Source organism: Mytilus edulis, chromosome 5, assembly GCF_963676685.1.
Source record: "Mytilus edulis chromosome 5, xbMytEdul2.2, whole genome shotgun sequence".
In the NCBI taxonomy this organism is placed as follows: domain Eukaryota; kingdom Metazoa; phylum Mollusca; class Bivalvia; order Mytilida; family Mytilidae; genus Mytilus; species Mytilus edulis.
Window position 1 is genome coordinate 76309868 of NC_092348.1, and position 72089 is coordinate 76381956.

The window sequence follows — 72089 nt, forward strand, 5'->3', positions numbered from 1 at the left end:
AAAAGAGGACATGCTTGCATTATAAATTGATGCAAATGAAATTAGGGAGCATCGTGTTCCAATATTTCTATCATTTGTATAACACAATCCATCCTTACATAAAAAGATTACAGATGTACTATGCGACTATAAGAGTTACATAAAAAAGAGCAAATAGTTTTGGTTGATGCGGTCAAATATGGTCAGTTTTGATTGATGCTGTCAAATATGGTCAGTTTTGATTGATGCAGACAAATAATTTTGTTACATGAGTCAGTCTGAGGTATGAAAACTACAGTAACTGATATTTGTTTCTGATGCGATATTTTGAATAAAAATAGAAAATGCTGGCACTCTCAATTGATGCGGAAAAAAATTGTGGTCATTGAATTCCAATATTGCAGTTATTTATATACTACGGCCCCCCTTGACCTAAAATTATAACTATATTCCTGAGCAGCTATATAGATTTACATTAAAAAAAAGCAAATATGGTCAGTTTTGGTTGATGCGGTCAAAAGATTTTATTACACGACTCAGTCTGAAGCATGAAAACTAATGATATTTGTTTACGATTCAATATTTTGAATTAAAAGAGGACATGCTGGCACTATAAATTGATGCGAACAAAATTTTGTGGTCATTGTTTTCCAATATTGCTGTAACTTGCTGACTTGTATATTACAGTCCCTCTTTACCTAAAATTATAACTGAATTACTGTGCAGCTATATAGATTTGAAGAAAGAAAGAGCAAATAATGTCAGTTTAGATTGATGCGGTCAAAAGATTTTTGTTAAACAGATCCGTCCGTAGTATGAAAACTACTCGTAAACAGGTATTACATTTGTTTACGATTCAATATTTTGAATAAAAAGAGGACATGCTAGTACTATAAATTGAGTGCAAACAATATTTTGAAGTCATTGTTTTCCAATATAATTGCTGTCATTTGTACAATACATCCTTGCCTAAAAATATAACTGGATTACTGCAGTATGCGGCTAAATTATTATAGATTTACATGATGAAGAGCAAATATGGTCAGTTTACGTTTAATTTAAAAACAAATTTATCTATAATAGTGGATTGGGAAACAAGTTATTACATTTGGTTAATGAGGTCAGATAATTTTGTTATGTAAAACTGACTCCCGGAATGACAAATGTAAAACAATTCAAATAATATTGCCCCCTCCCCCCCCCCCCCCCCATAATACTAACGGCCTAATTTATGTACAAAAAATGAAAGAAAAACATAATTTATGTAACATATCAACAAAAAAAAAATCACTGAATTACAGGCTCCTGACTTGAAACAGACACATACATGCAGAATATGGCGGGGTTAAACATGTTCTCTTGCCGATTAAAAATCTGAAATAAAACCGGCAAAATAGCAATACTCTGTATAATATTAATCGCTATTTTGCCGAAGCCTTTATATTTAGACAAAGAGTTCTTAAAACTTATAAATCAATTCTAGCCGTAAAATTTATAAATAAATTTTATCCGTAGAATTTATAAATCAATTCTAGCCGTAAAACTTTTAAATCAATTCTAGCCGTATAATTTGTTATCAATCTAACAGTAGAACTGTTCTAGAAGTAGATTTGGTCAGTTCCAGGTAGAACTGTCTAAAACTGTTCTAGAGTAGAACTGTTAGGATCAGTTCAAGGTAGAATTGTCCAAATCAGTTCTAGGTAGAACTGACCAAATCAGTTCTAGGTTAGAACTGTTCTAGCTAGAACTGACTAAAAGGTGTCAGGCTGACAGTTCTACATACTGTCCTAGAACAGTTCTCCTGACAGATTCTGACAGATTTGATGAGAGGTTAGAAGTGATCTCCACTGTACCAATAAAGGGAATCTAATTGGTTTACTTCATAAAAACAGTTCGGTATAGTACATTTGTATATGTAATGTTTAGTGTATTAATACTGTAAATTCAGAATTTATGCGATGTTTTTATCAATGCGACATTGTGACTGCTTGTGTATCGCAATACTACGAATTATCATTCTAATGTATGATACATATTTGTATACAATATTTTTGCAATATTTTATCACGCATTTTTGTTAACTCTTCAAAAGTCACAAAAATAAAAGCACGCAAACATTTCTGAATTGACAGTGATTGATTGCCGGCTACACTTTCGTCCCTTAAAGACTTGTTTGAACTTGAAATAGATATAAAAGATTTTACTAAGTTTATCAGTGAAGTTTGATCAGTTGTGATGATCGACTTATTTGTTTTTTAATACAAAATTCTTACTACACAAATCTAATATTCTGGACTGTTAAGTCTTACTCTTGATTTTTTTTTTAGAATAAAGACGGGCTGATATATGCAGATCTAGACCTAGCACCTCTGACAGACGCAAAGCGGTTTGTAATAAGGGGACTGGAAAACAGAAATAATTATGCAGTCATTGACCTGACCAAGACGGCAGATCCCATGTCATCTGATAGTGACAGCGATGATGATCAGACAAAAACAAATATTGAGCAAGAGTGAAGAGTGACTTATTCAACTTCTAACCCCTTGTTTTGTCCAATTTTATACACTTTTTAAAAAAATACTGTATATTAAGACGTGTCTCATTTTGCGCTTTCTACAAAGTTTTGCTTTCATTTGCTTTTGCTCAATTGATTAATATTTCGTGCAATTGTTTAAAACAAAACACCATATAAGAAAGACAATTATATCATTTGTATAAGGTCGATAGCAGAATATGTCTGTTATATTAAAATTTTGTCTTTGGCAATTCACAATTTTACTATAAAAACTAGTGTGATAAATAAACATTGACTCTATATGAAAATTTACATTATGTTTATCATACTTACTTTCATTCTTTATACATGTGCATATATATATATATATACTAGAACACACCCATGATATCGCGGGTCTGTGACTGAATTAAAATATATAACTATGCGCAAACCTTATTTTAGTATTAGTATTGTCATCTGATAAAGTCATGCCGATTATAAGATACACAGTTTTCTCAGCTTTCAAATCTTTCTGTTTGAACCCGTCGAACTGGAACTTATCAATTATTGGTAATATTAATTATTTGGAAAACAAAAGTTACTGGAATGGAGTATTTTTTAATCAACAGCATTGTCCTATATTAGTTATAAATAAAGTTGAATTCTTTGATTCGCTGTTTTACGTCATGCCCGCTAACAAATTGAAAACTGTACCTATACGCCTTATTTTTAGTCCAGATTTTTAGTATTCGTATTGTTATCTTAGAAAGTCTTACTGATTAAAATACTACAATACGTAACAATTTGACAATTTAGTAGTGTCAACTCTGTGATTATGACCCGTGTATATAGCATATTAATCCTGAATACACCGTTTGCTGGTGCGCCTGTCAGATGCGGAGCGTACAGAAAAGGTAATAGGTAACAGGTGAATATACTATTGGTATCGGTATCGGACTCGACCCGGAACTTCTTAATTATTGGCAGTATTAATTACGTAGAAAACAAAAGGGCCTGGAGTGGTGTAATTTTTAATCTACACCTTTGTACTATATTAGTTATATATAAAGTTGAATTCTTTGATTCGTCGTTTTTACGTGATGACGGCTGACAAATTGGACCTCGTAATTTTAATATTATAGATATAATTATTATTCTTATTTTATCAGTTCAGATGATTTTTCAAATTCAAGCTTTGGGACAAAGCTTAGTGAGGTTGAGGAAGAGTTGTTATAGTAAAATTGTGAATTGCCAAAGACAAAATTTTAATATAACAGACCAAACTAAAGTGAAAATTATTCAATTTTTACAATTTGAGTTAAAGTATTTTGAAGTTTAAATTTTTATTTATTTCTAAAATTTCTTCTTACATACGTTACATTATTTTTGAAATGTTAATTTTTTATAAAAGAAGAATGACATACAACTTGAATATTTAGATTACGTAATTAAGACGGATAACAAAGAGACATGTAAGCGCTAAATTATTGACTTTGGATTATGTACCTTACATGTAAGTTAAGGCTTTTGTTAAACAACCTTTTCCTATTACTCATGTGTGAAATTGTTTATAACACCTGTCACCCATGACTGGATTACTGACCAACCAGTGAAAGTAGGTTGTGGTCAAGAGAGCTTTACAAGGTAATTTTTGATTGGTGAAAACAGGAGAAAGTTGAGAAATCAGTGATCATGTGACCACGCCCGCATGGAAACAATTTATGTTTTCAACGGTCACTTTGATTACTGATTTCAAGAAATAAACATCTATATTTACTAGAACTTTCTCTTGTTTTACACCAGGTAAATTGAATTATATTTTTGTATTTTGTTTTATTTGAATTAAACAGTTTTAATTACTTTATATTTTTGGAAAAGCTAACTAAATTTAAGATTCAGTTTATGAAATTCACTTAAATAAATTGTATATATTTTGTGTATATATTTTCTTTCGTTTCCATTGTTATTAATTACTTTTGTGTTGGTTACACTTAGGACACGATACTTTTTATTTATGTAAACAATTGAGAAACGTTTCAAGAATTTATTTTATACAAATATATTCTATGTTTAGAAATATATAGTTGATTTTAATATAGTTATTTTCAAACGATTAGAGAAAGTCCGGAAATATTTCATATTGTATCCGTATTAACTTTAAGTATTACAATGTCCAGGGGAGATAATTTGTAATTTCATTTGCCGGGAGAAATGTCTTTTGTTGAAAAAGCAATGATTATAGAGTTAAATCGAAAGCTAAATAACATAGACATGAAACCTTGTTTTCTTCTTTATTATTCTGTAAGTTGTGTTTTATACTTTGTATATAGATTGCATATTAAGTTCATTAATTAGGTTTTGAAAAGCGTCACTTGTTCGCAAGATTTCAGTTTGTTTACAAAATTGTTTGAACATTTTGAATTGACTTTTGAACTTATATTTAAATTGAATTAAGTTAATTTTATTGTATTACACACATACACGGAACTCGTGACAGAATTACATGTTTGTTGCTAAGCAACATGGGTATATTCTTTATTTTTAAATATTTTGCAATAAGAGTAATTACTGTTTAAGAATTATGCAAAGTTATTTTACATACAAATTTATTCAGAATAAATTGTATTTGGTATTAGATTTTATGCGTTTAAATATTAAGATGGTATGGCAATGATTTTATTAATTTTAAAAGTTTATTGTTCCATAGCAACAAATTATTATGCAAAACATTTGAAATTAAATATCCTTTTTAGTTGAAATGATTCGATTTATTTAACATATTATATTATGCATTAACCTGTACGTAAAGTTTTGTAAAGCTGTTTCACTTGATAAAATAGAGTTTGGACAAGTTTATTTAATTAGTTGAAATTTGCATAGAGTTATGTCCCTTAATTTAGTTCATTTGTGAAATTCTAAATTTATTATCAAGTGAGACTTGCTTTTTTATTGTGTAAAATCTGAAAGACTTTGATTACTTATTTCAAAAAATAAACATCTATATTTACTAGAACTTTCTCTTGTTTTACACCAGGCGCTAAAAGTCATCAGACACAGCACAGAAAGTCAGTACGACATGTCTGTCGCCGATACTCTTCTTAGATCAATATTTTCTTGCATCGTAATCATATGCAGGCTATATTTGTTATATTAGTATAAGAGATTTACAATAACTGTCTGACTCCGAGTCCGAGTCCGAGTGCGAGCACGACTCTAATTTGTACAGGTAAGCTATAGGACTGATCTCAAACAATAATGTGTACACTCATTAGTTTTTCCATTTTTAATCTTTGCTTTCCGCACAATGTGGTAGGACAAAACCATCATCTTTCTTTACTGTAGGACTGAAGAGAGCGCTTTGAGTTTATTGTTTAGTGTATATATTCAAAACGATCTGATTTGTTTTATCAGAAACTATTTTTAAGTAAGAGTAAGAATTAGTCCCCCAAACAAGTGACCTAAAGATGTGCTGGTGTTTTATGAAATCTTTTTTTTAAAGAACAAAAGCTCAATATAACTATTCACAGTAGGGATATTTTATATTCCAGTAAGGAAAAAAGGGGAATAAAGATACATTGACATGCATTTACATATATTTATGTAATTTGTATATTTACAGGACATAGACGATTATCAACGTCATCTATTCATAGGCACTTTGACTGTCACTTTGTAGTATCCTCCGGGCGAAATCACATATATTAAACAATTGATCTTGATTCTACTAGTAATTCTGAAACCTCAAGAGGACTCCCTCCCCCCCTCCCCTTCTCCTTTGTTGCACTTTGCATAAAAAAGTTTTTGAAACAGTTCGAATTGTTGGTCAGGAAGAAAAGAATTTGCAATATTTTCAAGGATCAGGCATGGTTTTTTCGAGACACCTGAAAATATGCTAGATATTTCGAGGGATGTAGTAGCGCAGTTCAGAATAAGATACGACCGACCTCATAAACTTATGAACAGTAATATCATTTTTCTCTCTACGTGTTTGATGTCAGCGTATCAATGGTTATTAACGAATAAACGGTTTCTCTGGCAATTTAAAAGAAACAGTTTAAATTCTTTGGATAACATTAGAAGAGTGGGACAATTTGGAGGGTGCTTGGCATACATTACCATTCGCACTAGGTGCAATTAACGGGAAATTAACAGAAGAATACGTTCTCAGACAAATCCATAAAAACACTATTTTTCAGGACGCATACACTTTCATTGTATTCACACACAGGCCAATGCTACATAGTTCGTTGGAGTCGGACATCATTACGATGTCTTATAGTTTAGATTTATGCGTCAAAACGGGACAAACCACAAAACCTTTCTTTCTCATTAAAAAAAGATATACTTGATGATGAAATATAAACCAACAGCTATCCTTTGGTGACGCTTTACACCAGACAGTAAATAACCAGATAGCCGGAACATTTTAAGAGAAAGATTAGAAAGTTAAACAGACTTATAACATAATACCGAGTTTTCGTTGAACATGTGTTTGTCAAATTGAAATGCTATAATAAAATCAACGGTATCAATTTTCTTGCACCAGATGCGCATTTCGACAATACATGTCTCTTCAGTGATGTTCGTGGCCAAAATATTTGAAACCCAAAGCTTATATAAAAGATGAAGAGCCTATAAAGTCATAGGCACTCTGTGGTAGCATTCTCGTCACAAACTAAAATCTATTATTGTAGTATGTATACAACTTTTCAATTAGAATTATAATGATTAAAGTTCAATGTTCACAATATTTTTATTGTTTGAGATCGCCACCGTCATTTAAACTTACCATGACTCGTAGTTGGACTCGGGTCGGTAACTCGGAGTCAGACACCCATTGTAAATATCTTAAACCATTAAGCTAGACAAAGAGAAGAAATTCATGATTGCATATTAGGAATGCTTCTCAAATTATCATTATTTGTTCTTTATTTGCATAAAAAAATAACCCTATAACATCACCTTGTTTTCTATCTGTTGTTTTTGGCATACACATGTTAATACAATTGAACAGGTGCAGGGGTTTCCTTGAAAAACTAATGAAATAAGTTAGGATGTATTTCTTTCTAACAAACGATGCAAACGGCCAAGCGCGCACATGTTTTTATCATTTGTTTCTAGCATACGTTTGCAAAGTTTACATAAACTTTGACAAACTAGACATTCGCTAAAATTGCATCTACAGTTTGTCGTTCGTCGTTTGTTAGAACAAACACTACATTTGTTTCTAACTTCACCCTGCTTAAACGATGTATTTGTTTTACGTTTGTAAACGGTCTGTTTACCAACAACATGTGCATGCATTATTGAAAGTTCTAAAAGGGTCAGTAAACACTGATTAAACTATGTATTTGTTTCTACATTTGTACATGTAGCGTTTAGAAAAAAACAACAAACGCTGACCCTGTGTGGACTTTCAATAATACATGCACTTGTTGTTGGTAAACAGACTATTTACAAATGTGTTGTTTTCAATTTTATACATCACAGGGTCGATACCTCTGCTGGTGGACTATCAGTCCCCGAGGGTATCATCAGCTCAGTAGTCAGTATTTCGGTACTGACATGATTTAACAAACTGTACTAAAATTGTCCGTTTATAAATTTATAAGAAACTACGGTTTCAACTCCCTCAGGCAGAGTTTGCTTTAGATGAATTTGGTTATTTATTTTATAGGTACTTTTAACATATAGCTCTTCAACGGTTTCGGTACTTATACATCGTTGGATTTCAAATGTCTGGCTTTGGGCGTTCCTGATGAAGGTAAATCCAGAAAAGCGCTTTCGGACGCAAGAAATTATTAAACGTACTGTTTCCACTTTTTTGCAATGATTACATAGACTTTGACAAACTATGCACGTTACAAATGCTCTAACAAATGTTTTACATTTTCATATCGGGGCCTTTTATAGCTGACTATGCGGTATGGGCTTTGCTCATTGTTGAAGACCGTACGGTGACCTATAGTTGTGAATGTCTGTGTCATTATGGTCTCTTATGGACAGTTGTCTCATGGCAATCATACCACATCTTCCTTTTTAAAGTCTACAGTGTGTCGCTCATCGTTTGTTAGTACAAATGTACATTTGTTTCTAACTTCAACTTAGAATTTTAGTAAAATTATAAAAAAAACAACAACATTGGAACATATTGCGAAAAGACAAACAATGCAGTGCCATCTTTACCATAGTGCCTATCATATCGTATAAACGCAACAAAAATATAAAAGAATAACTTGCTAATTCAAAATAAGAAGAAAAGAAACACATGCTTATTAAACAGTACAAGCAAAAAATCCCGAAACACTGTTAGATTTTAGTTAGGGTCAACTTTATTTTTACGATAAATTTGGTTCACAGTTTGATTAAGAAGAAACACCGACATAGCTAGAGAATAAAATTAATTATCTAATAATCATTTCTGGAATCATGTATTTCAACGGAAAAGATCGTCAATTCCGCACGCATTTATGATGTCATTTACTAGATTGAAGGCGCGCTTGTATCCCTGCTCTATTAAAAGTTTCCAGCACTTTCATAATCGTTATTCTGTAGGGTACTTGGACATAATTATTGTTCTGTAAATACATAATCGTGATTGCCGTATGACTGAGGGAGGGTGACCATCCTTTTGGATTTTAATTTCCCAAATAGTTTGTGCAGTATAAAATAATACCTTTTCACCTTTTTGCTCAACATGTGTTGGAATTTATATGCATACATTTTTGTCACGTGGTGATGGAAGTCACATGACAGATTCGTCTGAAAACCGCATCCCGTAACTGGCCTATTACTACCACCATTTTATATTAATTTGAATTGTTATTTTCATTGTTATTAATAAATGCTATATCAGTATTACAAACCTAATCTTGAAATATATCCTTATTCTATCCTATTTTTGGGAAATTTTTAGAAATTCAAATCATAGCTAGAAATTAGTAGTGCTTGTGCTACTTAATATTCATTATATGTAAATCAGAATTGTACCACGTGATAATGGTTTCAACTGGACTGGCTTGATATCACTAAAATCTTTAAAACACGGATATAATAAGTTGCCCGTCACAGAGTCCTTATTTACAATCAATTTGATATTTCCGTAAAGTTGTCAGGCGGTCAAAATCAAAACAATGAACGCGAATTTAGTGAATTTTTCATGTTTTCGTGAGTTTATTCTTCTTGAAATAGGGACATTTTAACTTTACGTGGGAACCCAGAGTTCAACGACTACAAATACAAGGTTTGGACTTGCTTATTCTTTGGACATTCAAGTTTCAAATTTCACCCCGGCAACCTGTTTTTTTAACGACCTTGTAAGCCAATTTTCAACACGTAGTTTGCAAATGAGTAGGTCCGATAAGGACCGATTTTGGCCTCAATTTTCAAGTCTAACGAAATATTTTAAACACTTAGTAAATGTCTATTTCATTGATTCGATAAATTTATGTGAAAGATTTTAACGGATTTAGTAATTTAAAACGCTCCGAATCAAGCTTAAATATGAAAAATCTATAAAATATGCCAAAAAACGTCACATTTCGGATGGTTTTTGTCAAAAATGAAATTTGCCGCATCCGTGTTCATCTTCAACCTTAGCTTTATATATTTTATGTATTGTCATCAAATACAACTTACATTTCAATATTATGAATGAACACGAATGCGGCCACTTTCATTTAAGACGTAAACCGTCTAAAATTTAACTAAAATGCTAAAATTATGAAGATTTCAGTAATTTAGCATGACTTAATGATGCCAGTACCTGATATATGTGCATTGTATTGTCAAAAACAGCCCATAATTATGTAGCAGAAGCATTCTACCTTCCAATAAATAGCTTAAAGATTACATTTTCATAACTTTGTAAAACTGCTATATTTTGGGGCCAAAAAGGGGTCTTACTGAACCTACTCCTTTGACGTTTCAGTCATTTCAGCCTGTTTTTTACACTGCAATGTTAAAAGCCTCTCGCTTCGATTTTTAAAATAGCTCAGGAATCTTGAGTTTTGCAACAACAGTCATTATGTTACGTTTAAATGGTGTATATTGTTGTGTATACTTATTTTGTGCCCCGGTAGCCTGTCTATCACTTAAATTAAAATTAAAACAGACGTTTTTTTTTAAAAATTCCCTATAATTTTAATATATTTTCCATGACCCGTATCCGATTTCTTTAGTATAATATTCAAATAAGCAAAGTAGCGTTAATTTCTGGATTTGTGTGACGTCACTTTGTGTGTTTATCGCTTTGGCTAACTCGGCTGTGAATTTTTATGTGCTGGTTTAGGTTTTTTTTATGCATCCGTTTTTATTCTGTAGTTAGTCACCACTTCGGTTTCAACATATATATCTATTAGATAGTCAATTTATAAAGATTTACTGTTTGCAAAAGTATGAATAATCCTGCTGGCCACGTTATTACCGGTGACCTTAACATTGTTAATAACACTTCTCTACGAAATGTGTTATCGAAAGGTCTGAAATATCGTGAGCCTAAATCCATCATTTGGAAATACAACTTTAAAATTTTGATGGACTCAGTCGAGGATTATGCCAGGCAATGGGCTAAACGTGAAAAGGAAGACGTAGACACTCTATCCGAATGGATTAAGGCAGTGAGGTCGTTAATACAAATCAGAATCAAGAAACTGAATGGGTCCATCAATGCCCATGCTACGTCAATCTTTAAAGACCCAAATGTTGCTAAACACTTATCCGACCTCCATGATAAATATGTTGTTGTCCCCGCAGACAAAGCCCCAAATAACATCGTTTTTGTCTGTAAAAGTCACTACATTAATTGCTTGATAAACGAATTAGGTATAGACAATTCACTTGGAAACTCAACATATACCCTCACGACACTTATAACCAAAGAGGAAATCCTGGATAATCATAGGTCTGTTCTTTGTTCCTTTGGTATTTCAACCAAAGATGAAGAACTGGATCTTCCATCACTGTATTGGATACCTAAACTACATAAGTGTCCTTACAAACAACGGTATATTGTTGGGTCTTCCAAGTGCTCCACGAAACCTCTTTCTAAATTATTACCATCTATTTTATCAGCAATCAAAGACGGGCTACAAAGTTATTGTGAAACTGCCTATTCTAGCCTATTCTGGCGTGAATCAGATGTGGATACTTAAAAATTCAAAAGATCTTTTAGAGTACATACAATCTAACTCTCTTTCATCTTGTAACAGTATTAAAACATTTGACTTTTCTACTCTTTACACAAGTATTCCACATTCCAAACTAAAAGACAAATTGAAAGAGTTGGTATTACTTTGCTTCATAAAAAAGAATGGCCAACGTAGATACAAGTATCTTGTCTTAGGGAGGGATAAATCATACTTTGTAAAGAATCACTCTGATTCAAACAAAAAATTCTCTGAAACCGATATTATCAAGATGCTTGATTTCTAGATTGACAACATATTTGTAACGTTCGGAGGACGTGTTTTTCAACAGACTGTCGGCATCCCAATAGGAACAAACTGTGCCCCTCTACTTGCCGACTTGTTTCTTTATTATTATGAGGCTGACTTCATGCAGGAACTTCTTAGGAAGAAAGATAAGAAGTTAGCAATATCCTTTAACTCTACTTTCCGCTATATAGATGACGTTCTTTCACTAAACAATTCAAAATTTGGTGACTATGTGGAACGCATCTATCCCATCGAATTGGAGATAAAGGATACTACAGATACAGTTAAGTCGGCTTCATATCTTGACTTACATCTAGATATTGATAATGAGGGTCGGTTGAAAACAAAACTTTACGACAAAAGAGATGATTTCAGCCTTCCAATTGTGAACTTTCCATTTCTAAGTAGCAACATTCAAGCAGCACCTGCATACGGGGTATATATCTCCCAATTGATACGATATTCCCGTGCTTGCATTTCCTATCATGATTTTCTTGATAGAGGGTTACTGCTCACAAGGAAGCTATTAAACCAAGAGTTCCAAATGGTGAAGTTGAAATCATCCCTTCGTAAATTTTACGGACGCCATCACGAGTTGGTTGACCGTTATGGAATAACCGTTTCACAAATGATATCTGATATGTTCCTTACGTCGTAACTACAATCCCCTTCCCTTTCATGAATGTGACCTACCGAATTAGACTATTTACCGGATTTGTAATCAGATAAGCAACACGACGGGTGCCACATGTGGAGCAGGATCTGCTTACCCTTCCGGAGCACCTGAGATCACCCCTAGTTTTTTGTGGGGTTCGTGTTGTTTATTCTTTGGTTTTCTATGTTGTGTCATGTACTATTGTTTTTCTGTTTGTCTTTTTCATTTTTAGCCATGGCGTTGTCAGTTTGTTTTAGATTTATGAGTTTGACTGTCCCTTTGGTATCTTTCGTCCCTCTTTCATTCTTATGCTCAAATCCCAGGCAAAACACCCAAGCCGTATTAGGTAAAACTTTTTGGAACTTTTGGTCCTCAATGCTCTTCAACTTTGTACTTGTTTTGGCTTTCGAACTTTTATCGGGGCGTCGCTGGTTTGCCTTGTGTGGACGAAACGCGCGTCTGACGTATACAATTATTTCAAACCTTTTGTTAGCTATTATTCGTGTGTCCTTTATGTTCTCCCATTTATTTGTATTATTTGTAGTCCTGTCATGTAACGTTGTCATTTTAATGTTATATTTAAAATTTGCCGCAAAACCAAGTTCAAACCACCATTTGCTTCTTAAAATGTCCTGTACCAAGTCAGGAAAATGGCCATTGTTATAGTATAGTTCGTTTATGTGTGTGTTACATTTTAATGTTGTGTTTCTGTTGTGTCGTAGTTCTTCTATTATATCTGATGTGTTTCCCTCAGTTTAAGTTTGTAACCTCGGATTTATTTTTCTCAATTGATTTATGAATTTCGAACAGCGCTATACCACTGTTGCCTTTGTTTATTAATAATCTTATTTACATGTATAGGCAATCAACTTTCATACATTTGAAATAGAAAAACGGTGTAAAGTCATGAGATTTATTACTATGTTGGTTGAAGGTACCCGTCGGCATTTAATAATAACCGCGGAATAAGTCTATTTACCGACAACATGCGCATGCATTATTGAACGCCGTAAATTGACCTATAATGGTTTTCTGTTAAAAATTGTTATTTGGATGGAGAGTTGTCTCATTGGCACTCATACCACATCTTCCTATATCTAATCAGTAAACACTGACTAAACAATGTATTTGTTTTTACTTTTGTAGCGTTTAGCAAACGCCACACAACGTTAACAAAATTTAGGTTAGAAAGAAATGCACTCTATTTGTCACAAGCAGATTACACGAACTATTGATTACTGATATAAAAAATCAAGCGGTTACCCGCCGGAATATCGAATACCGAGAATTCTAACCGATTTACCGAACCTTTATTTGAATTTAATAGATTTGATACAAATGCGTATTGAAATAAAAAAAAAATGCTAAATTCTGAAATGATTGTCGTGCTACTTAATTAGACAGATCAATTGATTACAAATGTTAAGCTATAAAACATTAAAATTTAGCACAAAGACAACTTGCCTTTTTGTAAAGGTTTATCAAAATTAAGCGAAAATGATTAAATTATCAATTCCCATGTTAGTGCAATTGTTTTAATCAGTTTTATAAAAAAAAAATACCAATTGATGTACACTTTCTAAAATTTAATTTTTTTCTTAACCTGATTTTGGGGTTTATATGACTGTTAAAAAAATTGTGAAGGTGGTGCTTTTTTTTTTGCTACGGCCCTTTGAAAATACCCAATTTTGATGATTTTCCGATTTTTTATAAATGTTTACCTTTTTTTCGGCTTTTTATCGTGAAACAAATCACAATTCCACAATTAAACTTTTTTTCATACTTTCAAAATAGAAGATATGAATCAATCTGAATACAATTAACTTGTTTATCATATTTTGATGCTTTGTGGTACCGTTAAAGTCCACTATTCCTCTGAAGTCCACAACACCGCTAAAGTCCACAACAAATTTCCGCTTAAGTCCACAACGCCGCTTAAGACCACAAATTTTCCGCTAAAGTTTACAAAATGACCTCCGCTAAAGTCCACAATAGCAAGTTCAGCTAAAGTCCACAAAAAGCACCGTTAAAGTCCACACCATTTTTTTTTATTGTTAAAAACATATTATTCGTTATTTTTATCCCGTTAGTATAATACAAAGCATGGGCCTTTCTTCTTGGTAGTATTTTTTTTATCAGTTTGATACATGAAAAAGTACAGTATGATTTTGATCCATTAATTTTGATCTTTGTATTATGATGATGATGGCCAATTTGGACATCATTTCTAAATAGTTTGTAAATTCGTTAGTTATTATCAATGCATTTTACAACAAAACTAGCTAGCGAACAATCAGCCAGCGAACAATAAGGAAAACCCGCCAAACTGATCATGCCTAAAGACCGAAGACTTACAATAACACGAAACGTACTTATAAATATGATGACAAATAAATAAATACGATGACAAATACTTTCCAGTAGGAAGATTATCATGAAATGTAATTCCATTTTAACACAGACAAAGTTTAATTATTTATTGCTGTATTAAATTCAATTTTGTTTAAAGCTGGGAATCTCAAAAACTTTTTAGCTAAGTAACCCTTTCTTCTTTCTCTCTGATAAGGGATGGGTTATTGTCTGTATAATAATAATAACAATTGATAACAACAGGTTACACTAAACTAGTATAGCGATACAATTAGATCTTCAAGCTTATAGAAATTATACGATTGAAAAGAAAAGCTGAGAACCATTATATTCACTTTTCGCCTAAGAACTAGCTAGTTCACGTAATTTATCAAAGGTAAATAGTCACTCTAATAATTTATTTATTACATTTCGATATAAAAGCGATAAGTGTAAGATTTACAAACGTCAAATAGAACGAAAACGATTTGAAATAAATATTATTTAGATTCAAGCCTATGTAAATAACTACAATCCGTAAACATTTTCCTACGGCAGGGACCCTGATGGGGTAGGGTGACCCTACCAATCCCCTTCTTTCCTTCATAAAATTTTCCCTACGGCAAAGCTTGTTTGCCCACTAGGTACAAATGATAGGCACTTGCCCAAGGTTGCCTTGTCCCAAAGACCCAGGTTGGTAAAGTTACGGATCTTTTTAAATTGAGGTCCAAAGTTGGGGTAGGGTGACCCTACCATCCCCCTCCTTTCCTTCATAAAATCTTCCCTACGGCAAAGCTAGTTTGTCCACTAGGTACAAATGATAGGCACTTGCCCAAGGTTGCCCGTCCCAAAGACCCAGTTTGGTAAAAATACGGATCTTTTTAAATTGAGGTCCAAAGTTGGGGTAGGGTGACCCTACCATCCCCCTCCTTTCCTTCATAAAATTTTCCCTACGGCAAAGCTTTTTTGCCCACTAGGTACAAATGATAGGCACTTGCCATAGGTTAACTGGGCCCAAAGACCAAGGTGGGTAAAGTAACGGAACTTTCTTAATTGAGGTCCAAAGTTGGGCTAGGGTGACCATACCAACCCCCTTCTTTAATTCATAAAAAATTCCCTACGGCAAAGATTTTGTCCCCACTAGGAACAAATCATAAGCACTTGCCTAAAGGTTGCATGGACCCAAAGACCCAGGTGGGTTAAGTTACGCAACTTATCTAATTAAGATCCATAGTTGGGGTAGGTTGACCCTACCATCCCCCTTCTTTAATTCATAAAAAAATCCCTACGACAAAGCTTATGTCCCCACTAGGTACAATTGACAGGCTCTTGCCTAAGGTTGCCTGGACCCAAAGACCTAGGTTGGTAAAGTTTCGGAACTTTTTAAATTGAGGTCCAAAGTTTGGGTAAGGTAACCCTTCCATCTCCCTTATTTAATTCATAAAAAGAATCCCTACGGCAAAGCTGTTCCACACACTAGGTACACTCGATGGGCATTTGAATAAGGTGGCCTGGATTCAAAGACCCAAGTGGGTAAAGTGATGGAATCTTTTTTTAGGGTCAAAGTTGGGGTCGGGGGACCCTACCAATTATTTCCCTTCTTTAATTCAAAGCAAAGTCCCTACGGCAAAGCTTTAGTCCACACTAGGTACACTCGATAGCCAATTGCCTAAGGTTGCCTGGACCCAAAGACCCAGTTGGGTAAAGTTACGGATTTTTTTTTTATTATGTACAAAGTTGGGGTCGGGTGACCTTACGATCTCCCTTCCTTAATTCATAGAAAAGTCCCTACTGCAAAGCTTGAATTCGTGAAAAAAAAAACTGTTTGCCGATACGCTTTGAACAACACCAGATACATATATACAATTGAATTGCACTGATTAGATGATGCATGTGAGTCAATCATGTCCAAGATGTGACCAAGATGAACCAATAAATCAATATCTTCGATATAGGCAATGTTGACATGATTTCGATTTGATATCGAAGCTTGCTCTATACATCCATCACATAGCCATATTTCGATATTGAAAGAATGCTAAATATTTGATGATTCATCAAAGTGGAATAAAATGTGTGCCACCACATTCTGTCAATCAACGCACAGAGATACCATTCAGAAGGCAAACCACAGTGATGATCACCTTCATGCGAACTGGGGTTAGGATAGCACTCAGATCAGCTTACAGAGATATAACACCTCACGGAAGGAGAAGAGATAAAAAACCTCACGGAAAGAGAAGAGATAAATCTGATAAAACCAACAGTTAGAAGAGAAATGTTACAGCCTAGGAAGGAAAATATTAAGTAGCCAACTAGTGTAAACAAAGTGATATAGAAAGCTTTCGATGATGATCTCCTGGAAAACATCTTAGAAGCAAAATTAGCAGGAAAGGTTGAGAGCAGTGGCGTCCATTATTTACTTCGAAGGAAAGGAGAGATTTTGGGTTGATTACATCTGCGTCAGGATCTGTAATGGACCTTGAGATGAAGAACTCAGATGACGTAATTAAAAAAAAATTAGTCCGCCATACAATTGTGCATGCTGTGATTTTAAAAATGGAAATAAATTATTTGAAAGGACAATTTTTTTTATTGAATTTTATGATCAGAATTTTGGGATTATTTCATGAGGAGAGTGCCATTTGTCACCATCTTCCGGGGTACAGCAATTTACGAAAACAATTATCTCACTTGCCACCCCAACATTTAGCCAGACATGTATAAATGTATCAGCTTCGATATGAGCCATCATGCATATTCAAGTAAACGATATGGACTGAGCAACGGAGGAAAACGTTACCATTACCGCCTATGGAGAATTAATTACAAATGTTGATCCATCTGGGAAAAGAGAAAGAACACGAAGTCAGAGTAACCGCAGACAGTAGGAGAACAGTGATCTGAGAGTAGACTTCAGAAGGTTAAAGATTAGGGAAAGCGATGCTATGGAGTAGGAAAGGTTACCTCTACAACAGTTAAGGAAAGAAACCTGGGGGAAATTTAAAACACTAACAAGAGCAATTACAAATATACTGGTAACATATATACAGAAATAAAGGGACAAAGAAAGGAACGAGTTCAATTCACAGCACAACCGTTTCTGTATATGAAGAGATTATTTGGCGCCAGAGGATCTGGTTTATTGGAAAACTCAAGAACATAAAAAAAAAAGACACAAAGTGATGAAAGGCGAGAGGAAAATCTGGAATAATGTGAGAAACTGGCAACACCAGAGGACCCAAGAAATGTCCCAAGCTAACCAGACGATTTATTCCGAAAGGAGAGAACTCCATGAAAGTAAAGCTGTTTAGAACCATCGTTTTACTGAGCATCGAGGGTAAAATCCCACCAGTTTTAGCAAAGAACAACAAGGTTCCTACTAAGTAATGAATGCATAGACTTATCGGTTCAGAAATGAGGCGTGTCAGAGGTATCCGGATGTATTGAACATACTAGTGTTTTGACACAGATCTTAAGAGAAACAAAGGAGAAGAAAGGTGACTTTGGCTAGACCTTGCTTATGCTTACGGATTTATTCCTCACAAACTGGTAGGTTTGACATTACAGAGGTACTTTGTGCCAACCACAACAGGACATTGCTGCAGGAATACTTTGATCACATTGAGATGGTATTTACAGTAGGAGTTTTTAACACAGCTTGGCCGAGACTATGAGAAGGAATATTAGCGGGATGTCCTAGTATTTTTTGCAGCAGCTGTTAATCCTCATCATGAAGTCAGTTGAAAACACAAGAAGAGGACCATTAATTCCATCAGGTAGAAGACAACCACCAATAAGCATGATAAGAGCATTTATATATAATTGTTATAAATTAAGGAATGTATCTCCCTCATGCAAAGCTATGATTCCTTTCACGGATTTGGCTATACTTTTTGGACCTTTTTGATTATAGCTCTTCATCTTTCATATAAGCTTTGGATTCCAAATATTTTGGCCACGAGCATCACTGAAGAGACATGTATTGTCGAAATGCGCATCTGGTGCAGGAAAATTGGTACCGTTAATGTTATTACTACTACTAGGTCGATGCCTTTGCTGGTGGAATGTAAGTCCCCGAGGGTATCACCAGCCCAATAGCCAGTACCTAAGGCATGAAAATACAGATTTTTTGTGTTATTAAAAATTGCTGTTACAAAATGTTAGAAATTATATTAATTTAATTTATAATAATTTCTAACATTTTGTAACAGCAAATTCTAATAACACAAAAAAATCCGTATTTTGAAAATATAAAACAGAAGAAGTGGTATGATTGCCAAAAAGACAACTCTCCAGCAGAGACCAAAAGAGTTAACAACTATAGGTCACTGTACGGCTTTCAACAATGAGCAAATCCCATTGCGCATAGTCAGCTTTAGAAGGCCCCGAAATGACAATGTAAAACAATCAAAAGAGAATACTAACGGCCTAATTTATGTACAAAAAATGAACGAAAAACAAATATTGAAACACATAAACAAACGACAACCACTGAATCACAGGCTCCTGATATGGGACAGGTACATCCATACAGAATGTAGCGGGGTTAAACATGTGAGCGGGATCCAAACCCTCCCTAACCTGGGACAGTGGTATAACAGTACAATATAAGAACGAACGATCAAAATCAGTTGAAAAAGGCTTAACTCATGAGATGGATAAAAATACAAATACTAAAAATACAATTGAACGTGGCTTGGTACTTGTACATCCTAAAAACAAAGACAGTGAGTACAGATCTTATAGTACTAGCAGTACCGACCGCTAGTTCAAAGCCACTAACAACTAATAAAAACATCATGCATCTAAGACTAAATTATCAATCAGTACACACCCGACATCCAATGGATTTAGTGTAAAGACGTCATTAACAGTCAGAGAAAAACATGACCTTGTGCAATGCCAAGATAAGAGTATCGACAGATTGTAGATTCATGAAAGTGTATATGTATATAACATAATAGTAATATTTAGTTTGCTTTTAATTTACTGATAACGAAATCGATATGGATACCAATAAAACCAATATACAATGACCTAATTACAGTGTTGATTTGGTTACCTTTTAGAACAAGTTTATTTGATCATAACGGATCGATACGTTTACCAGGATTTTTTTTCTAAATTTCCGGACACAGTAATCAATATTTCCGTAAAAATGAGGATGTGCTTTCCCGTTAGAAATAAGTTTCTACAAGTACAGCAAAACTTCAAAACCAAATCTTTATATCTATGGAAGAATTAAGTATAGGTTATTTGTGGTACAGAAATCCCTGGCTTAATAATTTTACCAGCAGTACATAAATGGAAAGTTTTAAAACATGTTTTGTTGTTGTCCCCCACTACTTTATTTGAAAAAAAAACAATTTATGTAACATGAATCTTCAGTTCCACACTAGAAAAGAAAAACAAATTATTATTACCAGCTTCATTAACGACATGTTTTTTTTCAGTAACAAGAATGTTTAATCAAATATACGGTTTTATTAGGCTAGCTTAGAGGAAAATGATAGTTAAAAGTAATTTTGTGTATTAATAAATACACATTCACTATCATATCTAACCTACAGGGTCAGTGTGAGCTTTTTTGCAAAAATTGATGTCTGTCGTTTGTAATCCATAGTCTTCCGCCGTCGACATTTGTTTACTTTTACAAAAGACTTTCCTCAAAAATGAATCGCTCATTAAGATCTACTTAGTATTTACTGTCGTCAGTTGACTGTTAATATTGTGTGGATACGTTTCTGTGTTATGTTAAATCAAGTGTAAACAGTTCTATTATTTTATCAACTTTTCAACTAAAAATTATGTGTTGTATGAAAATGGCTCTCCTTACTTTCGAATAGTTCCTAAAATAACATTTTCTGTAGATTAAACGTATAGACAATGTATAAACTATTTAGACGATAACCTTTCAAAACAAAAGCGATTGTGAAAACTTACTTGTGTCGAAAAAGCAGATATCAACCTTCTTTTTGTTGAATGACTGACAACTATAGTATGCAACTTTGTTTTTCGCCTTACTCCAACTTTGGACCTAAAAAAAAGTTCCGTAACTTTATCCATCTGGGTCTTTGGGTCCAGGCAACCCGAGGTAATTGCCTATCGAGTGTACTTAGTGTGGACAAAAGCTTTGCCGTAGGGACTTTGCTGTGAATTAAATAAGGGGTATGATAGCGTCACCCGACCCTAACTTTGGACCTAAAAAAAAAGTTCCGTAACTTAACCCACCTGGGTCTTTGGGTCCAGACAACTTTAGGAAATTGCCTATCGAGTGTACCTAGTGTGGACAAAAGCTTTGCCGTAGGGACTTTGATATGAATTAAAAAAAGAGGGAGGGTAGGGTCACCAGACCCCAATTTTAGACTTAAATAAAAAGTTCCGTAACTTTACCCACCTGGGTCTTTGGGTCCAAGCAGCTTTAGGCAATTGCCTATGAAGTGTACCTAGTGTGGACAAAAGCTTTGCCGTAGGGACTTTGCTATGAATTAATTAAGGAGGATGATAGGGTCACCCGACCCCAACTTTGAACCTAAAAAAAAAAGTTCCGTAACTTTACCCACCTGGGTCTTTTGAGTCCAGGCAACCTTAGGCAGTTGCCTTTTATTCATACCTAGTGGAAAGAAAGGAAGGAGTTCGTTGGATCGAGATTTTACATAATCTTGAAGTCAATATGCATGATATGTTTGTCGTTCAGATTAACAAAAATCTTTAACTTGATACCTTTCCTGGTCTTTTTGTATGTCACTCTTACACTTAGCACTCTTCTTATCAGAATATAACAAATAAGTTACCAGTATGACGACATGTTTTGAATACTTATAAAAACGATCTTGACAAAAGAAGAAAACTGCGTGTAATATAGTTGTAAGCTTTTATTACTACAGAACATCGAACAACAACAAAAAGTACTTGACGTTCCGAATTCTGTCTGTTTTTTTTTTCTTCTTTTCTTTTCAAACGCATATATAAGGTAGAAGGTTAAATTGTATTGTTACACTAGTTAAGTGTGAACCATAATTGTTATTCATTGTTCAAACATAAAGACAACAAACCCATCTCTAATCAGAGAACACTAAAAAGAGAAAGGATAAGCTAAAAAGACTGTATTAAATACAAGTATAACTAATTAATTTTGTTTGTGTTATAATGGTATTGCATTTCGTCTTCCTACTGGAAATAATTGTCATTAGATTTCAAAGTACGTTTGGTGCTATTGCAAGTCTTCGGTTTTTGGGCATGATCATGTTGGCGCATTTTCTTATTATTCGCAGGGTTATTGTTCGCTAGCTTGATTCATCTCATTGTTTCGCTGGCTTATTCTTTGCTACAGATGGGTGCAGTCCTAACTTGTACAGCAAGTTAACTTGATAACCAGTCATTTGGACTGGTCAATGTTAACCTGTGACCGGATTTAGGACTGCTCTGACCAGTCCTAGGACCAAAATTTAGTTAACTTGAAAAGCGTACTTGGTACTAGGACTGTTTTAATGTCTAACAAAAAGTTAACTTCGAAACAGGTCCGCTATTGATATAAGTTAACTTCGAACCAGTCCTGCCGTAAAGTTAACATAAGTTAACTTCGAAACCAGTCATGAGTCTGGTCATTCTACAAGTACATTTGTACTTTTTTTCTCTTATTTTTTGCATATAATCACTTTTTGACATAATTAATGTACAAAGCAAAGGTAATATGTAACATTTGAACGGCAATCATGCAGGCAACAACCTTGATTATATCATTTAAAAAAAATACTAAGTTTATGAATTCTAAAAGGTCTCCTTTCGCAAAATATTTAACCAACGTTATAGAAAACAACGAAAAATAATGTGTTATGATTTTCAAGACGGAAAAATGAAGCCAGTATGACAAATTCTAAATAATAAAGAAAATATTCTATGCTTTAAATTATATTTTTATCGATTAGTATCGGAAATCGATGCGTTGAATGGGTTTCTACCAAAATGTCACAATAAAACCTGATTTGATCGATATAGAAAGATGTGGTATGAGTGCCGATGAGACAACTCTCCATCCAAGTTAAAATTTATAAAATTAAACCATTTTAGCTCAAGGTACGACCTTCAACACGGAACCTTGGCTCACAACGAACAGCAAGCTATAAAAGTCCCTTAAAATTACAAGTGTAAAATCATTCACCCGGGAATAGATAACCTTAGCCGTATTTGGCACAACTTTTGGGAATTTGGAACATCAATGCTCTTCAACTTTGTACTTGTTTGGCTTTATAACTATTTTTATATGAGCGTCACTGATGAGTCTTATGAAGTCATAACGCGAGTCTGGCGTACTCAATTATAATCCTGGTACATTTGATAACTATTTACACCACTGGGTCGATGCCACTGCTGGTGGACGTTTCGTCCCTGAATATCAATTATGTGGTCATAATTATAAATTTTCTGCTTACCAAACTTTGACTTGTTTGATAAACTAAGAATTTTCTTATCCAAGTAATAGATAAACTTAGCCGTATTTGGCACAACTTTTTGAAATTTGGAACATCAATGCTCTTCAACTTTGTACTTGTTTGGCTTTATAACTATTTTTATATGAGCGTCACTGATGAGTCTTATGAAGTCATAACGCGAGTCTGGCGTACTCAATTATAATCCTGGTACCTTTGATAACTATTTACACCACTGGGTCGATGCCACTGCTGGTGGACGTTTCGTCCCTGAATATCAATTATTTGGTCATAATTATAAATTTTCTGTTTACCAAACTTTGATTTTTTCGATAAACTAAGAATTTTCTAATCCAAGGAATAGATAAACTTAGCCGTATTTGGCACAACTTTTTGGACTTTTGGATCCTCAATGCTCTTCAACTTTGTACTTGTTTGGCTATATAACTATTTTGATATGATCGTCACTGATGAGTCTTATGTAGACGAAACGCGCGTCTGGCATGCTAAATTATAATCCTGGTACCTTTGATAACTATTTACACTATTGGGTCAATGCCACTGCTGGTGGACGTTCCGTTCCCGAGGGTATCAACAGCCCAATAGTCAGCACTTCGGTGTTGACATGAATATCAAATATGTGGTAATTTTTATAAATTTTCTGTTTACAAAATTTGGAATTGTTCGAAAAACTAAGAATGTTCTTATCCCAGGAATAGATAACCTTAACCGTATTTGGCACAACTTTTTGGAATTTTAGAACCTCATTGCTCTTCAACTTTGTACTTGTTTGGCTTTATAATTGTTTTGAAATGAACGTCACTGATGTGTCTTATGTAGACGAAGAGCTCGTCTGGCGTACTGAATTATAATCCTGGTACCATTGATAACTTTTAGCACCACTGGGTCGATGCCACTGCTGGTGGACGTTTCGTAATCGAGAGTATCACCAGCCCAATGGACAGCACTTCGTTGTTGACATGAATATCAATTATGTGGTCATTTTTATAAATTTTCTGTTTACCAAACTTTGATTTTTTCGATAAACTAAGAATGTTCTTATCCAAGGAATAGACAACCTTAGCCGAATTAGGCACAAATTTTTGGAATTTTGGATCCTCAATGCTCTTCAACTTTGTACTTGTTTGACTATATAACTATTTTTATATGAGCGTCACTGATGAGTCTTATGTAGACGAAACTCGCGTCTGGCATACTAAATTATAATGATGGTACCTTTGATAACTACTAACACCACTGGGTCGATACCACTGCTTGTGGACGTTTTAGTCAGTACTTCGGTGTTGACATGAATATCAATTATGTGGTCATTTTTATAAATTTCATATTTACAAAATTTTTAATTGTTCGATAACTTAGAATGTTCTTTTCCCAGGAATAGATAACCTTAACCGTATTTGGCACAACGTTTTGCAATTTTAGAACCTCATTGCTCTTCAACTTTGTACTTGTTTGGCTTTATAACTGTTTTGAATTGAGCGTCACTGATGTGTCTTATGTAGACGAAGAGCTCGTCTGGCGTACTAAATTATAATGCTAGTACCATTGATAACTTTTTACCCCACTGGGTCGATGCTACTGCTATTGGACGTTTCGCCCTCGAGGGTATCACCAGCCAAATGGTCAACACTTCGGTGTTGACATGAATATCAATTATGTGGTCTTTTTTATAACTTTTCTGTTTACAAATCTTTGAATTTTACGATAAACTAAGAATTTTCTTATCCCAAGAATAGATAACCTTAGCCGTATTTGGCAAAAAATTTTGGAATTTTGGAACCTCAATGCTCTTCAACTTTGTTTTTGTTTGGCTTTATAACTATTTTGATATGAGCGTCACTGATGAGTCTTATGTAGACGAAACACGCGTCTGGCGTAATAAATTATAATCCTGGTACCTTTGATAACTATTTACACCACTGGGTCGATGCCACTGCTGGTGGACGTGTCGTCGCCGAGGGTATCACCAGCCCAATAGTCAGCACTTCGGTGTTTACATGAATATCAATTATGTGGTCATTTTTATAAATTTTGTGTTTACCAAACTTTGAATTTTTCGATAAGCTAAGATTGTTTTTATCCCAGGGATAGATAATCTTAGCCGTATTTGGCACAACTTTTTGTAATTTTGGATCCTCAAAGCTCTTCAACTTTGTTATTGTTTGGCTTTATAAATATTTTGATATGAGCGTCACTGATGAGTCTTATGTAGACAAAACGCGCGTCTGACGTACTAAATTATAATCCTGGTGCCTTTGATAACTACATGTTAATACTACTTCAAATGCATTGTTTGTAGTGGGAAAAAAGGGTTTTCATTGAAATTACATAATAAGCTGCATTTCGGATGACGACTTCATACATTTAGTCCAGGAAGATAGTGGTAGGCTGCAGTTGTAATTAGTGTTGGTGACATACATCTTTGAGTAAAGTCCTACACCTTGACTGGAAGTAAACTGTGTACCAGTGGATACATTGCGCTGTCAACCATTGATTGAAGTGTGTTAAGTTTGAAAAATAGGCTTGAATAGGAGTAAAATATAACTTATCTGCTCGGTGTGAGCCAAGGCTCCGTGTCCAAGGCCGTATGGTTTACTTTTATAAATTGTGATTTGGATGGAGAGTTGTCCCGATATATGCTACTGCTTATGTGAGAGATTCTTACGAGTACTGGCGATTAACACACACCCAACTGTGTTATCGCTTGTAACCAAGAATAGGTCACCTTTGATAGTACGTGCCCAAAAACCCTCTATGTTGATTTCATCAACTTGTTTTAATAAAACTGGTAGGTTTGTTTTGTGAATTTTGAACATGGAAATTTATCAAGATGGGAAAGTTTGTTTTATTTGATCTACAATTGACAATTTTTTTAGGTTTACATATTCAATGATTTTTTTAATCTTATATATATTACTTCAGTTTATCTGACTTGTTCTTTATTTTAAGGTAATTCTTTGAAAAGGAAAAACGAATTTACTAATAAACAGTATATAATTTTGTTTTAATTTTTTACATGATATACTTTTTTAAAAACAATTGATGTGTTTTCTTTGAAAAAAATACAGTTAAATCTTAGGTGAATTTTTAAAAAACCTTGATTGCTATAAAAACTAAATATTTATCAGAACATCTATTGTTATTTGCATGTGAGAATAGAAGGAATAGTGATTTTTTTTTAAATTGGGAATCGGAAGAAGCCAAAGTTTAATCCTATGTGTAATATATGAGCTTTGTATACATCCATTACGCATAAAGAAATGTTTGTTTTCAGTTACCGGAACAAGTTAACTATATCTTAGGCAAACCAACTTAAATTTCAATTCCAATGTGTGTTTTCACTTACCGGAACAAATCTATCTTAGGCAAACCAACTAAAATTCAAATTCCCGCGATTTCGCGGGTGTGTTCTAAGTTATTTTATTGTGGAGAGTTGTCATTGGCAATGATACACATCTTTCTATTAAAAAAATAATAAACACTCACAATTACTAATTCGCCATTGCTTGAAGCCTATTTACTAAATATTACTGATCAATATATCTTTTGGCGTAAGAGATGTGTAGCCGGACTAAAGATATAGGAGCACTTGAAATCCCCATGTTTTTGTTGTGTTTGTGTTGTTTAGTCTTGTTTGCATAAAATGTTTTGAAGGTTGGTAAATTTCCTCGATGATTTCAACTCGTTCTATAATATTATTAGCACATCAAAATAATAGTATTTTGAAATGTTGTAAAAGGGAAAGGGAAAGGAATTGTTTGTTTGTTTTTAATACGGGGTTCGGGGAGGGGAACTTTTTATCCCGAATTTAAATAAGAAAAACTATGTAATATTTCTTCTACACTTCCGATAAATACAAATAATTGTACCCACTGTCTTGTGAAGCAAACAATTGTTTATTTTGTTTTTATTAGAACATAATTCATATTAAATCATCCATCTAATTCTTGTTATCTGACATGAAATCTGAAATCACTGCCACTAGATCTGAAAACAGCGAAGATGCTAAAAACATGCAGAGACTGCAAAAAATATCGATGAACTTTACATACGAACATCGCCTTTAAGTCCAGATTCCGTCGATAAAAGAGAACCTAGTGTTCACGGGAAGCCCTTTTTCATCAGAAAATGCATACAAAGGAATGAAATTTGAAACAATTTATGACAGAACATACTAGAAATGGAAAACAGTTATTTATTTCAACAGAGCTCATTGATTCGGACAGCTAATAACATTAGAAACCAAACCAATTGTACTTTAGGAACATAAAACATAAAAGAGTATACCAAAATCTGCAACTAATCTTTAGCGAACCCGAATATCGAGTTGGTTTATTTTTCAAGATACAATGTAAAAGATTGTTTCAAGTAGATGAAAAGACATGATAAACAGTGAAATATATTTACTTTTGGTCTAGGTAATCTTTTAAATCGTTGATATTTACACCCAAAAATAAGCCAACTATTGAGATTTCGTTGAAAGTTGACAAAAAACCGCATTTAGACCTAGGAATCATAGAGAACAGACTACGACCAACTAAATATTCAAGTAACTTTAAAGTTAAACTAATTGTTATAACAAACATAATGCTATAAGATTTTGTTTTGTCCACGCATGCTGTTATGCTACCAGTCATAAAAACGTTTAGAAATTGACTTGTTTTCATTGAATTTTTATGTGTCATTTGTGGTGCCAAAAAAGAACGCAAATGATTAAAATTTAAAAAAAAAAGACCCATTTCCTAGCTTGTCGTTGTTTTAACTACATGTATGATTGATACAGAGATTGGTCAATATTTGATAATTTGTAGTTTAACCCAGAAAAAGGTACCATAACACATGTATCAGGTCCATGTCAATGAGTACTCGAGTATCGTCGGTAATACCAAATATCAATTACTTAAATGATACACGACTAATCGGGTTCATGTATGAATGTTGTTGCTATCTTAAGGTCAAGGATCAGTAAATAAACTAGTCCATAGATTTTTTTTAAACTTAGAACTCAATTAGATATTGAAAATATACATCAGAAAATGTAAAAAAAAGTATATGTCACCGACTTCGTTTTCAAGAAAAATCCATTTTTAAAATGGTCAGAGAGGGTACTAAATTACATTGAATATATAGGGTAAATCTATATTTTTCTTCTACAATTTTCGGTTTCTAGTATAAATCACGAGAACCGCTCCATAGAAATTTTTTTTTATTTAATATTTTTTTCCTCTTTGTCTTACGAATTAGATGATATTAAAAAAAAATATGGTCACCGACTTCGTTTTCCCTGTAGAAGCGACGCCAACCCAACATTTTGACCAAAAAAAACATAAAAATACGTTACGTCGTAATTTTTATTAATTTACGTCAAGTTATCATGCTAATAATTTCCAACGTTCTTCGTGTTGATTATGCACGATGATTATGTGTTTCGTATTGATAGATTCTTTTTATCATAAGAGTCTGGATAATTATCATAAATCTTTATTTAGTATTACCAATATTCTTTATTCTTTATATTTTAGCACCTCATTATACACTTTTTCTTTTTTTTTTTTTTTTTTTTTGCATTTTATTCTGCAATTTTTGCCCATTATTCTGTATTCCGTAAACCCAAATCAGACCCTCTTTTATGGAACATTTTAAAAAGAAATTATACGTTGTAAAAATGTGATACAAGTATGTTCATTATCAATATACATATCTAAAACAATTACTAATTCCGACAAAAATACGTTTTAAGTACATGAACGCAAAAATGGTAAAATCTTAAAAATAGAAACCATCTGGGTTACTGTATACAAGTTGACGCAATACAAGATGTAATTGAAGCTATATTTTTTATGCCCCCTCAATTACCCCTGTACATCTGTCCGTCCGTCATTCCGTCTGACGTACCGTCCTTCCGTCCGTCCGTCCGTCCCCCTTTATAGCTTATAGTTTTTCCGCAAAACATCTAGTTTGAATCCTAGAACGTACTTTGCTGTCTGCATGTGGTCAGGGTTTTGATCTTTATTAATATTTGCTCTAATGAGAGATAGTTGAACTTTGTCATTTTTGGGTAACCAATTCATAAATCTCTTAGACTATTTTGTAAGTCATCTGTTTACACTTTAACTCCATTCCGATATATGATTTGGCCACTTTTGAAAAAAACGGGTTTTTTGTAGCAGTGGAACATGTAGAAGCTTGTGTTTTGGTACTATATCACGACAGAACGTGTTCTGTCCATATACTGCTGCTTAACATCGCATATATTAACAAACATTATATCAATGATTCTACAAATTCTTGAAAGAGTACTAGTGTCGTGTGGTTTTTTATACATCTTCAAGTTAACAAGTAAAACACGCAGACAAACTGACATCTTTGTTAATATTTTATTTGTTCTGTATAAAATTTATTGTATACAAGTCTAAATAAACGTTTTAAAAAGTTTACTAAATGGTTATTGTTTCATAAGTGTACATAAGTATGTTCGAAGTATATATAGAATCAGTACATGATACACAACATGCGACAAATAAGGGGGGGGGGGGGTAGTAATGACAGGAAACTAAATTAAACTAAGGCTTTGATGAATGTAAACTTTAATAAAACTGGAAGTTACATAAAGGGAACAGGAAAATAAGAATACATTACATCACTTACAACAACCTTTAATTGACCAGTGATTTTTTATTCATTACTGACCAGCAACACCGAGATAATCCAACGATATTCAGAGCGACTCCTGTCAAATTACATATTCATTAAAGTTACTAAAATTCAAAATACGATTTAAATGTTTAACTGTCATTCAAAATTCCCCAAAATATAGGCAGGATAATTTGAATAAGAGCATTTATTTCAAGACTTACACACTCGCTTATACCCCCCCCCCCCCCCCCACACATACACACCTCTGTGCGGTCAGAGCATATATATATTAACATGAGCAACACGACGGGTGCCAAATGTGGAGCAAAATCTGCTTACCCTTCCGGAGCACCTAGGATCACCATCAGTTTTTAGTGTGGTTCGTGTTGCTTAGTCTTTAGTTTTCTATGTTATGTCGTGAGTACCATTATGTATGTGTTTGTCTTTTTTTTTTTAGCCATGGCGTTGTCCGTGTTTTTTCGATCTATGAGTTTGACTCTCCCCCTGGTATCTTTCGCCCCTTTTTTATGTCGGTTTTATTGCAGACACTTGTCCCCAAGTGTGATAAGGTGTGAAAGGCAGAACTGGTCTTCACATTTTATTTACAGCACAAAGAACCTGTCAGTGAGTGAGTTACTGTGGATTTATTATTATTCGTTGGATACCTGTTTTCATGGATTTCGTAGGTACAGGTAAACCACGAAATTAAATATTCAACGAATTACAATTTTTTTTAGGCTTGTATGCAAACCTCACGAAAACCACGAAATTGAATATCCACGAACATACAAGTTTTCCTTTATCCAAGAATATAGTAGTTTGGTTATTTCAGAGCTGCGCTAACATGATGTGAAAAGGTATCAATATAACGTTACGTTTACTTGATTGTTAGATGGGTCCGTTCACAATTCATTTGAATTTTGATAGATATAAGAAGATGTGGTATAATGCCAATGAGACAACTCTCCATCGAAATTATAATTTGTAAAAGTAAACAATTATAGGTCAAAGTACGGTCTTTAACACTGAGCATTGGCTCACACTGATATTATTAAAAAGCCCCAAAAATGACTGGTGTAAGCCATTCAAACTGTAAAACTAATGATTTAATCTATATAAAAAAAAACGAGAAACAACTGAACATCAGGTTCATAACTTATGACAGGTGCAAACAAATGCAGCGGATGTAAACATTTTATATGAACCAACCTTCACCCTTACCTGAAACAATAGTGTAATATCCTAACATAGAAAGACACACTATAAAATATCAATTGAAATTACTTAACTCAAACAAAAGACATATCAACACAAACAAGCGCGCATACACTGAATGAATCAATTTGATCGCAGTTACTGGAAGTTTGTTAAAAGCCAAAAACAATTAATAACAAAAAATCATATAAAATTGAGAATGGAAATGGGATATATGTCTAAGAGACAACAACCCGATCATAGAAAAAAAAAACCAGCAGAAGGTCACCAACAGGTCTTCAATGTAGCGAGAAATTCCCGCACACGGAGGCGTCCTTCAGCTGGCCCCTAAACAAATGTATACTAGTTCAGTGATAATGAACGCCATACTAATTTCCAAATTGTACACAAGAAACTAAAATTAGAATAATACAAGACTAACAAAGGCCAGAGGCTCCTGACTTGGGACAGGCGCAAAAATGCGGCGGGTTTAAACATGTTTATGATATCTCAACCCTCCCCCTATACCTCTAGCCAATGTAGAAAAGTAAACGCATAACAATACGCACATACGAATGCAGTTTAAGAGAAATCCGAGTCTGATGTCAGAAGATGTAACCAAAGAAAATAAACAAAATGACAATAATACATAAATAACAACAGACTACTAGCAGTTAACTGACATGCCAGCTCCAAACTTCAATTAAACTGATTGAAAGACTATGATTTCATGAGAAGAACATATACCAGAGACTAAAATAGACAAAAATTAATCCCAGAGATTTAGTATTTTAACGTCAAGGAGAGACAAAGAAGACATAACTTGTGCAATACCAAACATAACAGTATCGATATACAGCAGGATAGTAAGACTTAACTTAACCTGTTAATATATAAGTATAATGTAAAACATATATAGGGTAATATATATATATATATATTTTGCGGACCATATGAGTATTTTGACCATACGCGAATGGTCATGACCATACATGTATGCGTATACACATATGGTCCGACCATATGAGTATATACTCGTTTGGTTGTTAACGGGCCGGACCATATGAGTATTTGCACCATATAGGTATTTTTTTCAAAAATATGCATGAAAATGTATTATTTACAATTCAAAGGCTACAGAAACATTTAAAAATAGTAATGCCAAAGTTAGTTTTTATCGGTAATTGTATTCCTGAAAGTACATGCGTAGGGTTACATTTATTTCCACACGGTACCATAGCTTTTCTTGGGTCCTGTGTCGTTCCGATGTGTCTGCGGTGTTTTAAGAAGTTCTAGATCTCCAATACCGTTACATAACTGAAGTACATCATATCACCAGATAACGTAAATAAACTAGGGTCCTTGCCGGTGACGTCATTCATTTAAAAAAAAACACCCATAAGAAACAAAATTCTGAACTGCTTATGCTAATCATATAAAGTTTCAAAAGTAAGCAAACAATTACACTCTTTATCCTCCATGTCGACTTTTACGTTGTCAATTGGAAATACAACTTTTTGATGGATTCAGTTGAGGATTATGCCAGGCAATAGGCTAAGCGCGAGAAGGAAGACGTAGACACTCTTTCCGAATGGATCATCAATGGATTATCAATACCCATGCTACGTCAATCTTTAAAGACCCAAATGTTGCAAAACACTTATCCTACCTCCATGACAAATATGTAGTTGTCCCCGCAGATAAAGATCCAAACAACATTCGTTTTTGTGTGTAAAACTCATTACATCAACTAGTACTGCTTGATAAACGAATTAGGTATTGACAATTCACTTGGAAACTCAACATATACCCTCACGACACTTACCAAAGAGGAAATCGTGGATAATCATAGGTCTGTTCTATGTTCCTTTGGAATTTCAACCAAAGATGAAGAACTGGATCTTCCATCACTGTATTGGATACATAAACTACATAAGTGTCCTTACAAACAACGGTATATTACTGGGTCTTCCAAGTGCTCCACGAAACCTCTTCAAAGTTATTGTGAAACTGCCTATTCTAGAGGTGGCGTGAATCGGATGTGGATACTTAAAAATTTCAAAGATCTTGTAGAGTATATACAATCTAACTCTCTTACATCTTGTAATAGATTTTTCTATTCTTTACACAAGTATTCAACATTCCGAACTAAAAGACAACTTGAAAGAGTTGGTATTGCTTTGCTTCATAAAAAAGAATGTCCAACGTAGATACAAGTATCTTGTCTAAGGGAGGGATACATCCTACTTTGTAAAGGATCACTCTTATTCAAACAAAATATTCTCTGTAACTAATATTATCAAGACGCTTCATTTCTTGATTGACAACATATTTGTTACGTACGGAGGACGTGTTTTTCAACAGACTGTCGGAATTCCAATGGGAACAAATTGTGCCCTTCTACTTGTCGACTTGTTTCTTTATTATTATGAGGTCTATCAATGCCCATGCTACGTCAATCTTTAAAGACCCAAATGTTGCAGAACACTTATTCTACCTCCATGACAAATATGTTGTTGTCCCCTCAGATAACTCCCCAAACAACATCGTTTTTGTGTGTAAAACTCATTACATTAACTGCTTGATAGACGAATAAGGTATTGACAATTCACTTAAAAACTCAACATATACCCTCACGACACTTAACATAGAGGAAATCCTAGATAATCATAGGTCTTTTCTATGTATCTTTGAAATTTCAACTAAAGATGATCTTCCATCACTGTATTGGATACCTAAACTACACAAGTGTCCTTACAAACAACGGTATATTGCTGGGTCTTCCAAGTGCTCCACGAGACATATTTCTAAATTATTAACATATTTTTTTATCAGCAATCAAAGCCGGGCTTTAAAGTTATTGTGACAATGCCTATTCTAGAGGTGGCGTAAATCAGATGTGGATACTTAAAAATTCCAAAGATCTTTTAGAGTTCATACAATCTAGCTCTCCTTCATCTTGTTATAGTTTTAAAACATTTGATTTTTCTACTCTTTACACAAGTGTTCCACATTCCAAACTAAAAGACAAATTGAAAGAGTTGGTATTGCTTTGTTTCATAAAAAAGAATGGCCAACGTAGATACAAGTGTCTTGTCTTAGGGAGGGATAAATCCTACTTTGTAAAGGATCACCTACGAAACAAGTATGGGGAAAAACGTTTCGTAGTGTACACTACCACTACCATGCAGTCGTTTTTTACTCTTTTTTCAATTGTATTCTTGCAAAACAAATTACAAGGGTTAACTCCATGTAAACAAATTGGAATGTTTATAAGACACATTTAAATCAATAAAGATGTGCGTTAAGAAGCCGTTTCGTAGTGGACAAATGTCCCCTACGAAACAGTGCATAAATTATGAAAATAATATAATTTTAAAGAGTATTTAAGATTGCACTTTTTAATAACAAACAGGTTTTTAATAAAGGTATTCAAAAAAACTTTTGAAATAAAATTTTAGACAAGTTGATGATTCATTTTTATAGGTCTGAAAAATCAGAAATTCACACTATTATTGAAAAACGCCCATAAACATCGTATGATGGAGTCAAAGGAATATCGCCGTCTAAAATTGAAAAAGTCGCAATAGGGAATCAAAAATATTCTCTATTGTCGTAAATTTTAGTACGAGTACGGAGTTTCCCTTTCGGAATAATAGAAAAGGACAACTATTACTGTTCATGTTAGATTTATATAAAGTAAGTTCTTTGAGTAAAATTTTGTTAGTAAATTTATAGAAATCAGGATTATTTAACGAAACAAAATCACCAAGATATCGTTAGGTATTGTTGAATGTATCGGATTATTCTGGCTATTCCTACAATTTGAATTTTATACCAGGTAAAATAGTAAAACTTTATGTAGCAGTTTCCAGAATTTGTATGTAAATAAAACAATGGGTTTATGTATGATTATGTTGTAACAACACTTAAGAGGTAACTGTATTGTATTTGAAGCTTTTATAAGGACGTCCATCGTTAGTTTTACTGTCGCGGAGCGGAGACAGGTAAACGAGTATTTGCGACAGTAAAACTACCGATGGACGTCCGCAAAGCTTAAAATACAATACATTTATCTCTATTCTAATGCAAAACAAGTTCATAATTAAATTTAAATCATTATTTTAGTGTAAACTCTTCATTAAAGAAAATTCCGCGAAAAGATGTAATCTTCTTTGGTCCCTACACTAGGTGACGTCATATGTATGCTTCCGGCGTCAATACCTAAACACCGGGCGTTTTCTGGCTTCAGTGCCGCTTCAGAATGTAATAAAATTTGATAAAAAGAAGATTTTTAGGTGCAACATGTGAATTCGTTGGCTTATTATTGTAGAAATTAGACAAAGGAGATAGAGAATTTTACGCTAACTGTCATCCAATCAGAACCATTGATACAAAATAATAGCATTAGAATAAACTAATGAACTAATGCAAATCATGGTAAATCGTCTAGAAAAAGAATAGTTTATATTTAAATACAATATATTACAAGTATTATCGTTCATATAAATGTAAAAAGTTGATTGCCGTTGCTTTATGAATCTTATATAATAATTGATTTCATTTATGTTCAAGATTTATGAAAGTCAACAATTTTAAAGTGATCTCCAACTTATTGTTATTGTTTATCAGATACTGAAAAAATTATCAACATTTACAGCTTTCATAGATTTTAAAAAAGCATATGATAATGTTAGTAGAAAAATATTGTTTACTAAATTTGATGATTTAGGGTTTAGTACACATTTTTATGTACATTGAAAGCTATATATTCACATGTAGAATGTTGTATTAAACTTAATGGCAATATGACAGACCGGTTTAGCGTTAATTCAGGTTTAAAACAAGGATGTATAGTATCGCCTATTATGTTCAATATTTTTATTAATAATTTAATTGATGTAATAAAAGCACTAGACATTGGTGTAGACATTGATGGTGAAAAAGTTGGTATACTTTTATATGCTGATGACATTGTATTTATTGCTGAAAATGAAAATAATTTACAAAAACTCTATTAGATGTATTAAGTAATTGGTGTGTTACCAATTGTATGGATGTGAACTTAGATAAAACTAAAGTTGTTCATTTTAGGAACCCTTTGTTGCAACAAACATCTAAATGTTTTTTTGTTAACTAAAATACAGTACAAATAGTATCTTGTTACCAATATTTGGGTCTACCGTTGACAGAATATCTCGATTATAATGAATTGGCTAAAGCTGTATCAAGGTCTGCAAGTCGAGCTCTAAGTTTAATAATTGTGAAATGTAAAGCACATGGTGGTTTCCAGCACAGTACCTTTACAACATTATTTGATACTCTGGTCTGGCCAGTAATAAGCTACGGTGCATCCATTTGGGGCACTCGTTCTTTTTCTTGTATCAACGCTGTCCAGAACATAGCTATCAGGTTTTTTTTATGGGTGTTGGCAAGTATACGCCAAATGATGCAATTAACGGGGACATTGTCTAGAGACCTCCTAGTGTGAAACAATGGACATGTGTCGTTAGGCATTAGGCAAGATGTAGTGCTATGATCAATGACAGAATAAATTATAAAGTTTTCAAATGGTCACATAAAAATGCTGTAAATAATACGAAAAACTGGTGTAATAGAGCCATGAAGAAACTTAAAGATTGTAACTTTGATTTGTATACTAGTATTGATAGTGTGCTGCATAAGAATATTGTTCTACAAATTGAAAATGTTTTATTTAATAAATATATTGCAGAATGGCAAACGAAAATTGTCACAGAGTCATGGTAACAAGCTTCGTACTTATAAGCTATATAAATCACAATATTGTACAGAGCTATATTTAAAACAAAATATGTCTATTAAATTAAAAAGTGCTTATGCAAAATTTAGATGTGGCGTTGCGCCACTTCAAAAAGAAACAGGACGATATGAGAAAAAGCCAATAAATGAAAGATGTTGTTTTATGTGTAAAAACGAAATTGAAGATGAGAAACATGTACATGTAGTTACTTTATGTCCTTTATATGCAGACCTTCGAAATATATTGTATAATGAAGCAGTAAAACATAACGATCAATTTTATAACTTGTCTTCTGACGAAAAATTTATATTTTTATTCAGTAATGAAGAACTATGTCAGGTAGTTCCTAAAACCTGCTTTAATATTTTATGTAGAAGAACAATTTTTTTATTTGTATATAGCTAATGATGTATTTTAAATCTTAGATATATATCGTTTTAAAATTGTGTAAAATATTGTATATAATTAATCCTTAAATATTAGTCTCTCATAATTCTTAATAGAATGACACTTGTATATGTGTTAGTATTTATAAGGTAATGATATTTTACTGTTAGTTTTAATATACAATATGTTTTATATATGTTATCCAATAGTTCATGTTATACGCAATGTTTTATATGTATATTGGAATGTATAATGTTATACAAGTGGTGAGACTTTAATAAACTATTGAATCTGAATCTACTTTTCAGGCTTAAATAACTAGGTCAAATATAAGTAGTTCATCAAAGAATAAACCCGAAACACATTTTTACTCTAATGACCATCAATTTAACTATGTTAATATTAAGAAATGACAATAATTAAAATAATTTTATTGAAGTTTGTTCATATTGTCTATGATTATTAATTTAATGATTCTTTATCAAACAGAGTTAATATAGAACAAATTCTGCCTTTTTCATCTTTAAATGTTTAGTTGTCAATGGAAATTTCAGCACCTGTAAACTTAATGTTAAATATTTGGAAAAGCTTCATTTTTTTGTGTATTTGTTTGGATTTCCAAAAAGACTGCATTGTGAAAAAAATACCTCATTAGACACCATGCTTATAATTTTGGGCGTCTCACGCGCTTTTTGTATTCAAATTACTAAAATCAAAATGGTAATATGCCAAATAAAAAACCAAACTGAAGAGCATTGTGAAACCATAATTCGAAAAGGTTTTGTCAAATACAGCCAAGGTGAACTACTAAAGCACTCTAGTTACAATGTTTCTTTTTTGATACACATCAGAATACACCAGAACATAAAATAAGTAGAGGAATATCTTAGGCGCACACACAATTTGGATTTTATTGTGCTATCTAGATTTTGAGAAGCTGTATGTTTCTAGTATGGCTTTATGATCCAATGTTGTAGAACAAGCGTGGTATTCAAAATAGAAAACGTAGGATCACGTAGGATCATCCCTGATACATTGTGTTTAAATATGCGAGATATCTCATGAGAAAAAGCTTTCTTGATGTATATCACATAGTGATGTTTTAAACGGTGTCTTGTGGAGTTAATAATCTTGAATTTGGAGTAGCTACACACTCGAAATTGGTCTTAGGCTATTTTTAGGGCAAGGTGAACTTATACAAAGTAGGAGCATAAACTAAAATTGTATTGTGTTTCTAGAACTTTCTACATGCTCCTTGACTCCCATGCTTTTGTTGAAATTATTTAAAAGATTTTTTTTCAAATACGATTTTATCTTTTTAATCGATTACTAAACTTAATTGATTGTTCAACAATTATAGATTTCTATGAAAGATAAAAAAAAAAAAAAGTAGAATACAAATTTAACATCATGACTATAGTATTTGTTGCAAGATCAATTTTGTCAAAATATATTTTTTTGTGAATAAAGTTATAAATGAATCTTGATGGAAAGTCTAGACGACAGCAGAAGCATGCAATTTTTACACCATAAAATAAAAATAGAGCAGTGTTGCCTTTAACAAAAAATTGAAACTAGAAAATAACGTATTTCAATTCTAGAAGGCAGTTATAGGGCCTTGTGAGTCTCGTTTTTTTACATCTATATTATCTATTATTTATTGACAATTTGTACTTATACAGGCGTCACACATCAGCGTATAGCTCCAACGTACGCCGAACGTGGTAAAAAATCATGTACTCTTCCAATACGATAGGAATTTTGGATGCCTTTAACTTGATAATCATATCTGTATCGTGTGCACAGCGAGCTTTAAGCGTGTATTGGGCGAACGAGAAGCGTACATAAGCCTTTATCGGGCGTTCAAGTAACATATGTTGGCGTTTGTCTAAAATAGATGGAATGCACGCTACGAAGAAGGGAACAACTTCCCTTGAACGTATTTGAGACGCGTTCTGGTCGTTTCTTGGGCAATAATCCGTGCTTTCGGCGTGTCTAGAACGTTTAATTATGAGGCGTTAGTTTCAAACACACCCATATACGTTTTAGTTAAAGTCGAACGATCTTGAAGCGTATAAAACGTGCCGTAAACGTATCTCAACTTATCTGTAGCGTTTAAAACGCGCTTGTAGCGTATATATAACATTTCGCATTTACCAATTCAAGCGTACAGTGGAGATCAGTTCTAACCTCTCATAAATTCTGTCAGAATCTGTCAGGAGAACTGTTCTAGAACAGTATGTAGAACTGTAAGCTTGACACCTTTTAGTCAGTTCTAGGTTAGAACTGTTCTAGCTAGAACTGATTTGGTCAGTTCTACCTAGACAATTATACCAGTTATAATTAATTTATAAATTCTACGGCTAAAATTGATTTATAAATTCTACGGCTAGAATTGATTTATAAGTTTGAAGAAATATTTGTCTTAATATAAAGGCTTCGGCAAAATAGCGATTAATATTATATAGAGTTTTGCTATTTTGCCGGTTTTATTTCAGATTTATAATCGGCAAGAGAACATGTTTAACCCCGCCATATTCTGCATGTATGTCAGTGCCTGTTCCAAGTCAGGAGCCCGTAATTCAGTGATTTTCTTTTGTTGATGTGTAGTATAAAATATTTGTTTTTCTTTCATTTTTTGTACACAAATTAGGCCGTTAATTAGTTTTATGGGGGGGGGGGGGGTTATTATTTGAATTATTTTACATTTTTTATTCTGGGAGTCAGGATGGCTCGTTATCACACAACAAAATTATCCTCATTAACCAAATGTAATATCTGTTTACGAGTAGTTTTCATACCTCGGACGGACCTGTTTAACAAAAATCTTTTGACCACATCAATCTAAACTGACCATTGCTGACTTTATTAGCTCTTCAGTCTTTCTGCAAATCTCTATAGCTGCACAGTACTTAAGTTTTAATTTTAGGTCAAGAGGGACTGTACTATACAAGTTACAGCAATATTGGAAAACAATTTTGTTCGCATCAATTTATAGTGCCAGCATGCAGGGGCAGATCCAGCCATTTAAAAAAGGGGGGGGGGGGTTCCAACTATATGTTCAAATTCAAAAGCATTGATCGTCAAAAAAAGGGGGTTCCAACTCTTTTTATTCCAAATATTGAATCATAAACAAATATCAGTAGTTTTCATACTTCAGACTGAGTCGTAAAATAAAATCTTTTGACCGCATCAACCGAATCTTACCATATTTTCTTTTTTTTGTAAATCTAAATAGCTGCACAGTAATTCAGTTATAATTTTAGGTCAAAAGGGACTGTAGTATATAAATAACTACAATATTGGATTTGAGAGTGCCAGCATTTCCTATTTTTATTCAAAATATCGCATCAGAAACAAATATCAGTCATGTCAGTAGTTTTCATACCTCAGACTGACAGTAACATGTAATCATGTAACAAAATTATTTGTCTGCATCAATCAAAACTGACCATATTTGACCGCATCAACCAAAACTGACCAAATTTGACCGCATCAACCAAAACTGACCATATTTGCTCTTTTTTATGTAACTCTTATAGTCGCATAGTAAATCTGTAATATTTTTATGTAAGGATGGATTGTAAAGTCATGAAAATACAAATGATAGAAATATGGGAACACAATGCTACCTAATTTCATTTGCATCAATTTAGAATGCCAGAATGTCCTCTTTTTATTCAAAATATTGTATCATAAACAAATATCAGTAGTTTTCATACCTTAGACTGACTGGTATAACAAAATAATTTGTCCGCATCAACCAAAACCGACCATATTTGCACTTTATTATGAACATGATGTGAATCGTAATAGCCGCAAAGTAAACCATGTATATTTTTATATCAGGATGGATTGTTTAATAAAAATGAAAGCAACTATTGGAAAATAAAATTATGCTCACATCAGTTTATAGTGCCAGCATGTCCTCTTTTTCATCAAAATTTTGAATCGTAAACTAATTTCAGTAGTTTTAATATCTCAGACTGACTCATGAATATAACAAAATTATTTGTCGCATCAACCAAAACTGACCATATTTGACCGCATCAACCAAAACTGACCATATTTACCGCATCAACCAAAACTGACCATATTTGCTCTTTTTTATGTAACTCTTATAGTCGCATAGTAAATCTGTAATATTTTTATGTAAGGATGGATTGTAAAATCATGAAAATACAAAGGATAGAAATATGGGAACACAATGCTACCTCATTTCATTTGCATCAATTTAGAATGCCAGAATGTCCTCTTTTTATTCAAAATATTGCATCATAAACAAATATCAGTAGTTTTCATACCTCAGACTGACTGGTATAACAAAATAATTTGTCTGCATCAACCAAAACGGACCATATTTGTACTTTATTATGAACATGATGTGAATCGTAATAGCCGCAAAGTAAATCATGTATATTTTTATATCAGGACGGATTGTTTGATAAAAATGAAAGCAATATTGGAAAATAAAATTATGCTCACATCAGTTTATAGTGCCAGCATGTCCTCTTTTTTATCAAAAATTTGAATCGTAAACTAATTTCAGTAGTTTTAATATCTCAGACTGACTCATGAATATAACAAAATTATTTGTCGCATCAACCAAAACTGACCATATTTGACAGCATCAACCATAACTGACCATATGTGACAGCATCAACCAAAACTGACCATAATTACACTTTGTTATGAAAATCTTAATATATATATAGCCGCATACTAAATCACTTATAGTAATACATATACCGGTTATGATGGATTGTATAATTCAAATGACAGCAATATCAATGAATATTGAAACACATTGGCTACAAAAAAATTTCCACATCAATTTAGAATATCAGCAAGTCCTCTTTTTGTTCAAAATATTGAATTGTAAACAAATTTCAGTGGTTTCGATATATCAGACTGAGTGAGAGTTGTTTTAACAAAATTATTTGTCCGCATCAACCAAAACTGAACTTATTTACACTTTATCATGTAAATATACATGTATATGGCCTCATTGTAAACATGGTAAACCTATGTTATTTCTATGTGAGGACGGATCGTATGATAAAAATGACAACAACTTTGAAACACAATACACCTTATTGCTAATCCTGGCTGACCCGGCCTCTTGAACTTTTGAAGCATACAACAATGACTTTTCTATTGTGGCGTTAGATATTTTTTTTATGACGTCAAAATTTTACGGGAACCTGTGTGATATCCAGTAATGGCCGACAAATTGCGACAAGGTGTATTTATACAATATCTAAGAATTTAGCGCGCCGTTATTTCCTCTCTGTATCCATAATAATGAACCGTCATTAAACATGCTAAAGTGACTTTTTAACATGTTTAAGTCAGTAGTTTGTGATGTTTTTTTTTAAACAAAACTATTTAATGGCATCATCCAACACTCACATGACTGATTCATATACTTTATTTTAAAAATAAAATAAAAAGTACATGTATTGGAAGTTCTCTTCTTGGAATAGTATACTGTTAATATAATTTGAAGAAGGCAAAGAAAAATGCATGATTTTGTTTATAGCCGAACGTCCAGGGGCAAATGTTTCATTCATGTTCAGATCCAGTATATTTGTCTGAGTTCCAGACTCCCAGATATCATTTATTTATATAATCGTTATGGATAAGTTTGGCTAAGACGAGATGGTGCAAATGTATAATATATAGTTTTTTTTACGTTACACAACACTTTTTTTTATTAATATCCCATAATTCATCCACTGTACAATTTTCGTTTGAACATTTGTCAAAACAGAATTATAAATGAATGTAAATCCAAGGCAAACAAGGTAAATTACGATTAAAATTCCATGAATTAAATGTAGAGTTTTATTTAGGAGACTGTTAAAAACGGGGAACGAAGAAACGTAAACAATGATGTTTCCGTATGCAATCTTATAAAAATATCTCCGATGAGTTGGATAACCTTCTATTCACTTCGATATTTGTACATGTAACGTAATAAAAGTCGTTTGATCAGTAAAAAATATAGAAAATCTGCTATTTAATATATAGCAAAGTAATTGGAAGTGATTTATTTCTTCTAAATTCTAAAGTGCCCTTTCTGCAGTGACGTCATTTAGAACTGTTCTACAGTCCTGACTGATTAAGTCAGTTCTGCTGACAGTTCTACGGTTAGAAGTGATTTGGACAGTTCTACCTAGAACTGATCCTGACAGTTCTACCCTAGAATTGATCCTGACAGTTCTACCTAGAACTGATTTAGTCAGTTCTACCTAGAACTGGTTCTGACAGTTCTACTTAGAACAGTTCTAGGGTAGAACTGTTCTAGGTAGAACTGTTCTAGGACAGGTTAGAACAGTTCTATGACAGAATATTCTGACAGTTCTAATGAGAGGTTAGAAGTGATCTCCACTGTATATCTTTGCATATTGACGTACTTCAAACTTATCCAACGTGCGTTTAACGATTGCTAAGCGTTCTTCTGGCGTGCAACTAACGTATACGGGCTTTGTCAATTTTCTCTGTCACGCCGGTCTATACGCCAATGCGTGACGCCGGTATTATAAGTAACTGTAACGCATACTCTTATAACACGTATTAGCCATGAGACTATTATCGTTTTTACCAAAAGTTATACTTTATAACTTATGTACCCCACCCCGTGGACGTGTTGTCTAGAAGACGTTGTATGGACTAGATTTTTCTCATTCTCTCTGTTGAACTGTTGAACATTTCAGCACGCGTTCACGAATAGCACTTGTAAACAATGGGGGTTTGATGTCTTAAACCATACCGCATCCAAGTTTGATAGTAAGAGAGCATTTGTATATTCAATGAAGCTCTTTACATATTACAATAAAAATATTATTTGGCAAGGGAATACAGACGTGTGTCAGAAGTAATGGATGGGTATCGAAATTTTTTGAAAACTCTAGAGAAATCCGACAAGGGTGTCCTTTATCGACTTTACTTTTTGTTTTATCGGTCGAAATTATGGCAGAGCGATTGAGGCAAACCTCAGACATTAAAGGTTTTCGTATATATATAGATAATAAAACACATTGCATAAAAACATCACAATTAGCTGATGATACAACACTGTGTTGTAGTTCAAAATCAGATATATCTAAAGCTATGAATATAATTAAAACATTTGGTTCTTTCTCAGGGTTGAAGTTAAACAGTAATAAAACAGAAGGAATTTGGATTGGGGCACTTATAACAGCGTACATAAGATTGAGGGCATACACTTCGTACAAAGTTCCCGATATTTACTTTAAAAAAATTGAAGGCTGCTGTTTCAAATATATTTGGGAAGGAATACGATAAAATGAAAAGAAACACACATATTGGCGAATACCAAAACGGGGAGTAAAGAATGATTGATTTTGACAGTTATTTTACAGCGCTGAAAGCCTCATGAGTCTCCAAATTAACTACAACTAATCTGTCGAATTGGAAGATTATTCCCACCAAATACTTTAACAATCTTGGTAAAATCTTTCTTGTCTTTAACATGAATTTAGATAATATTAAATCAATAAATGAACTTGAAAAAATACCCGATTTTTATTTACAAGTAATTTCAAGTTTGGTTAAAACAAGAGGAGGTTTAGCAATTTTCTGATCACTTTTCGAATATTAGAAAACAGATTATTTGGGGAAATAAATATGGAAAGCCTCATGAGTCTCCAAATTAACTACAACTAATCTGTCGAATTGGAAGATTATTCCCACCAAATACTTTAACAATCTTGGTAAAATCTTTCTTGTCTTTAACATGAATTTAGATAATATTAAATCAATAAATGAACTTGAAAAAATACCCGATTTTTATTTACAAGTAATTTCAAGTTTGGTTAAAACAAGAGGAGGTTTAGCAATTTTCTGATCACTTTTCGAATATTAGAAAACAGATTATTTGGGGAAATAAATATGTTAAATATCGCAACAAATGTTTGTTTTTTCCCGAACTGGGTTACAAGTGGATTGGTGTATATTAACGACATATTGGATATTGAGGAAAATTTATCCGAAAGTTTTATTTTTAAAAAGTTAATTAATAAAACAAACTGGATTGCAGAGTTAAAGATGTTAAAATCCTGCATTCCAAAAGAATAGATGCAAGTTAAAAAAAACTCCGTAAAGAGTATAATCAATATATGTAAGGTTAAATTAAGATGGCAAAATAAACAAATGGAAACAAAATATATCAACAATAAAATACTCCATTAACCTTTAGTAGATAAAAAATATGCAAAGCCAATCGGTATCAATATTTGGGCAAGATATTTAAAATTAGAATACATACCAAATATGTCATTTGTATACGATTTTATAATTAAAATTTTAATGGAAAATAAGTTGAAAATTTTCAAATGGAAACTGCTTCAGTATATTATTATTCCTACAAAGCAGATACTATTAAAATGGAAAATATCCGAGAACGATAAATGCAATTTTTGTAAAACAAAAAAAGAAGATTATTTACATTTCTTTATTACATGTTGATTTTTAAAAGAATGTTTGGAGAAAGTACATTTATCTTCGAGCAAACATGAATTTTCAAAACAAGATATTAGCAAAACATATAGTATTTGCATACAAAATATCAGATCGAGGGTATAACGATTTTAATTATTTCTTGACATTTATATATTTTTGTATTTACAAGTCATTCTATGTATCCGAGCAAAAACTGATTTTTTTAGATGTGTATGCTATGCTTATAAAGGAGCTCCGAAGGTTTATGAATGAGAACAAAACAATATCTCAAAATGTATTTTCTATAAAGTTAAAAAGATTGATATAATTGATGGATTTTTTTTTATATTCTATTATATTCTGTGAATTTTCCTGGATACTCAGAAAGTATTTCACAGGGATACTTTATTGAAGCTTGGACAATGAAGTAAAGTTGTAACAAGCAATCTGAAGAATGAAGAATATTTATTTTTTGTTAAAAAGAAAGTATTTGGAAGCATTGAAAAACAAATAACGACAAAGAACATGACAATTATTTATATACTAGGTCTAGACATTCTCTGCTGTTTGTTCATCAATGATTAAAATATCACAACAATTAATAAAATAAACTTTAGTAAACGATGTTAAGCTCTCGAAGACCCACAAATCAGTTATTTTGGTAAAATTGACAACTGTTTAAAATTTGTATTCCCTGAATAAAGATTCGTGTTGCATTTTCAAAAGTATTCTGAAAGAACAATTAAAAGTAAAACGAGGAAACAGGTGTAAATTTTCACACAAGATATTTGATTTTTGTCCCTAATAATATTAATATTCTCAAGAACTTAAAATTAGAAACTGTTTTGTAAACAGTAAATACATCTATAAAAGATCTACAAACATCAGAAGCAGAGTATGATAATTGTTTTCCCTTTCCAGATAGAAGTTGGTGAGTTAATTTTTCAGAACCGTATGGAAAGAAATGAAATGGCATTGTATCTGACTACAAAAACAAGAGCCAGAGATCTAACACATCAAATTGAGAGACAAGAACTTACTAAAGTGACTTATTCAATTACTGCTGTTCATTCACTGTTTTCCCAATTATAAATGACTTGCAATAGAGTGTTTGCATACTAAAGAGACAATAACAGATCTTAAAATCGCATATTTTTTCATTCAGTATTTTTTTCTTAAACTGTAAAGATGAATTCATCCCTATTTGTGGTTGACCAATTATCCTGATTTATGTTGGTTCAAGTAAATCATGTATTTTAATCTATTGACGTACATATTAGGTGTGTTGAATATTAGATAACAAATGATTTAAACAGTTTCCTTATTATAATACACATTGCACGCATACATTCCAAAGGTATATGTCCAAGTGATCGACACGGAAGTTTTTAAAATAGTGTATGTTGAGTAATGGATGCATTTATAGTGAGCGTTCTGTTGGTTTACACTGACGGATTAACAGATGGTAAGAATGTCTAAATATACACAAAGTTCCAGATTTTATGATTGTTATATTTTCACAGCGATTTGCATTTTTGTCAATTTAATTTAACTACATTGTGATAGATATGGCAAGCAGATTTTATATTTTCATGAATCATGGTCATCGTTATTGGGAAAACGGTAGTATTTAATTTTCCCTGCATTAGGTTGGCCTTTTGTGTACCCAAGGTAGGTGGGTGAAGGAAGTCAAATTAGGAGCGCTGTGATTGGATGTAAGGGTACAATATATTTTTTATTTATCTATATAAATTTTAAAACCTATTGAAATATTTTCTAGAGAATTATTCGAAAAGACTTGCAAAATTTCATAAATTTGGTGCAAAATGACGGTGGGCATGGATAACATAAACAAGCTCCGTTGGAAGTTGGTCATGATACTATTTGGCTTTAATTTTTAAAACAGAGTAATAAAGTACTAACACAACATATAACTGTTTTATCCAGGTTTTTATCTTAAAAAGTGGTAAATTTAGAAAATGTTAACATTGTCGCCTATGGCAGAATAAATAGTACCGTTTTCCCTATACTGAAGATAGCAAGGGAAATCAAAGTCACTCAAACTTCAATTCTTTTATACTATTTTGAAGCTTTTGATTAGTACATTTGATTTTTATCACAAAGAATAGAAATTTTTCACTGAGAACAATACTGTGTTGAGAAAAGTGCTGAGTCATCATGATAGGTCAAATTGATTGGTAACGATATAAAACTTTATTCTAGGATGTCAATATTAACTATATTGTGTAAAATGCACCATATTATAGTTCTTTTGTATTTGATTTCACCTTTCGCAATGATTTTTTCAATTGGAAACACCAGAATTCAAGTCGCGACAAATATTTTTTACTGAAATGTTTGCCTTTTTTGCTGCGTTATTCCCTAAATGTATAACTTGGGTATTTCTGTAAACATAATCTATTAAAATGGGAAATTGTCTGGTTTAGTTTGTACAGTTTATGGAATTAGGCAATATTTGGTCACATTGAAAGCATTTTCAGTGTTAGAATTGTTCATCTAAGAAAAAAAGAGGCCCACTTGAGGCTAAATTTACATAGAATTTATACTCTCCTGTGTAAAGAATTGTTCACATTCTTGATAATGCATGCATCAAATATTTCAAAAGTGCTTCATTTTGTAGTTTCTTTCTTTTATTATATCAGACATAAATAATTTTTCATTTCCTACTGTTTGAAAGGACTTTTGTTGGAAATTAATACTCCCAAGGGACATAATTCAGCTTTTTCATTGATTAATATAGGCAACAAAGGCAACTTTACAGCTGAGTAGTTTGCATATTTAATGTTAAAAGTGTCTAATATCTTTGTTTTCATCATCTCAAGACAGAATAATAGATTTTATAACAAGCTCTAAAATTGTTAACCACAATATGGCATATACTAAAGCATGGAATGGAGATTAGTATAAAAAATCTTGAATTTGTGCATTTCTTGTAAATTTTTGATAAAATGAATGCAAATTGAATGGAACTTTCCATTTTATCTGTTTAAATGGAACTATTTATCATTCTTTTTAAATAAGATAAGATATGATTGGATACAGGTTGTTTATTAAGGCTTTTCTGAAAGAAGTAGAGAATGAGGTAAACCAGCATGTAGGGGTGCAGACATAAAATGATCTATGTTTCGTTAAGTACTTGGGACATACAAGTATTTATTATAGCCAAGGTTTTCACAATAGCCCAGTATTGCATTAATAATGTCATAAGAATTCTTTATATCTTTATGTCACAGTATACTGAAGATAGCAAGGGAAATCAAAGTCACTCAAACTTCAATTCTTTTATACTATTTTGAAGCTTTTGATTAGTACATTTGATTTTTATCACAAAGAATAGAAATTTTTCACTGAGAACAATACTGTGTTGAGAAAAGTGCTGAGTCATCATGATAGGTCAAATTGATTGGTAACGATATAAAACTTTATTCTAGGATGTCAATATTAACTATATTGTGTAAAATGCACCATATTATAGTTCTTTTGTATTTGATTTCACCTTTCGCAATGATTTTTTCAATTGGAAACACCAGAATTCAAGTCGCGACAAATATTTTTTACTGAAATGTTTGCCTTTTTTGCTGCGTTATTCCCTAAATGTATAACTTGGGTATTTCTGTAAACATAATCTATTAAAATGGGAAATTGTCTGGTTTAGTTTGTACAGTTTATGGAATTATGCAATATTTGGTCACATTGAAAGCATTTTCAGTGTTAGAATCGTTCATCTAAGAAAAAAAGAGGCCCACTTGAGGCTAAATTTACATAGAATTTGTACTCTCCTGTGTAAAGAATTGTTCACATTCTTGATAATGCATGCATCAAATATTTCAAAAGTGCTTCATTTTGTAGTTTCTTTCTTTTATTATATCAGACATAAATAATTTTTCATTTCCTACTGTTTGAAAGGACTTTTGTTGGAAATTAATACTCCCAAGGGACATAATTCAGCTTTTTCATTGATTAATACAGGCAACAAAGGCAACTTTACAGCTGAGTAGTTTGCATATTTAATGTTTAAAGTGTCTAATATCTTTGTTTTCATCATCTCAAGACAGAATAATAGATTTTATAACAAGCTCTAAAATTGTTAACCACAATATGGCATATACTAAAGCATGGAATGGAGATTAGTATGAAAAATCTTGAATTTGTGCATTTCTTGTAAATTTTTGATAAAATGAATGCAAATTGAATGGAACTTTCCATTTTATCTGTTTAAATGGAACTATTTATCATTCTTTTTAAATAAGATAAGATATGATTGGATACAGGTTGTTTATTAAGGCTTTTCTGAAAGAAGTAGAGAATGAGGTAAACCAGCATGTAGGGGTGCAGACATAAAATGATCTATGTTTCGTTAAGTACTTGGGACATACAAGTATTTATTATAGCCAAGGTTTTCACAATAGCCCAGTATTGCATTAATAATGTCATAAGAATTCTTTATATCTTTATGTCACAGTATACTGAAGATAGCAAGGGAAATCAAAGTCACTCAAACTTCAATTCTTTTATACTATTTTGAAGCTTTTGATTAGTACATTTGATTTTTATCACAAAGAATAGAAATTTTTCACTGAGAACAATACTGTGTTGAGAAAAGTGCTGAGTCATCATGATAGGTCAAATTGATTGGTAACGATATAAAACTTTATTCTAGGATGTCAATATTAACTATATTGTGTAAAATGCACCATATTATAGTTCTTTTGTATTTGATTTCACCTTTCGCAATGATTTTTTCAATTGGAAACACCAGAATTCAAGTCGCGACAAATATTTTTTACTGAAATGTTTGCCTTTTTTGCTGCGTTATTCCCTAAATGTATAACTTGGGTATTTCTGTAAACATAATCTATTAAAATGGGAAATTGTCTGGTTTAGTTTGTACAGTTTATGGAATTATGCAATATTTGGTCACATTGAAAGCATTTTCAGTGTTAGAATCGTTCATCTAAGAAAAAAAGAGGCCCACTTGAGGCTAAATTTACATAGAATTTGTACTCTCCTGTGTAAAGAATTGTTCACATTCTTGATAATGCATGCATCAAATATTTCAAAAGTGCTTCATTTTGTAGTTTCTTTCTTTTATTATATCAGACATAAATAATTTTTCATTTCCTACTGTTTGAAAGGACTTTTGTTGGAAATTAATACTCCCAAGGGACATAATTCAGCTTTTTCATTGATTAATACAGGCAACAAAGGCAACTTTACAGCTGAGTAGTTTGCATATTTAATGTTTAAAGTGTCTAATATCTTTGTTTTCATCATCTCAAGACAGAATAATAGATTTTATAACAAGCTCTAAAATTGTTAACCACAATATGGCATATACCAAAGCATGGAATGGAGATTAGTATGAAAAATCTTGAATTTGTGCATTTCTTGTAAATTTTTGATAAAATGAATGCAAATTGAATGGAACTTTCCATTTTATCTGTTTAAATGGAACTATTTATCATTCTTTTTAAATAAGATAAGATATGATTGGATACAGGTTGTTTATTAAGGCTTTTCTGAAAGAAGTAGAGAATGAGGTAAACCAGCATGTAGGGGTGGGGACATAAAATGATCTATGTTTCTTTAAGTACTTGGGACATACAAGTATTTATTATAGCCAAGGTTTTCACAATAGCCCAGTATTGCATTAATAATGTCATAAGAATTCTTTATATCTTTATGTCACAGTATACTGAAGATACCCTTCCCTAGATTTTCCATCAAAACATGATGGAATTTTGTGATGGAACAAATTCCATCATGTTGATGGAGTATTGGAACAGCTTTCCATCAATTTCCATCAATGATGGAAAATGGTTGATGGAAATTTTTTGATGGAATTTGTGTTCATGATGGTGGAAAATTGATGGCATAATTTCCATCTGATGGATAATTGATGGCATAATTTCCATCTGATGGATAATTGATGGTATTTTTGCCATCTGATGGATAATTGATGGAATATTTTCCATTACATCTAAAGTGCATGGAAACTTGATGGAGAATTGACCATCAGATGGAATTTGAAAATCTTTCCATATATGGCATTTTCTGTGATGTCATAAAACAATATTTGTTCTCTGTCGTCTATATAGTTAGTCCAGTTACATGTGTGTATCTTTTGGTTCAGTGTCCCATTGGAATCTCTGTCCCTAAAGTTGAATTAGTTGATATTGGCAAATTCTGCAAAATAAAAGTAAAAGAATCTAGCATATTATAAACATGATAAATTAGAAAAGTTAACATTGTAAAGACATAAAGTAAGGTTATTAGTTACTTGTCATCTGTGGATATATTAAATGTATAATTGTCAGTCATACCACAGATCTCTAATTTTATAGCAAAATTATTTCATTGGAATTAAGCACTAAATAATTTTATAAAAAATGTAAATATTGTTTTAAAATGATACAAAATATGATTTCTGTCTTACACAATTTTATGATATATGTATATGCACATTTTTTGTGTCATTTGGTCTCTTGTTCATAGTTGTCTCACTGGCAAAATTACCATGTATACCACATCTTCTTGATTAATAATTTTTGTAAATCTATGGTCTAGTTTTTTTCTCTTGACTCTGAAAAGCTAATAAAACATTTTAAATGTCACTTAACTTTGAACTAAAAGAGCATGCACATATATTCAAAATGGTGGAAATTCTAATACACTGTACTTACCAAAAGATTTAATCCAGAACATGTGTACACACTAAATCTTCCTAAATCCAAGAGACAATTATGTCATCAGAAGAATACATCTGCACTTTTCAATCCCAGTCAATAGAATTAATAAGAACATTTTGATCTAAATCCATTGTAAAATTCATAATTTGTTAATGACAGAAAACATCTTTGCTTCTTGTCTGCATGTTCATAAAAGTTCAAATTTGAATTTGTTGATTTGTTGAGGTTGTGTAGGGTCTTGTGACAATTTCATTCCTTTGAAATGTGCCCCAAATAAATACTGTTAATTAACTAAATCTTGCATAATTGCTATAAATTATATAAAAAAATATTTATTTATTGTTTGTAGTTTATCTTTATGTTATAAGTTAGAGATATTGCAGAAGAATGCATAAAAACATGTGCTATCCTCATTGGGCCTCACACTCTGTGTTCATTTATGATGTCACATCCTGTACACAAAGGTTAAAGAAAAACAGATTGGCACCTGACACCTGTGATGGAAAAATTTCTAAGTTTTTTTCCATCAAGAAAAATGACAGAGTTTAAATTCCATCCCTCTTTCCATCAAAGAAAATGTTTTAAGTCCAATTTCCATCAAACTTTGTTCATTTCCATCCTATTTACCATCAGATGGAATAAGTGCCATCATATTTTCCATCAGGGGGTAAAAATTCCATCCAATTTCCATCAAATAGTAAAAATGCCATCCAATTTTCCATCAGGGGTTAAAGATGTCATCAAATTTTCCATCAAAAGAAGGCTGATGGAAAAAATATTCCTAATTTCCATCATCCTTACATGATTTTTTTTGGTTTGGGATGGAATTCCATCAAGTACCATCAAATTTCCATCAAGTGTTGATGGAAAATGAAGAAATTGATGGAAAATCTAGGGAAGGGTAGCAAGGGAAATCAAAGTCACTCAAACTTCAATTCTTTTATACTTTTTTGAAGCTTTTGATTAGTACATTTGATTTTTATCACAAAGAATAGAAATTTTTCACTGAGAACAATACTGTGTTGAGAAAAGTGCTGAGTCATCATGATAGGTCAAATTGATTGGTAACGATATAAAACTTTATTCTAGGATGTCAATATTAACTATATTGTGTAAAATGCACCATATTATAGTTCTTTTGTATTTGATTTCACCTTTCGCAATGATTTTTTCAATTGGAAACACCAGAATTCAAGTCGCGACAAATATTTTTTACTGAAATGTTTGCCTTTTTTGCTGCGTTATTCCCTAAATGTATAACTTGGGTATTTCTGTAAACATAATCTATTAAAATGGGAAATTGTCTGGTTTAGTTTGTACAGTTTATGGAATTAGGCAATATTTGGTCACATTGAAAGCATTTTCAGTGTTAGAATTGTTCATCTAAGAAAAAAAGAGGCCCACTTGAGGCTAAATTTACATAGAATTTATACTCTCCTGTGTAAAGAATTGTTCACATTCTTGATAATGCATGCATCAAATATTTCAAAAGTGCTTCATTTTGTAGTTTCTTTCTTTTATTATATCAGATATAAATAATTTTTCATTTCCTACTGTTTGAAAGGACTTTTGTTGGAAATTAATACTCCCAAGGGACATAATTCAGCTTTTTCATTGATTAATACCGGCAACAAAGAAAGGCAACTTTACAGCTGAGTAGTTTGCATATTTAATGTTTAAAGTGTCTAATATCTTTGTTTTCATCATCTCAAGACAGAATAATAGATTTTATAACAAGCTCTAAAATTGTTAACCACAATATAGCATATACTAAAGCATGGAATGGAGATTAGTATGAAAAATCTTGAATTTGTGCATTTCTTGTAAATTTTTGATAAAATGAATGCAAATTGAATGGAACTGTCCATTTTATCTGTTTAAATGGAACTATTTATCATTCTTTTTAAATAAGATAAGATATGATTGGATACAGGTTGTTTATTAAGGCTTTTCTGAAAGAAGTAGAGAATGAGGTAAACCAGCATGTAGGGGTGGGGAAATAAAATGATCTATGTTTCTTTAAGTACTTGGGACATACAAGTATTTATTATAGCCAAGGTTTTCACAATAGCCCAGTATTGCATTAATAATGTCATAAGAACTCTTTATATCTTTATGTCACAGTATACTGAAGATAGCAAGGGAAATCAAAGTCACTCAATCTTCAATTCTTTTATACTATTTTGAAGCTTTTGATTAGTACATTTGATTTTTATCACAAAGAATAGAAATTTTTCACTGAGAACAATACTGTGTTGAGAAAAGTGCTGAGTCATCATGATAGGTCAAATTGATTGGTAACGATATAAAACTTTATTCTAGGATGTCAATATTAACTATATTGTGTAAAATGCACCATATTATAGTTCTTTTGTATTTTATTTCACCTTTCGCAATGATTTTTTCAATTGGAAACACCAGAATTCAAGTCGCGACAAATATTTTTTACTGAAATGTTTGCCTTTTTTGCTGCGTTATTCCCTAAATGTATAACTTGGGTATTTCTGTAAACATAATCTATTAAAAAGGGAAATTGTCTGGTTTAGTTTGTACAGTTTATGGAATTAGGCAATATTTGGTCACATTGAAAGCATTTTCAGTGTTAGAATTGTTCATCTAAGAAAAAAAGAGGCCCACTTGAGGCTAAATTTACATAGAATGTATACTCTCCTGTGTAAAGAATTGTTCACATTCTTGATAATGCATGCATCAAATATTTCAAAAGTGCTTCATTTTGTAGTTTCTTTCTTTTATTATATCAGACATAAATAATTTTTCATTTCCTACTGTTTGAAAGGACTTTTGTTGGAAATTAATACTCCCAAGGGACATAATTCAGCTTTTTCATTGATTAATACCGGCAACAAAGGCAACTTTACAGCTGAGTAGTTTGCATATTTAATGTTTAAAGTGTCTAATATCTTTGTTTTCATCATCTCAAGACAGAATAATAGATTTTATAACAAGCTCTAAAATTGTTAACCACAATATGGCATATACTAAAGCATGGAATGGAGATTAGTATGAAAAATCTTGAATTTGTGCATTTCTTGTAAATTTTTGATAAAATGAATGCAAATTGAATGGAACTGTCCATTTTATCTGTTTAAATGGAACTATTTATCATTCTTTTTAAATAAGATAAGATATGATTGGATACAGGTTGTTTATCAAGGCTTTTCTGAAAGAAGTAGAGAATGAGGTAAACCAGCATGTAGGGGTGGGGACATAAAATGATCTATGTTTCTTTAAGTACTTGGGACATACAAGTATTTATTATAGCCAAGGTTTTCACAATAGCCCAGTATTGCATTAATAATGTCATAAGAATTCTTTATATCTTTATGTCACAGTATAGGGAAAACGGTAGTATTTAATTTTCCCTGCATTAGGTTGGCCTTTTGTGTACTCAAGGCAGGTGAAGGAAGTCAAATTAGGAGCGCTGTGATTGGATGTAAGGGTACAATATATTTTTTATTTATCTATCAATAACTGCAGTGTGTATATTTACAATATACATTTTAAAACCTATTGAAATATTTTCTAGAGAATTATTCGAAAAGATTTGCAAAATTTCATAAATTTGGTGCAAAATGACGGTGGGCATGGATAACATAAACAAGCTCCGTTGGAAGTTGGTCATGATACTATTTGGCTTTAATTTTTAAAACAGAGTAATAAAGTACTAACACAACATATAACTGTTTTATCCAGGTTTTTATCTTAAAAAGTGGTAAATTTAGAAAATGTTAACATTGTCGCCTATGGCAGAATAAATAGTACCGTTTTCCCTATAATACATCACTAACTCTCCATTATGTCTCTAATAATTACCTGCTGGAATTTATACAAAAGCTGTTAGGCATTCATCACATTCGCACAAAGCTTTTTTAATTGCCCCTTTCAAAACTTCATTCTCTATACAACTTATGTTTTTGGAAACCATTGTTACATTCAAACATATTCAAAATTACAGCTATCGTTTCGGATATTACCAGTCACATACTTTTCAATCCAGTTCGAATAGGAAGAGATGAAAGAGAGAAAAGATCCTATCGTAAACTTACTTCGCAAACAAAGGTCTCGATACCGTCAACTTGCAAAAATTCCTTTATCATTTCTCATACCTATATTAAACCAATTACAACTAGATTTGTAATTGCGAGCAATAACGGATGGCACCCTCGTCCCCCCATTGCCAAGGTGATAGCGGCCGTATGGAAAATTCCGTACTCAAGGAGCATCTGTATACATGCCAAATAACATTGTAATAAAGTATCATCAAGTTTGGATCGTTTTAAAAAAAATTATAAGATATTTTTGGTGTCTCCATGGTAACAGCGACAATTTAAACAATTCCAAAGGAAACTACAAATCAGCACATGCCAGTTATCATTTAGGAATATTTCTATCAGTTTTGAACACTTTTTTCGAATTTTTGCTGTTTCCATGGAAACGGTGGCCATCTTTTATCATTCTATAGCAAGGTGCATAATTTCACATTGTAGTTGAGTTCCATCAACATTGGTTCGGTAGATTCTGAGAACCAACGCAGAAAAAAAATTGGTCAGAAAAATAAGGAAAAAAAACCCGTAGAATAACAATATGTTACACCACCTCTGTTGAGGGTGCCATAATTAAAATTTCCTTTTACAAATATGTGTTGCAGGATCTCAATATTGACGACTGCAAGTCTTAATCTTGCTACATTTGTAGTTCTCCTTCAAATATAATTCGGCTTGCCACGTTATTACCGTTGACCTTAATATTGTCAAGAACACTTGCCTGCTAAATGTTTATAACAACGGTTCAAAGCTTCGTGAGCCTAAATCCATCAATTGGAAACACAACTTGATGGATTCAGTCGAAGATTATGCAAAATAATGGGTTAAACGCGAGAAGGCGAAGTCAAAAATAGGTTGCTGTCCTCTCATATAAATCCCCCTGTTTTATGTTTTTTTGGAATTTCAACCAAATATGAACTGCATTCGATACCTATGTATCTTTACAAACAACGGTATATTGCTTGGTAATCCAAGTGCTCCACGAGAACTCTTTCTTAATTATTAACATCCATTTTATCAGCAATCATAATTTATGAATTATTATAACTTATTGAATATATAATATATATCATAAGTTATATAAGATATATTAAAAACTTTATATAGATAAGATGTCAAACAATCAGTATTTATTATTGATGTTTCTGCTATGCTAGATGACATGTTACCTACGTATTCACGTCACTGTTTGTGATATCCTGTGGTGTATGTCGTTGGTGGAGTATGCTCGTTGTTGTTCTGCAGTTTGCATGTTTTGGCAACTATTATATCATTTGTTTGTGCATTTCTCTATGATGCATGTTTTGCGTTTGTGTGTGCTGAATTTCTGTCACATAGTAATGTTATTTTTGATATTCCAATTACTTAAAAAGAGATCTAAAATAACTACAACGAAAAACAACTATATTATACATTGTGACTTAACTTATAAATTTCACACTTTTAAAAATGTAATGACTTGTAAGAGTATTTGAATGCAGTTATTCTTTTTGATTTTTTAATTTCACTGGATTTTGAATTCTACGGAAGCCCTGGAGTGCCATGAAAAACAACAAATTACAACTTGTGCGCACAAGTTACACGTGATCTTATAGACATGCGCTGTAGTGCTTAGGAGACTACTTTATGGAACGTCGAAGCTGCCGAATACGACCAAATGTTTATATACATGAATCCACATATTTTCTATATCTGCATATGTTTTTTTCTATGTATACATATGGAACGCCATGACTGCCTTATGTTAATGATCAGCATTATATGCAGTGCTCACAACATTATATGCAGTGCTCATAATATTATATGCAGTGCTCACAACATTATATGCAGTGCACACAACATTATATGAAGTGCTCACAACATTATACGCAGTGGTCCAAACATTATATACTTGGTCACAACATTATATGAAGTGGTCCAAACATTATATGAAGAAGTCAAGGCCTTTTTAGCAGTGACTTTCATTAATTTATTGGCCGTTAATCATGCATGTTAATGGATGTATCTAATGTGCCATTGCAAAAGACAGTCTGTTTGCCTTTTTATTTTTTAGCCATGGCGTTGTCAGTTTACTTTCGATTTAGTCAAACGAGAAAACTAATGCCTAATGTATGTATAGAAAATGAACGAAAAACAAATATCTATAAGATTGAATGTTCCTCTAGTATCTTTCGCCCATCTTTTGAGCATTTTAGCAAATCTGCGAGTTATTTAAATAAACATTCTTGCTCGAAATCATTTAGCCAAATACCGTTGTTTAACTCTATATTAACGATTAAGATAGCAACTATGGTTACCTTTCATACATGTGTACAGCTTGTGATTATTTTACTTTCATTTAGAATTCAAATACAACTGATGTCGCATATAGTAACGTAGCCTAAAATATGTTAAAAATTTTAAATGTTTTATCCATGCTCACTGTCATTTTATAACACATTTAGGGAATTAAGGAAGTCTTTTCAAATAATTTGAATCAGAAAATATTTCAATGGGTTTTAAAAATTTACATTGTCATTTCTTTATATTGTCATTTGTGACGAAACTACTGCAGTTTTTATGAATACTTACCCGATGCAGCACTTGCATGGAATGGTACATCGGACAGAATAGTAATTCAATATGTCAAAGAGTCAGTATTCAGAGAAAACATAAACGAAATCTAGCCATACAAACGCAAGATGTGAGCGAACATTTATAAACGCGCAGTGGTTCTTAAAACCGCCACCAATTTAGTTCAAATGCTAAAATTATGAAAATTTTAGTAATTTAGCATGACTTAATGATCCTAGTACCCGATAGATGTGCATTGTGTTGTCAAACACAGCCCATATTTATGTAAAAGAAGTATACTAACTTCCAATAAACATCTTAAAGTTTACATTTAAACAAAACTGCTAACTTTGGAGCTAAAAAGGGATCTTACTGGACCTTCTCCATTGTTTTCAATTCAACTAGGGACTGTTCATATTTTAAAACATCTCTGCTGTAAATAATTCATACATGTAACTTCAAGAAAATGCCTGGAAACACGAAATTAACATGTAAAACTGTTAATCAGGTACACTACTGCTGGTATTTATTAATAAATCAATGTTTTATTATTCAACGCATCACTATAAAAGGCCGTTCATATTAGTTTTAAAATCAAAGATGCTTACGTGTACAGATACATGTAATAATATATTCCAATTTTGATTATTTTACAGAATAAAGCTAGTAAATTGATTTTATTTTAAAGCTAAAAAAAGTCATATAGTTGTGTACTTCTGAATACAGTACTCGACCATTTTGGTTTATAATGGACAAAAAAAAACAACATATCTCCAAAAATATTGCATTTGTTAGAAGCTAGTCTGAAATAGAAAAAACGCATTGTTATAGATTGAATAGTTCACTGAGTTCTCAACACACATGTTCATATTTAACGTTCAGTAACACTAGTTTATCTGTCATGTTATTTTTTTAGATTAAATTACCATGTGAATTTTACAAAATTGAATACGTTGAAACATCTTTAAAATCAAAGTTAGAGCTTTCTTAAAACAATAAAAAGTGTAAAATAATTTTTGAAAACGTAAACGACGATTCCAATAACAGAAGTATGCCTTCTCACACACATAATGACGTTACGCACGTTATTGCGTCAATACCGTTTAATCAACCATTCCACACTAATAAACAGCTTTTCTATAAAATCATAACAGTTCAGTTATATAAAACTTATATCCAAAGACTAGACTGGTAAATACTATTCCGAAAAAAAAGTACAAATTATTTTATCATATTTTACTATTATATATATAGTCTAAAATAAGGACAACATATTGACAAAACGTCAAAAATATGCGTGTCAGACGTAACAGACTATACGCATACTAACTTTATCAGGGGTGTTTGTCTTCTTCAAGACAGTATTATATCCACGAAAATTCGAATGAATAATATGCTTTATGTATAAAGTATTACAATCTTACTGAATATGCGTTCCTGTAACGACCAACGCTATTTTTTGGCAAAAACAAATAGTGCTCATTATGGTCAGATTTTGGAAAATGTTAAGTTATCAAAATTTATAGGTTTTAAAAATAAGATTATATGATATTTCGTTTGTGTAAATTGTGCTCACAACAGTACATACATAGACCATATCAAAATCGAATTTTGGCAGCATTCACACAACATATAAAAATACAACGGCTTCTGGCAAATGTCTTGCAAGATGTCCTATGTCGGATTTTGCGTCTTTTTACAAATAGATTGTCATTTGCGACGTTATTTATTGAAAATTTAGATTAGTTGCAGGCTAAATAGTGCTTTTCCGTAATTGTACTTTAACTTTACAAAACAGCTACACACTTTTTGATAATTTGCGTAGTCAAAACGACTTCGTTTTCAAAGAAATGAAATGTCTTGCAAGTTTGTTCACTGGACGATTTTCATACGTATTCAACGTTGTCGATTCGGGGTACGCTATTTATGGTGGATCATCTGTATATATTTTCTCCGATAGAATTTTCTTGATAGTCATATACTATCAACCAGACCACAATGTATAAAAAAAAAATCCGATGACTGGGGTTGTTCGTTTAGATGAGGTTCTTAAGTTGTGAAAAAGTTTTGTATCACGAGAGGATGAAAAATCCTCTTTTTCAAATTTCAAATTTGAGAAGCATAACACTACGATTTCTTTTTTATTTCTCTGCAATAAGATTCATATCTATAGAACTTGACAGTGAAAATGAAATTTGGCATAACGCGTGCCATTGCTATGTACCTCTCCACATCATACAAAGCTCGTAAACATATGAGATATAAATAACCTTTTTTTCTCACAATCGTTCATTTCTTAATCTAATTGTACCGCTTTTAAAGAAAGTAAAGTGAATTTTATAGGCAAGACCCGTTTTACTTGTAAGTCCCGACAAACTTTTATATTAAAGCAAAATATTCATCTTCCTCCTTTTCGGATCTAAATGGGGAAACATTGCAATTTATTACATTTTATGTCAATTGGTCTCTGGTAGAGATTTGTCTCATTTGAGCTCATCATACCGTTTATATCTTCTCTTTTCATATAGACTTATGCATTACCCAAATACGATATATTTTGTTGTTTGTTGCTTACATTACTTTCAGTGGGAAATATTTCATGCATATTCAGAACAACCAAACATTAAGAAGTATCAATATTGATATGCAAAACAAAAACTGCAAGCGAAATACAAAACTGATCCCAAATAATCATTAATCGCCGTAAAACGTAACTAGACGTTACCATTTCAAACGCAATATCATTAATTCGAATCTAATTATCCAATTCGCATTAGGAATATGTATTTCGTGAAATCGCTTAAATTCGAATTAGACTGCGATGTGGACCTTTTTTTTTTTTATTTTACAGTAATTCGAATTAGACTAATAGAATTATTTAACTGACGATGCGAATAAAAAGTTAACGACGTTTGGACAGCAAAAGGAATATGACGCGCACTGCAAATCATATTGAAATTTACATTTCTCTAAAGCGCCCAACGTCAGAGTCAAAAATGATAAATTATAAATTGCAGCAAAACTTGTTTATAAAGAACACGGAACATCCTCATAGTATACTCTATCCACTCTATAAATTTCAGCATGTAATATGCTACCGTTAATTTGTTATGATCGAGACAGTTTAGATGAAAAACAAATAAAAAAATACTTTTAACGTCATTTAACTTCCTTTGACGTCGTTATTTTCAAAACCAAAATACTACAAACTTTTTTTTTATCAATTCACGTAAACTTTTATTTCCGTTTTTCTGTTTAGTTCATATCAGTCTTGTACAAAGTAGGATAAAATTCATATCGTATTAACATGCTTTCGACCCGAATATGCAAATAATACGCCACTGAATTCTCCTCCTTTTTATCATCATCATTTAGTTGCCAATCTGTGTTACCATGACTTATCATTGATGTGGTCATACTTATATAGAAAAAAATATTTAAATAAACTGTTTCCATTTCAAAATGCACAATAACACATGAATCCCTAGCTTTGAACTGTTTTGAAAAATTCTTTCGAAGCCGAAACACCGCCCTTGTATCATTGATTGGTTACTTCCTTTGATATGCATTAATACCTTTTTGTTCATTGCATCGAAATTTGAAAAAAGAGAGAAACGAGACGTGTCTATAAGTTTTTTGTTTAGAACAATGGGAGTATGTTTTTAAAATTTAAAAGGTATGATTGCAAATGTGACATCTCCAATCTGAATTCAACAAATTCGTCACATAGAGTGTTAGTGACCTAATACGATATATACCGGGTCAGTAAATTCCACATGATGTTCTATTTTTGCTCAAACCACATATGGAATTTACTGACCCCATCTATATCGTATAAGGACACTAACAAACTATGTTACTGATAATATCTAACCAAAGTTTAAACGAATCACTTATTTGATAATGTTTACAGTCATTATAATAATTCAAGTTTAGATGAAATATGAGTTATTGATTGATGTATTCTGAACGTACAGTGGCAAATATTTCATGTAGTTTTTGCACTGGGAGAAGATGTTACATGCATTGATAAAGAATTTAAAAAGGTTCAATATAAATATGTATAAAACAAGAATGTGTCCATAGTACACGGATGCCCCACTCGCACTTTCATTTTCCATGTTCAGTTGACCGTGAAATTGAGGTCAAAACTTTAATTTGGCATTTAAATTAGGAAGATCATAACATAAGGAACATGTGTACTTAGTTTCAAGTTGATTGGACTTCAACTTCATCAAAAACTACCTTGACCAAAAACTTTGACCTGAACTTCACACTATCACTTTCTATGGATGGACAGAAGAACGGACACACAGACCAGAAAACATAATGTCCTTCCACTATCGTAGGTGGGGCATAACAACAATAATGAGAGAGACACGACAAAAAATAATCCAGCAAAATCATATAAAAATTTTTTTCACAAATTTTTAATTCATGCGCTTTGTTGGTTGGTTGTAGCTTATTAATCTCGCTGACTATAAATTTAAGACAACCATACACGACGAATTGAACAGCTTCGTCTTGTAGATTCTCTTTTACTAGTAGTAATATACATCGTATTCCGCTTGAATATCAGATGGTTATTTGAAATAATCCAAGATATATGAGGTGGTATATAGAAAAAAAATTGGACAACACCCCGCCCCTCTAAAGAAAAAAAGCATTAAAATTAGGAATAGAAAAAAATGAGGTGCCGAAATGTAAAAAAATAATTTTGAACATTAAGAATAAGGTTAAATAAAAATAACAGAAATAAATCATAAAAAGAATATTGAAACTTTGCGTTATCTGCATATTAAATTTAGTATTAACAATTGACATTATTTTAGTAGATCATTTCGAATAAATGTTGAACTTTCAAATTGGTTGAACACGCAACTGTTCAATTGTAATTAGCAATGCAAGTTCTATACATTCATACGCATCGGTGTTTTTTGCTTAAATCACGATCTTCTACGAGATAATGTATCATTTCGTCTTCCACTGCAGGGAAATTTGACCTTGCATTCTTCTCCTGCATTGTGTCCTTTATACGCCTTAAAAATAGTTAGTGACAGATGTCAGACCACGATAATCATAAGCAACAAATAGATCTGCAATTGTGGGTGAAAAAACGAGTTATAAATTCTGAAGTTTTATTTTTAATTTTATCTTTATCATTTACGCCTAGCGACAGGTATTTGAAATCCAAGGATGTCAAAGAATATAAAGAAATGATGAGCTTCATGTATATGACCAAAAGGACAAAAAAAATAGTCAAATCAATGATTGATGGAGTTAAAAATATATGTAAATGGACAATTGATGGGAAGTTTAAGGATTTGCAGAATCAAAACATTGTGATCATAATTATTCATACTGATACTTGCGAACGGGTGACATCGGCTATGCATTTTTGGGGGTATAGTATATATTTCAATATTCGTCCAAACAATTGATTGATAAGCAATGTGTCTTTCTATATTTTGTTGGACAGTACATTTGTAAGTAATCAAGGATAAAATCTATTTTTGGTGATCGAATTTTGATTCTATCCGATTTCATATTTCTTTTAATGTCGGTTTACTACCGGTACTGTCTTTGTTATAAAACTGTACGTTCAAATCCTCAGTACTAGTACCTCATATCACAAAGAAAAGTTACATTATTAATGTATGTACCTTTCCAAAGTCAGGAGCCTGTATTTCAGTGGTTGTCGTTTGTTTATGTGTTACATATTTGTTTTTCGTTCAATTTTTTATATAAAAAAGGCCGTTAGTTTTCTCGTTTTAATTGTTTTACATTGTCTTATCGGGGCCTTTTATAGCTGACTATGCGGTTTGGGCTTTGCTCATTGTTGAAGGCAGTACATTTGACCTATAGTTGTTAATATCTGTATAAGTTTTGTTTCTTGTGGACAGTTGTCTCATTGGCAATCATACCACATCTTCTTTTTTTATATTTACTTTTGTTTATTATCCAAGCTATCCAACTTATTTCGAAATTGAAATACTTTTTTTATTTGAATTTTAATTGATATATTTATGCAGTACAGTGACAGAATAAAGAAAGAGGGGGGTATATGGGGTAATCGCCATGCCTATGTTGTTGATAAGAAAAAGAAAATCTATCTTGTCAAAATTTTATATACGGATTTTTTTTCAAATGCAGGACCTGAACCAAAGAATTTTAAAGAAAAGAGCATATATTTCTTACTGAATAGAGAAAAACGATCAAAAGAATTACACGGATTTGGCTATAATTTTTGGACCTTTTGGATTATAGCTCTTCATCTTTTATATAAGCTTTGGATTTCAAATATTTTGGCCACGAGCATCACTGAAGAGACATGTATTGTCGAAATGCGCATCTGGTGCAAGAAAATTGGTACCGTTAATTTTATTACTACCACTGGGTCGATGCCTCTGCTGGTGGACTATTAGTCCCCGAGGGTATCACCACCCCAGTAGCCAGTACTTCGGTACGGACATGAAAATACGGATTTTTTGTGTTATTAAAATTTACTGTTACAAAATGATAGAAATTATTATAAATCAAGGAATGTATCTCCCTCATGCAAAGCTCTGATTCCTTTAACGGATTTGGCTATAATTTTTGGAACTTTTGGATTATAGCTCTTCATCTTTTATATAAGCTTTGGATTTCAAATATTTTGGCCACGAGCATCACTGAAGAGACATGTATTGTCGAAATGCGCATCTGGTGCAAGAAAATTGGTACCGTTAATTTTATTACAGAATACAGAAATGTAGATCCCCTCTCCCTTAATACAGACCGTAATATATATTATTGTGATATATATATTTGTTTAATCTATTAACTGTTTTTATTTTCGAAAAGTTATATCCGCTGTCCGTTATAACTATCTTAAATGTTTATTTGGCATGCCATACTCGATAAAAGTGCGGACGTGATAGAAAGCACTCTTTACCAAAACGTCAACGGAGATTATATTCCACGGAGATTACATTTCGACGATTTCGTCTTTTATGAATCATAATATGTGAATCTGAAGAAAGAAGTTGTACTAAAATTAAATGTTGACACCGATATCAATCTGTTGGATGTGGAATTTATTTTCGGAATTGGTTTTTGTTAAGAATTGACCATTCCACGGAGATTACATGCTTAACAAATCTCTGCAGTTTTCAACTTTGTTTAGTTTTTGAGACGGATGAAATTTGGAATAAATGACCATTGTTATAAATAAAATCATTTATGGTAACCTTATGATCAAATTTAACTCATTTCACACTCTAAAATGTTCTAAATAGTTTGTCCTGCTTGGTCTTTTATCCGTCAACGGAAATTTCATGTTTACGGAGAAAACGTTATGGACGGCCGGTACGATCACTATTGTTGTGCAATATATACTAAACTTTATAAAACTTAAATATATTGATAAAAAAGAGATATAAAATTCTCAGATATAAGTATAACAAGCTACGAGTATATAAATCGAAGTCATTAGGGTTGCTTTCTTACGGTGGGACAAAATAACGTCATAAAATTGGCGCTTTAACGGAGAACCAGTGCAACTGGTACGTAAACAAATTCGAAGGCAAATTAAACTAGTTCGAATCAGTTAATGCGAATCGAATTCAAATTACCTGTGAGTGCAACATTAAATTAGAAACTTACAAATGGTGATTTATAGGACAAATGAACTGTTATGAACTGATATGGTTATGCTGAAATTTATGCATACACTGTTCTTGCTACAATACATTTTTTTGCAATTCAATTCTATTTCACAAATTGATAAGTCTTAATAAAAATAACGCATTTTATTTTTCTTCTCAGCCATAAGTATACAAGTAGCTTCGTCACCTGATAAGGTAACAGTTGGTGGTGACTTTACTTTTACCTGTCTAACTGATGCACGGGCAATATATATGACAAAATATGGTAAACATGAATGTTTGATAGTTGGGAGTTATCCTAATGGTACATGTGACTTTGTTGGAGACGTCAACTTGAGTTATCGATATTCCTGTAATAACAGTACTGGTGTGTACAACCTGACTATACCCAGCTCAGTTGGAATTGAATCTTTCCACGAAAGTGAATGGACATGTAGCGCACCAGTAGATAGAATAGTATCTAATATAATTCAGCTTTACGTTTATGGTAAGTCCAAAAGATATTAAAACATTACATTTAAGTGTTAATAGTTACTATTAACTCATGATGAACTTTGACAGTGTCGAATTATATTTAAAACATAGTTTTTAAAGAAATAATGAACTCCAATTTCGATTCAAATGGGAGACAGTGCTAAAAAGTCACAAAATAAAACGATAGACTTTGTCAACTAAAGGAACATATATAAACAAAAATAGAAGATGTGGTATGATTGCCACTGATACAACTCTTCACAGGAGATACAGTGGAGAATACTTCTAACCTCTCATTAAATCTGTCAGGAGAACTGTTCTAGAACAGTACGTAGAACTGTCAGCCTGACACCTTTTAGTCAGTTCTAGGTTAGAACTGTTCTAGCTAGAACTGATTTGGTCAGTTCTACCTAGAACTGATTTGGACAGTTCTACCTAGAACTGATCCTGACAGTTCTATCCTAGAAGAGTTTTAGACAGTTCTACTTCTAGAACAGTTCTACGGTTAGAATTGATTTCTAATTCTACGGCTAGAATTGATTTTTATAAATTCTACGGCCAGAATTGATTTATAAGTTCTACGGCTAAAATTGATTTATAAATTCTACGGCTAGCATTGATTTATAAGTTTTAAGAAATCTTTGTCTAAATATAAGGGCTTCGGCAAAAAAGTGATTAATATTATATAGTTTTGCTGTTTTGCCGGTTTTATTTCAGATTTATAATCGGCAAGAGAACATGTTTAACCCCGCCATATTCTGCATGTATGTGCCTGTTCCAAGTGAGGAGCCCGTAATTCAGTGATTTTCTTTTGTTGATGTGTTATATAAATTATTTGTTTTTCTTTCATTTTTTGTACATAAATTAGGCCGTTAGTATTATTGGGGGGGGGGGGGGGGGGGCATTATTATTTGAATTGTTTTACATTGGTTATTCCGGGAGTCAGGATGGTTCGTTATCACATAACAAAATTATCTGACCTCATTAACCAAATGTAATATATCTGTTTACGAGTAGTTTGTATACCTCGGACAGACCTGTTTAACAAAAATATTTTAACCGCATCAATCTAAACTTACATTATTTGCTCTTTCTTTCTGCAAATCTATATAGCTGCACAGTACTTCAGTTTTAAATTTAGGTCAAGAGGGACTGCAATATACAAGTTACAGCAATATTGGAAAACAATTTTGTTCGCATCAATAAAATTAACGGTACCAATTTTCTTGCACCAGATGCGCATTTCGACAATACATGTCTCTTCAGTGATGCTCGTGGCCAAAATATTTGAAATCCAAAGCTTATATAAAAGATGAAGAGCTATAATCCAAAAGGTCCAAAAAGTATAGCCAAATCCGTGAAAGGAACCAGAGCTTTGCATGAGGGAGATACATTCCTTAATTTATAATAATTTCTATCATTTTGTAACAGTAAATTTTAATAACACAAAAAATCCGTATATTCATGCCAGTACCGAAGTACTGGCTACTGGGGTGGTGATACCCTCGGGGACTAATAGTCCACCAGCAGAGGCATCGACCCAGTGGTAGTAATAAAATTAACGGTACCAATTTTCTTGCACCAGATGCGCATTTCGACAATACATGTCTCTTCAGTGATGCTCGTGGCCAAAATATTTGAAATCCAAAGCTTATATAAAAGATGAAGAGCTATAATCCAAAAGGTCCAAAAAGTATAGCCAAATCCGTGAAAGGAACCAGAGCTTTGCATGAGGGAGATACATTCCTTAATTTATAATAATTTCTATCATTTTGTAACAGTAAATTTTAATAACACAAAAAATCCGTATATTCATGCCAGTACCGAAGTACTGGCTACTGGGGTGGTGATACCCTCGGGGACTAATAGTCCACCAGCAGAGGCATCGACCCAGTGGTAGTAATAAAATTAACGGTACCAATTTTCTTGCACCAGATGCGCATTTCGACAATACATGTCTCTTCAGTGATGCTCGTGGCCAAAATATTTGAAATCCAAAGCTTATATAAAAGATGAAGAGCTATAATCCAAAAGGTCCAAAAAGTATAGCCAAATCCGTGAAAGGAACCAGAGCTTTGCATGAGGGAGATACATTCCTTAATTTATAATAATTTCTATCATTTTGTAACAGTAAATTTTAATAACACAAAAAATCCGTATATTCATGCCAGTACCGAAGTACTGGCTACTGGGGTGGTGATACCCTCGGGGACTAATAGTCCACCAGCAGAGGCATCGACCCAGTGGTAGTAATAAAATTAACGGTACCAATTTTCTTGCACCAGATGCGCATTTCGACAATACATGTCTCTTCAGTGATGCTCGTGGCCAAAATATTTGAAATCCAAAGCTTATATAAAAGATGAAGAGCTATAATCCAAAAGGTCCAAAAAGTATAGCCAAATCCGTGAAAGGAACCAGAGCTTTGCATGAGGGAGATACATTCCTTAATTTATAATAATTTCTATCATTTTGTAACAGTAAATTTTAATAACACAAAAAATCCGTATATTCATGCCAGTACCGAAGTACTGGCTACTGGGGTGGTGATACCCTCGGGGACTAATAGTCCACCAGCAGAGGCATCGACCCAGTGGTAGTAATAAAATTAACGGTACCAATTTTCTTGCACCAGATGCGCATTTCGACAATACATGTCTCTTCAGTGATGCTCGTGGCCAAAATATTTGAAATCCAAAGCTTATATAAAAGATGAAGAGCTATAATCCAAAAGGTCCAAAAAGTATAGCCAAATCCGTGAAAGGAACCAGAGCTTTGCATGAGGGAGATACATTCCTTAATTTATAATAATTTCTATGATTTTGTAACAGTAAATTTTAATAACACAAAAAATCCGTATATTCATGCCAGTACCGAAGTACTGGCTACTGGGGTGGTGATACCCTCGGGGACTAATAGTCCACCAGCAGAGGCATCGACCCAGTGGTAGTAATAAAATTAACGGTACCAATTTTCTTGCACCAGATGCGCATTTCGACAATACATGTCTCTTCAGTGATGCTCGTGGCCAAAATATTTGAAATCCAAAGCTTATATAAAAGATGAAGAGCTATAATCCAAAAGGTCCAAAAAGTATAGCCAAATCCGTGAAAGGAACCAGAGCTTTGCATGAGGGAGATACATTCCTTAATTTATAATAATTTCTATCATTTTGTAACAGTAAATTTTAATAACACAAAAAATCCGTATATTCATGCCAGTACCGAAGTACTGGCTACTGGGGTGGTGATACCCTCGGGGACTAATAGTCCACCAGCAGAGGCATCGACCCAGTGGTAGTAATAAAATTAACGGTACCAATTTTCTTGCACCAGATGCGCATTTCGACAATACATGTCTCTTCAGTGATGCTCGTGGCCAAAATATTTGAAATCCAAAGCTTATATAAAAGATGAAGAGCTATAATCCAAAAGGTCCAAAAAGTATAGCCAAATCCGTGAAAGGAACCAGAGCTTTGCATGAGGGAGATACATTCCTTAATTTATAATAATTTCTATCATTTTGTAACAGTAAATTTTAATAACACAAAAAATCCGTATATTCATGCCAGTACCGAAGTACTGGCTACTGGGGGTGGTGATACCCTCGGGGACTAATAGTCCACCAGCAGAGGCATCGACCCAGTGGTAGTAATAAAATTAACGGTACCAATTTTCTTGCACCAGATGCGCATTTCGACAATACATGTCTCTTCAGTGATGCTCGTGGCCAAAATATTTGAAATCCAAAGCTTATATAAAAGATGAAGAGCTATAATCCAAAAGGTCCAAAAAGTATAGCCAAATCCGTGAAAGGAACCAGAGCTTTGCATGAGGGAGATACATTCCTTAATTTATAATAATTATATATGTTGCCAGCATGCAGGGGCAGATCCAGCCATTTTAAAAGGGGGAATTCCAACTATATGCTCTCATTGAAATGCATTGATCGTCAACAAAAAAGGGGGTTCCAACTCCTGGACTCCTCCCCCTTGATCCGCCAATGAGCATGTCCTCTTTTAATTCAAAATATTGAATCATAAACAAATATCAGTAGTTTTCATACTGCAGAAAGAGTCGTGTAATAAATTCTTTTCACCGCATCAACCAAAACTTACCATATTTGCTTTTTTTTTTAAAAGTAAATCTAAATAGCTGCACAGTAATTCAGTTATAATTTTAGGTCAAGAGGGACTGTAGTATATAAATAACTGCAATATTGGAAATCAATGACCACCATTTTGTTTCTCGCATCAATTGAGGGTGCCAGCATTTCCTATTTTTATTCAAAATATCGCATCAGAAACAAATATCAGTAGTTTTCATACCTCAGACTGACTCATGTAACAAAATTATTTGTCTGCATCAATCAAAACTGACCATATTTGACAGCATCACGCAAAACTGACCATATTTGACCACATCAACCAAAACTGACCATATTTGCTCTTTTTTTTATGTAACTCATATAGTCGCATAGTAAATCTGTAATATTTTTATGTAAGGATGGAGTGTATAATCATGATAATACAAATCATTTATATTATAGGGTTATTGCATGAATATTGGGTAATATTGTTCCGAGTAGAATTTTATATTGCACGAGCTTGTATTTTTATAGCAGGATGGATTGTTTAATATAAATGAACGCAATATTGGAAAACAAAATTATGCTCGCATCAGTTTATAGTGCCAGCATGTCCTCTTTTCAATCAAAATTTTGAATCATAAACTAATTTCAGTAGTTTTGATATCTCAGACTGACTCATGGATATAACAAAATTATTTGTCCGCATCACCCAAAACCATGA